The sequence below is a fragment of the Physcomitrium patens genome, chromosome 6, assembly GCF_059467195.1.
Source record: "Physcomitrium patens ecotype Gransden chromosome 6, ASM5946719v1, whole genome shotgun sequence".
Classification (NCBI taxonomy): Eukaryota; Viridiplantae; Streptophyta; class Bryopsida; order Funariales; family Funariaceae; genus Physcomitrium; species Physcomitrium patens.
The window spans coordinates 19,938,042-20,010,130 of NC_143415.1; the positions used below are offsets into that span (position 1 = coordinate 19,938,042).

General features: G+C 32.7%; 3 protein-coding genes, 1 long non-coding RNA gene and 3 other non-coding genes across 7 annotated transcripts; 2 read left to right on the forward strand and 5 right to left on the reverse strand.

Annotated features, from left to right (window-relative positions):
- The first annotated feature begins 17,189 nt into the window (after nucleotides 1-17,189).
- LOC112283562 (histone H2B.11) lies at nucleotides 17,190-18,132 on the forward strand. Its single transcript, XM_024522402.3, has 2 exons — nucleotides 17,190-17,487; nucleotides 17,637-18,132. The coding sequence occupies exons 1-2, from the start codon at nucleotides 17,311-17,313 to the stop codon at nucleotides 17,868-17,870; spliced, it is 411 nt and encodes a 136-aa protein (XP_024378170.1). The 5' UTR covers nucleotides 17,190-17,310; the 3' UTR covers nucleotides 17,871-18,132.
- A 4,389-nt stretch (nucleotides 18,133-22,521) lies between these two features.
- TRNAE-CUC (transfer RNA glutamic acid (anticodon CUC)) lies at nucleotides 22,522-22,594 on the reverse strand. Its single transcript has one exon. It is a non-coding gene; the product is annotated as a tRNA-Glu (tRNA).
- Nucleotides 22,595-27,628: 5,034 nt separating this feature from the next.
- On the reverse strand, nucleotides 27,629-29,975 carry LOC149989197 (uncharacterized). The gene is made up of 3 exons (XR_016503478.1): nucleotides 29,667-29,975; nucleotides 28,785-29,498; nucleotides 27,629-28,371 (listed from the first exon to the last, which is right to left on the reverse strand). It is a non-coding gene; the product is annotated as an uncharacterized LOC149989197 (long non-coding RNA).
- On the reverse strand, nucleotides 29,235-29,307 carry TRNAE-CUC (transfer RNA glutamic acid (anticodon CUC)). Its single transcript has one exon. It is a non-coding gene; the product is annotated as a tRNA-Glu (tRNA).
- Nucleotides 29,976-30,028: 53 nt separating the features above from the next.
- On the reverse strand, nucleotides 30,029-30,608 carry LOC149989199 (histone H4). The gene has a single exon (XM_090251524.1). The coding sequence runs from the start codon at nucleotides 30,394-30,396 to the stop codon at nucleotides 30,085-30,087; it is 312 nt and encodes a 103-aa protein (XP_090107650.1). The 5' UTR covers nucleotides 30,397-30,608; the 3' UTR covers nucleotides 30,029-30,084.
- A 32,863-nt stretch (nucleotides 30,609-63,471) lies between these two features.
- Nucleotides 63,472-64,416, forward strand: LOC149989200 (histone H2B.11-like). The gene is made up of 2 exons (XM_090251525.1): nucleotides 63,472-63,769; nucleotides 63,920-64,416. Exons 1-2 carry the CDS (start codon nucleotides 63,593-63,595, stop codon nucleotides 64,151-64,153), a joined length of 411 nt encoding a protein of 136 aa, XP_090107651.1. The 5' UTR covers nucleotides 63,472-63,592; the 3' UTR covers nucleotides 64,154-64,416.
- Nucleotides 64,417-68,815: 4,399 nt separating this feature from the next.
- On the reverse strand, nucleotides 68,816-68,888 carry TRNAE-CUC (transfer RNA glutamic acid (anticodon CUC)). The gene has a single exon. It is a non-coding gene; the product is annotated as a tRNA-Glu (tRNA).
- Nucleotides 68,889-72,089: the final 3,201 nt, after the last annotated feature.

The following is a 72,089-nucleotide window of genomic DNA, read 5'->3' on the forward strand; positions in this document are numbered from 1 at the left end:
AGTGGTTTCCTGGGCTTTGATCTTAATCACTATATATCTCAATTCATGATAGCATGCATTGCTAATAATGGTAGAATTGAAGACATTTGGTTGAGATGGTTGTCAATAACTTTAAAAGATACAGCTTTTGAATGGTATAATTGGCAACCAGTGGATAGATTTTCCAATTGGGAGGCCTTGAGGAATGCCTTCCTAACCCATTTTAAACCAATTGGATTTGAAGTTCGGCTTCGAGAAAGTTTTATGAATAACAAGATGTTTGTGGGGGAATCAGTAGAGTCCTATTTTGGCTGGGTCATGGATACACTTCGTAAATGGTCAAATAATCAAATACCAGAGGTGTTTATGTTGTCGATAATAATCAATGGTATGCATCTACCAGGAATTAAAAATGTTTGTAAAGAGGCTCAACTAGCTATGGTAGAGGCATCATTAGTATGAGCAAAGGTGTGGGAAGAATGTCATTATGACCAATTGTTAACAGTGGAGGCCACGATGATTCCAAGTTCAGGAAGCCAACAAATACAACCAGGAAATGTGTCGATGGATAATTATACACAAATGGCTGACTCCAACATGAAGAATGTTATGTTGCAAAAATCAATTAATGCTACACCACTCAAAGCAATAGCGCCAATTACAATGACACCTTTTTTTACATTGTCAACCTATCAACAATCGGAATTATTCACAAATACGACTGTGAAAGATCCAAATGAAGCCTTGTTATTAAATCTAACTAAAAAGATGGAAGAATTGGCCGTGAATTTGGCTAAAGATAAAGAAAAACGACATAAGCCTTCTAATACGAGACGTAATGTATGGTGTAATAATTGTAAGGGACAAGGTCATTTTGATACGGAATATCCATCACCCTCACATATGATGGTTTAATGTACATTTTGTGGAGGAAAGCACCATACCCAAAAGCTGTTGGCATTTACAAAGGTAACAACGTTCAATAACCAAACGATAATATAGCCCACTCAATGGAATGTTAATCAAGTACAAACTAGAGATATGGATGGTTGGAATAGTAATCGCCAAAATCGACCTAATTGTGGCTTTGAGAATTTTTAAAATACTAATTACAATCCACTTTATGGAACAAATATGTAGAATGATGGAAATAATCAAGGAGATAATTTCCAAACTATACCAAGTTAGCAGTCCAATTCTCGACCAGTAGCAACTAGTTAGCCATGATCATTTACTTGTAGCTACGGAATCGGCCTAGTAGATATATTCGAATAGAGACTCCAAGTGTACTTGACGATATGGGTCGAAAACCACTACGTTGTTATAAGTACCGACAAATTGGTCATTATGCCAGTGAATGTCCTAATCCAAGGTTTATAGACAAATATGCTCTAGTACATGGAAATTGCAATCAATCGAGTCATTTTTATTATCAATGCAATGTTCCATTTAATCCTAATAAACATGATTAGAAGATACAATCGACTGTATAAATTATAGAGGAAAAAAATAACGAGACATAGCAATCACTAGTTCATCGGTAGAAGTAGTCCAAATTGTCCTTACAAGAAGTCAACAAAGGAGAAAGGACCAATTCAACATTTGAATGATCACGAAGCGAAGGACCAATTGGACCCAATTACGAGGGCCATCAATCAGGGTCTTGATATAGGCCTTTTACTCAATATAAGACCTAAATTGATTGTACATCCTAATGAGGTACTGATAATGGAGGCTTTGGTTCCGTTTCAAGCTATTCCATTCTCTACACAGTTTTGGAAAACATCCTTTCCGTTAAAAGATCCTCTCAGAGGCATGAAATCCAAGGAACTAATATCAGCCCAATTGGAAGAACAATCTTATCCATTGAAAGAACCAATTTTATAGGCTCGGTCAAATTTAGTTCCAGTAGCTTTATCAATTTTTAATATAAAGAAAATAAATTTACTTGTGTCGGTGTCTAGGATTGAGAAGAAGAAATGGACATTGGCAATTACCACTAATACAGAACTACATGATATTCTAAAAGATTTGGATATCATACAACTCACGATCTGTGTGAAGTAACTATTGGTGGTAGCACTTGAGTGCCGAACTATCTTGAATTCCTCATTAATTCATCGCAGATCTCGAAATAAAGAAATCCGAGAGGTAAATTTGAATCTTGATCCAGGTGCACCAACGATTGATGTCTCAATTGATGGAGTATTACTATCGGGAGTGCAAGTAGACGGAGGATCTAGTGTAAATCTTATGAATGCCGCTACAATAGAGGAGTTGGATTTGGATCACTTATTGCCTACTACAGTGGTTTTGAGAATGGCTGACTCTAGTCGAGTTAAACCTATGGATATTTTACAAAGTATTGATATGAAAATTATAGGGATTACCTACAAAATTGATTATATTATTTTTTGATTGCAAAGCTCTATATTGTCATACCCAATTTTATTGGGGTGACCGTGGTTGTATCAAGCTAAAGCTAGAAATGATTGAAGCCATGGTACATTGTGACAATTGAGAAAGGTAATGATAAAATTGTGCTTCAAATGTACCATGTCCAATATCATGGAGAAATTCAATTGGCCAGTTCAAAATTCACATCGGATTGTAAAGATGAGTCTATAGAAGAAGAAATTGGTGCACCTAACCCAATTTATCTTGTCTGAGTAAGTTATCAAGCACACTAGAATGAAATACTAGTGCGGGAGCAGGGAGAGTCTTAGTTCCTCGGATGTTATTGACGATTTTGATCATATGGTTGCATATTAGATGAATAGACAAGATGTTAATCGCGTTAGTGCTATGGAGCTGGAATTAGAAAATTCTAATTTGTCGGATTTTATGAAAGATTCTAGAATTGAGCAGAATATTATTTCAAAGACTCCCGAAATTCCACAAAGTCAACCAATTAATTTAGGTACATGGGAGGCTCCCCAAATCATTTAGATTTATGACGGTATAAAAGACAAGGACAAAGAAATTTAGGTGGATTACTTCTTAATGCATAAAACTACTTTCGTATAGTCGTATGTAGGTTTGAAAGGAAATCCAGCTGAAGTTTGTGAGCATCGAATTATATTGGAGGAGAAACGCTACACCAATACGCCAAAGACAACATCGACTTAATCCAAAATACTCACTTATAATAAAAGTAGAATTGGATAAACTCTTAGAGGTTGGATTTATCTATCCAATTCCATTTAGTGAATGGATTTCACCAATTGTTATGGTACCGAAAAAAAATAGAAAAATTCGTATTTTTCAAGATTTTTGTAAATTAAATGCGGCTACCAAGAAGGATTATTTTCCTTTATCATTCATGGATAGTATATTGGATGTTGTCGCTGGACATGAATATAATTTATTTCTTGATGGATTCTCTGATTATAATCAAGTTAAAATTATAAAAGAAGACCAGTTAAAAACTACTTTTACTATGGATTAGGGGACCTTTGCCTATAAGGTTGTGTCATTTGGGCTTTGTAATGCACCAGCTACATTTCAAAGAGTAATGATGCAAGCATTTCAAGATTATCTACAAATTTCAATGGAAATATTTCTAGATGATTTTTGTACATTTAGTATGAAAGCGAGGCATTTAGAATGTCTCGGTCAATGTTTGAATCAATGTACCAAAAATAGAATTTCTTTAAATTTAAAAAAATACCAATTTGGTGTGCCTTCTAGTAAACTGTAGGGTTATATAGTTTCAATGGCAGGCATTGCTACAGATTTGAATAAAATAAAGATTATAGTAGAATTAAAGCAACCAGACACTGTTACGGATGTTCGAACATTTTTTGACCATGTCAGTTATTATTGGCGATTTATCTATCTACTCGTAGTTATATGCCTTTTTTTGATAAATCTCTTGAAGAAACTATCAACCAATGGCATCAATCCATTTTGGACAAAAGAATATACAATTGCATTCGAAACATTGAAATAGAAATTGGTTTTAGCACCAATATTGGTGGCACCTTGTTGAATAAAACCATTCCAAGTTTATGTGGATGCATCTAATGTCGCGATTGATTCTGTGTTAAGCCAAAAAGTTGATCAAGGTTTTGATCACCCTATTTATTATGCAAGTCATCGATTGATAGCATGGCGAAAGAAATTATACAACAACCAAAGAGAAGCATTGAAGATGATTTATTTTGTACAAAAGCTTTGACATTATCTTCTTGGTTATAAATTTGTTTTCCATGTCGACCATGATGCTTTAAAATATATGATTAATAAGCCTCAATTGAGTGGTCATATTACACGATAGGTTTTATTCTTGCGAGGAATTTGACTTTATTATTCGAGATAAGACTAAGAAAATCGCATTCCAATGCGGACCATTTATCTCGGTTGTCCAATATATTGGATAATAAACCTATTAACAATGCACTATCAATGCGGGCTGTTTGTGATAGATATAATTATTCGGAGTATAGTGAAATAATTCAATCTTAACTTTTCAAACCTTTCCACTCAATTTCAATGAAAAGCTTAAACGACGCCTAATATTAAAATGTGCACCTTATATGATGATTGATAAAGCTTTATATAAATGAGGTAAGGATGGAGTTTTATGATGCTATATTTATCGGTGAAGATTGTACTATATTGGAAGGTTTCAGCTTGGATAGTTGTGGTGGATATTTTGCGAGGGACGACGGCTCGAAAAGCTTTATAGACTAGTTATTGGAAGTCAATAATGTTTGCGGATATGATTCATGTTAGAGAACGGGTCAACCTCTTTGGAACTTTAGCAATGCCATTGTTACCAATTTTGGCTCAAGCGCCTTTTGAAAAATGGGGAATTGATTTTGTGGGACCAATTGTCTTAGCCTCGAGAAATAGACAAAAACAATATATACTACCTGTTTGTATCATTCTAGAGCCAATGGACAAACGGAAAAGACTAATAGAATTTTATGTAAAATCTTAACAAAAATAATTTCATGAATGAGAACGGCTTGGGACACTAAGTTGTTCCCAGCTTTATGGGCATACCATACTGTGTATAAAGTTACTACCAATGCTACTCCTTTTCAATTGATTTATGCCCAAAAAGCAATATTATCTATTGAATTAGAAGTCCAAAGTTTACGAATTGCTATAGATAATAGTTTGAAAGATCATGATTCATTACGACACCGTTTAGAAGAATTGAAAAAATTGGATGAAATTAGAGCCAATGTATTAATGATCATGGAAACCATACAAAAATGAAAGAAAACTTATTATGATAGTAAGCTTAGACCAAAGGCTTTTATGTCAAATGATTTGATACTTCTTTATGATAGTCAATTTAAATATTTTTCAAAAAAATTTTAAGTTCGATGGCATGAGCCATATCAAGTTATTGACGGACTTTCAAATGATTCAATACAATTGGAAGATTTTATGAATACTAAATTTACGACACGGATCAATGGCGGTCGAACTTAAACTTTCTTATCATAAATCCGAGACGAGTTTTTGTTACAAAGGAGGAGTCGATCCAAGTGATAAGACCAAAGTAAGAAGTAAGACGGAACTCTTGATAAGCATCGTGTTTGTTTTTGGAGTTAAGGAGAAGATGGCGAACATAGTGTCTCGAAAGCGAGGATGGAGACCGATTGAAAGGAATGGCAAGAGCGGTGCGGTAGAGGTTGCGATAATATAGACAAATCTAGTCGAATTAATAAAAGAGGCCAATAATTTGGTGCGACCAATACGTCCATTTCAATGACAATACCTTGGCGATACTTTTGAAACCGATAAAAGAATGGCGAGAAGATGTTGGAAGAGAGCGACAACCAAATTGACCATCTGGAGTCTTGGAGTACGGGAATTGAGTTTGTTGAATGAAGATCGATGGCGCATTTGGATGGTTAACCATTGAACACCGAGGCGAGCGATAAAGATGTAGTAAAGGAGAAGGTCACCAATTCAAAGTATAATAAGCCAATGCCATTGACTCAAGAAGCAAACATTGCTACATCTTGATAAGTTGAGGCTAAATAATGTTTGCAAGGGTCTTTGCTGATAACGAGTGGAGCTATGTAAAATAGGTAAATAAATTTTGTAATAATTTACTGGTTGATTATTGACAACCTTGAGAATTATACTTATGGTTAGGCAGTTTAGTTGGTAACAGTAGGTTGTTAGTGGAACAAATGGTTAAGAATTCAAAGGGTCATAACCTTTGGAATCTATTGGCCGATGGTCCAATTTTTCATAGAATAAAGAGGTTGAGAAAAGAGAAATCAGAGCGAGACTGTGATAGTCGTAAGCCGGGACAAGCTTGGTGCTACTTCTTTGTTATCTTTGCTTTTATTATTTGCTTATGAAGAATTGTGATTGAAAGAAGTATTGTTGAAACTATGATTAGATTATTGTGGAATATGACTTTGGACTGACCGATTTGGAGAAAATTTGTGACCTTGAGAATTGAGATTATCGAATTGTATTGTGTTATGTAAAGATATTGAATTCTATGTGATGAATTGAGAAAATGAATAAAATAAATAAGCTGAAGATCAGTAATTGAATATATATAAATGACAAAGAGAGTAAGTGGGAGATGAACTGATAAGAATATGGAAATATTGTTGAATTGATAGTCATAGAATGGATTATGTGTTGAATTAAGACGGAAGTAGTAAGCCTTGGTATTTTGTAGTTTGATAATTGATTTTAGATAGCCCGAGTATAATTAATTGTGACACTAATAGACCCAATTCATATAACCAGTCTTTCCTTGTGTTTTATTCCACCTCTATTAGTTCAATTGCTTTGATATATTGAAGCTTGAACACAACGAGAACATCAAGAAGGTAGTTAGGACTTATAACTTCTTTTTATGTGGAACATCTAGCCTTGCAATATTCTTTGTGCTTCTATACTAACTTTGCCAAATTTCTTTAAACTTTGATCTTTATTCCTTTGTACTTTCTTATATACAAAGCTAAGTTCTTCCAAGCTTCTTTATCCATCTTTTATGTTTCTTTTGGTACCTCCTCCGTATTACCTATATATGTTATAATGGTTAAGATTAAATATGAAGATATGGCAACTAAGATACCTTCAGCTAGTCCATTAGTTTATAATTTATTTTTATAAGATATAATGATAAAAAATTATGATATTCTATTATTTTATATATTATTTCTATCACAAATAATTTTAGAATATATATAAGTAACTAAAATTAATCACATATGAGTGTAAAATTTACTTGTCAACTCAAATTACAAGATGGTTTTAATTAAGAGTTGCTTGTAGTTAGTAGTATGAAGTAAAAAAAGTAAATAGTTAGAATAAAAGAAGAATAAAGACAAAATAATTTAAATAAATGAAATTAAGGAGTTATACAATTCAAAACTTGATCCAACATGTTCATTGAGTTTTATTCAATAAATATAAAAATATAAAAATAATATATATATTAACAAGTAAATAAATGAAAAGTTAAGTAAAAATATTTTACCTCAAGGATAACTTGCTTATAGATCAAAGGTTCGAACCTCACTAAGGCTCACATCTAGTATATAAAGATATCTTAGAGAGGCTACGAGGCCTTGGTCTTATCCTCCCAAGTACCTTCAAGGTGCTACAACCTATATAGGACTTATATCCCTCTTTTCTTACAAGGACTATCTTGGCTATTGATCCTTCTATTTTCTACAAATAGATCCAATATTTTTATAACTTTGACTTCTCTATGGTATTTTAAAATATCCAATTAGCCTAAGAACCTTTTGTGGCCTTCAAATCTTGTTCTATTTCTCCATAATGGCTTCTAAAGTAATAAAACTTATTTTTATCAAAGTCTTATAAATTGCTCTAAAAAATCTAAATAAATTCTAAAAATTCTTATAATGATTTTACAATGCTAATATCAGTTTAAAGCTATAATTTCCTATCTTGATGATTTTTTATAATAATAAAATAAATTTAAATCCACTTTAAAATCCTACTTTTTATATAAATAATTAAAAAAAATACAAGGTTCATTCTCATACTTCTTCTAGCTACTAACTAACATTTATAGTTTTTTATAAATAATCTATGTAAAAAAAAGCCATTATAAATATTTATCTTAATAAATAACTCTTAATACTCAATAATAAGTAAAAAATACTAAATCAACTTAGATAATTGCCTCTAAGACTTATTAAGATTTCATTTCTACAATTAATAATCTAATTTTTTGTTTGTCTAAAGATTTTTATACTATTCACCATATATTGTGATTTTAAGCATTCTAAATATATATTTTTGTGCTAAAATAATTAGTGAGTTGATTTAGTATTTTATATTACATCATAGCATGTGAATTTGTTTAATATTAAAAAATAAAAAATAAGAAGAATTCTTAAAATCATATTTTTTACTTTTAAAACTTCTAAGTATATGTTATAGGTTTAAAAATTAATACGGAATTTATTTTAAATTATAAATAAAATTTTCAAATTATTTATAAGTATTTTTTATTAAATTAGATATTATTATTATAGAAATATATTTATTATAATTATTGGTTAAACTGCATTAGTAGACCTTAATATTATTACAATTGAATGGCAACATCAACATCTTTTCAACACATACCTTTGAAAATAGATGATATGCAAATTGATGCAGTATATTTTGAAACTCTATTGAATGTAAAAAGATTTATCATTGTTAAAAAGGATTATATTTATATTGTGGAAAATCAAAGAATACTATTCAATATTGACCAAAAAAACAATGTATTTATAAAATAAGAAGTATGATTGTCAAAGAAGCTAATATGTTGGAAAACAAATTTGTCTGGCTATAATAGAAACCATGTAATTGAAACCTTACGCAATACCTAATGAAGGTTCTATTCTCTCCTCAAAATCCTCTCTTTCTTTTATAATAGATATTAGTTTAGAACATAAACATCACAAAGCCTTTGCCTTAGTAGATTCAAGAGTCTTAATTTGTTTTTTAGATGAAAAGTTTGTTAAAAGATATAATATACTGTTAGTAAAGAAAATAAAACTTGTTCATGTAGAAGTTATAGATGATCTTCCATTGTCCTTTAAAGACATTATTCATAAAATATTTCTTTTAGAAATAGTAATTAATGGTCATATTAGCTTTATAATATTTAATATTATTAGATTACCTTTTAATCTAGTCATTTTAAATTTATTATAGATAAAAAATACAATCTTTAAATAGACTTGATTTTTTATAGACTTAACTCTTTTAAAAGTATAATTAAAGATGTAATTAATTAAATAAAAAGTCATGAGTTTAATACAACCAAACCTATATTTATAAGTGCAAGAATATTTTTGTATGCTACAAAAGAAGGATCACCTTGTATTACTTATGCCACATCTATTTTTAATAGTGAAAAGACTTTAAATGGTATTTTAAGTCAAAATTAAGATTTTGAAGATGTATTTGAGAAGAAAAATATGAATACTCTTTTGAAACATTGTTCCTATGATTGCTCAAATGATCTTTAAGAAAGAACTCAATTGCCATTTAGTGTAATCTATAGTTTATCAAAAAATGATTTGGCTGAATTTAAAGAATATATTAAAGAGAATCTTGCCAAAAAATTTATACACCATTCAAAATCTTGAGTATTAATTCTAATTTTATTTGTGTAAAATAAAATGGATCATTGTAGATATGTGTTGATTATGAAAGATTTAACAAGACCACCATCAAGAATAGGTACTTCTTTCTTTTGATATTTGAACTTCTTGATTAGTTAAATCAAGCTAAGATTTATATAAAAAAGGATCTACAAAGGGCATACAATTTGATTTGTATCAAAGAACAAGATGAATAGAAGACTATGTTTTGAATCAGGTACAAATATTTTATATATATTGTCACACCTTTTGGACTTTTAAATGGAGTAACAACTATCTACATCTAATGAATGATGTTTTTTGAGAGTTTTTGGATAATTATTTTATTTGATATCTAAACAACATCTTAAACTATTTTAAAAACATAGAAGAATATGAATTTTATATTTGTCATGTATTACAAAAATCAAGAGGAAGGGGACTGTATACTAAGATAGAAAAGTATATATTTTACACTATTCAAGTGAACTTCATAGAATACAAAATTTGAAATGATGGACTTATGATGGATCCTAAAAATATTCAAACTATTAAAAATTGAAAGATCTTAAATAGTTTAAGAGTGTTAGGGACATAATCCTTAGAACTTTCTAGATACAAGTTTCTAGAACCTTCTAGAGACCAGTTTCTAGAACCTTCTAGAAGCAAGTCTCTAGACGATTCTACAAGCTTCTTAATTGATAGAAGATGTTAGGGACATAGTCCTTAGAACCTTCTAGAGATAAGTTTTTAGAACCTTCTAGAGATAAGTTTTTAGAACCTTCTAGAAACAAGTCTCTAGAACCTTCTAGAAGCTTCCTAGTTGGTAGAAGTTGCTTGAGAAGCTTCTTAATTAGGAGTATATATTGGAATCGAGGCGGAAGAGTTCTTCAGTCTCGATAACACATTTCTTGGAGTTCTAGCTCACCTCTCTAGTGTTGTTCTTATATTCATCTGATTAATCTACTTCTTGCCAGTTCTTGTTGAACTTCTTGTTAGATCTCGAATCTGTATTTCTTTGTTCGTGACAATTTATCAAGACTTCACTCACCTCAGATATCAGAGTTAGTTTCTTCGTCGTTATAATACAGATTATCCCTCTACTTGGAAGTTTACTAGCATTTTAGAGGTTGCAGATTACCCTCTTCTAAAGTGATACTTCTTTTGTTACAATATTGGAGTCTTATTCTTCTTGAAGAGAGTGGATTATCCCTTTTCTTAAAGCTCTTAAGGCATTTTAGAGGTTGCGGAGTACCTTCCTCTAAACCAATATTGTCTTCTTGTACAGTCATTTCTGTCCTTCTTTTAGAATGGCCAAAGGCCAAGCTATTAGCCAAGCTGTAAAGTGCGATAATTACCTATTCCAACGCCGCCAAGACCAACGTTCAAGACAACATACGATTCACCATGCTCCAACTATATCGGCAAGCAACATGAATACACATTCAGAGGTAGGAGACATGTAAAATGATGCGGTATGTGTCAAATCCCTTAACCTAGAATAAAAAAAGCGGCGTATAGAAGAAGATCTATGCTTGTATTGCGATGAAGAAGGCCACAAAGTTGGAAACTATCCCAAGAAGAAAAATCGACATATTATCAAGATTAGGGGCATGTTTGTTCAGGAAAATAAAGATGCCCAGCCATAATAAGAATCGTGCAGCTGGACAGTGAAATATCGCAACCACAACCAGGTTCTTTTCTTTTCGCTTAACCTATCTTTTGCTTTTCAATCCCTTTGCTTATTGGCCCTCAGAAACTGAGAACCTTAGCATTATTAGATTCAAGAGCATCTGCTTATTTCTTAGACGAAGAATTTGTAAAGTGTCATAAGATCCTTTTAGTACAAAAATCCAAACCTGTTCATGTTGAGGTCATAGATGGGCGACTTTTATTGTCTGGTAGTGTCACCCATGAATCAAAACCTATAGAAGTGATGTTTAAGGGCCATAGTAGTCATATTATTTTTAATATTATTAGAATCCTATCAAATCCTATTATTCTTGATCTTTCATGGTTGAAAAAGCATAACTCATCCATAAATTGGAGGTTGCTAAAGATGACCTTTCCCACAAAACCACCCAAGAGCAAGCCTAGTAGAAAACCCCGAATAGAAAAATCCTTATTCATTGGAATAAGAGCGTTTATAAGATCGTTAAAGAAAGGCACATCGTTGGTCATTTATGCGGCTCCAACTACTGAGGAGGAGATCTCGATAAGAAGTATATCGAGCGATATAAGGATTTTAAAGACGTGTTTGAAAAGAAGAATGCCGACATGCTCTTTGGAACACCGACCATATGATTGCGCCATAGACTTGCGAAGGAGCGCAACCGCCTTTTGGTTCAATCTACAATTTATCGCGAGACGGAGTTGGCAAAGTTGTGGAAAGTACATCGGCGAGAATCTAGCCAAGAATTTCATCCGTCATTCAAAATCGTCACTTGGAGCACCCATCTTATTTGTGAAGAAAAAGATGGCTCGTTGTGGATGTACGTGGACTATCGAGGCCTCAATGAGGTTATAAAGAAGAATCATTATCCGTTACCTTTGATTTTTGGTCTCTTAGAACAACTTGGACGTGCAAGGATCTTTACAAAAATTGATCTAAGGGAGCTTAATACCTCGTACAAATCAAGGAAGGAGATGAGTCGAAGACGGCATTCCATCTGAGTATGGCTATTTTGAGTATAATATCATGCCCTTTGGTGTTACCAATGCTCCGTGATCATTCAACATATGATGAATGACATTTTCCAAGAACACCTTGACGATTTTATTGTCATCTATTTGGATGATATTTTGATATTCTCCAAAAAGCGAGGAAGAGCGTAGAAGCGCGTTCGTTTGGTCTTGAAGAAACTATGCAGTGAGGACTATATGCCAAGCTGGAGAAGTATTTATTTCACCAAATAGAGATGGAGTTTCTGGGGTTCGTTGTGACTATGGAAGGCTTGAAGATGGACCCCAAGGAGGTGGAAGCAATCATGTCACGAGAGGTTTGAAGACATTTACTGAGACGTATAATTCTTTCTTGGTTTTGCCAACTTCTATCGGATCTTCATCAAAATTATTCTCAAGTTCTTTGCTCCTCTCACTTAGTTAACATGCAAAGATAAGCTGGAATGAGGACCTCTAACGGAGAAGGCGTTTCAAGACCTGAAGATCGCATTTACTACGGCTCCAATCTTGATATATCTTGACTTTACAAAGGCTTTTTATTTAGAAACGATGCTTCGGATTTTGCTTTGGGAGCTGTACTTTCATAAATGGGAGAAGACAAGAAGCTCCATCCGGTTGCATTCTATTCTCGAAAGTTCTTTGTTGTTGAAATCAATTATAAGATCCGTGATAAGGAACTTCTTGCTTTATAGTGGATTCTTTCCAAGAATGGCATCGCTTTCTTAAAGGAGCTGCCCGGTGACCATATCACAAATCACAAGAATTTGGAGTATTTCATGTCGGCTTAAGTTCTAAATCGACGTCAAGCTTGGTGGAGTATGTTGCTATCTAGGTTCGATTTTGTTATCACTTATCGACTTGGAAAGCAACAAGGACTATCTGATGCCTTATCAAAGAGATCGTATCTTGTACCAAAGACTGGAGAAGCAGCGTTTGATCAACAATATACGACATTGTTGAATCTAGAAGCAATTTCAACTTTGCGCTACTATTGTGCCAATTGATGTTGACTTCCTAAATCAGGTACGTACCGTGACCATTGAAGATTCAGTAGCTATTGATATTAAGCAGCGTGCCAATGACGACAAGTTCAAGGTGGAGGGAGATCTTTTATACTTTGAGGAGCAGTTATATATCCCGAAAGGACCAAATGACTCAAGTTCTTCAATCTCGCCACGATTTTCCAACTGCGGGACATTTTGGATTCAACAAGACCTTGGAGCTTATTTCTCGAGATTTTTGGTGGCCCCAAATGTGGAAGGATGTGAAAGATTTTGTCGTCTCCTTCGACATCTATTGAATCCAAGAATCCTAGACATCGCCCTTATAAAGCTCTTAGAACCATTGTCAATTCCATGTCGACCATGGTCTTGATTTCCATGGACTTCATCGCGGGCACTGCCATCATCGAAGCTCATTTGACAACATCTTTGTCGTGGTAGATCGGCTTACTAAGATGGCGCACTCTGTCCCTTGTAAGAAGACATCGTCCAGTGAAGTCACAGCAAGGCTCTTTCTTGATAATGTATATCAATATCATGGACTACCAGATGATATCATATCAGATCGAGGAACATAGTTTGTATCAAAGTTTTGGAGATCTCTCTTTGAGATACTGAAGGTGGATATCAAGCTTTCTTCGGCTTTTCATCCTCAAACTGATGGCCAAACAAAATGGATGAACTAAGTCTTAGAACATTATTTACGATGTAGCATCAACTATCGTGAGATGATTGGACCATATATACATTGTTAGGCGAGTTTGTATATAACAATATCCTCCATGCATCACTCAATACACACCATTCTTTTCCAACTATGGATATCATCCAGAAGCTTGATTTATTGTATCCGTCAACAAATAATAATCCAACGGTGAAGGATTTGCAAAACAACTATCGAGCTTCAAAATACGTTGAAGCTTGATTACAATCCACTCAAGAATCCTCTGAGGCGTTTGCAGATAGATTTCGGAACTAAGCACCTACTTTCAAAATTGGAGATAAAGCATGGCTTCTTCGATAGAATATCAAGACCAAGTGACCATGTGATAAGTTGGACTATCGAAGATTGGGACCATTTATCATCCAGAAGCAAATCAATCCAGTGGCGTACCGTCTAGAATTACTGGCTTCTATGAAGGTACATCCAGTCTTTCATGTTTCTCTGTTGGAGCCTTTTCGAGAGTTGTCTTTTCCTAGAAGAATGCATATGCGCCACCTAGTATTGAGATCGAGAACCACGAGGAATACGAGGTTGAAAAGGTCTTTAGATTCATGGCGAAGGTGGGGCAAGTTGGAGTATCTTGTTCATTGGTGTGGCTACGACATTAATGAGCAAACGTGGAAGCCAGTTGAAAATCTCGCCAATTCACTGCAAAAGGTACAATAGTTTCATCAACAACATCCTCATAAATCTAAGCCGGTTTGACGATAGCTTCCTTCTAAAGCTTGCTCACCCAATAATATAAGAAAGGGAGAGAGTACCACCAAAATTCGTACTTGATGTAGTTATTTTCTCTAAGATAAAGTAGAATTTTTTCAGTAGTCATAATTTGGTCTTTTGATATGGATAACCAAGAGATAGATATTATGTCAGTCAGATTATATCAACCGACTAGCTTACGGCAACCCGAGATGAAGAACCGCCTACACCACGACGACGATGGAGGATACCGAGTAACGGATCACTAGTGATTGTATTTGAGTCCGAGCCTACTTACGATGGTCAGCCAGAAGGCGTGTTTGCAGGACAATTTCACAATGAGGACACAGAAGTTCATGCTTGGTCGAAGTTGAAGGAGTGGGCCGCTACTGGTTGGCTTTAAGGGCCGATGAACCACTTGCCTCGTGAACAATAGTAAGAGTTCATAGCAGACATTATGCGACAGATCTTCATTTTCTTGCATTGGTACTGATTAACAACAATATTGCTTCTCAGAGACCTCGAAGCTAAAAGAGGGTGTGATGTTAGGGACATAATCCTTAGAACCTTCTAGAGACAAGTTTCTAGAACCTTTTAGAAGCAAGTCTCTAGAACCTTCTAGAAGCTTCTTAGTTGATAGAAGATATTAGGGACATAGTCTTTAGAACCTTCTAGAGATAAGTTTCTAGAACCTTCTAGAAGCAAGTCTCTGGAACCTTCTAGAAGCTTCCTAGTTGGTAGAAGTTACTTCAGAAGCTTCTTAAATAGGAGTATATATTGGAATCAAGGCTGAAGAGTTCTTCAGTCTCGACAACACATTTCTTGGAGCTCTAGCTCACATCTTTGGTGTTGTTCTTGTATTCATCTGATTAATCTAGTTCTTGCCGAGTTCTTCTTAAACTTCTTGTTAGATCTCGAGTCTGTATTTCTGTGTCCGTGACAAAGAATTGTTTAATATTTTTTTTAGGATTTGCCAACTACTATTACATCTTTATCAAAGACTTTGCTTCAATTGTAGTTCCACTTACATGTTTGACTTATAAATTCAAATTTTAATAGAATAAAAAAACAAAAGTAGTTTTTAAAGTTTTAAAGATAGCTTTTATTTTTATACCAATCTTATATTATGTTGAATTTTTAAGCAAATTTTTATAGAAATAGACTTTGATTTAGATATTGTATTATCAAAAATAGAAACAAATGATAAACTTCATCTAATAGCTTTTTATTCCATTTTTTTTTAATAGCTAAGATCAACTATAAGATCTACAAAATAAAAATTCTTGCAATCATGGATTTATTTCAAGAATGGTGTATTATTTAGAAGACACTTTTAATCCAATCATTACATATAAAGATCATAAGAATCTTGAATATTTCATGTCAGCACATATTTTGAATCATTGGCAAGTTCGTTTGAAGTATGTCCTTGTTAAGATTCAAATTTAAGATCACTTATTGACCAAAAAAAATAATAATGTTTGACAAATGCATTCGTTAGGCAATCTTATCTTACACTAAAGGAAGGATATGTTGCTTTTGATCAATAATAGATAATTCTCTTGAAGATAGAACATTTTTTTTTAAGCAATAATATCAAAACTAATTATTGATTCAACTTTCATTAAATAAATTCAATCAAGTATATCTTTTAATATTTTTTTTATGATATTAAAGAATATCCTTTAAATTATGAAAATATAATTTTTCTAATATTAACAACTATATTTGTAGATATACATAACTTTTGAATCGATACAAACATCAAAAGCGATTTATTCTTACGTTATATAAATAGAAAAATATTAATTTATATGCATTAGAAAAAAATTGTGTTCTTGTGTCGTAATGTTTTTGAATTTTATTTGAAGAAAAGTTTCCAAATGCTTCACTAATACAAAATGATTCTACCATTTACTACAGATTATAACAGATGATGATATCTTAAATCTAAATACTATTCATTAACCTTGGATATTGAGATTGTAAATAATATATATTTAATTTTTATATAAATTTTTTTTACTTATTCAATTTCATTTGTTAAATATAATATTCTTCATATTGACATTTTTTATTTGTAATGCAAAAAAGAGTCCTTCTCAAAAAATACTTTACTATACATATAATAATTTTTGGATAGTGTTTTTGTGATTATTTATTATTTTATTATTTATTATAATTATGGTTTTTTTTCTCACAAATTAATGCTTGGGTGATAATTACAAGCAAATCATGCCAAAACCCCGTCTTAAAAGAACACCAACTCTTGGTAAGTTCGACCACAACCCTTCTGTGTGAAGGCAATCCCCGTTTTCCCGCCATATCTAATTTTATTGAGGAATTTGGAGGAAAACCGAAATTGGCAGGCTGGACATTCAAACGGCGAATCCGATGCAAATCAAAGGCTCACCGTCTCCATTCTTGCCGCCCAAACCACCCACACCCATTGGCTCTCCCGTAAACTCGCACTATATAGCCTAAAAGACTCTCTCCGCTGTGAGATCTGGTTGACGCAGTGTCCGTCAAGTTCATTCAGTTGGCGTGTTTGTCTCATTGCTTGTGGTCCATCGGCTGGCATCATCTTTGCTGCTCTCTGTTTGTGTATCGGTTCGTAGAGATGGCCCCGAAGGCAGGAGAAGAGCAGAAGGCTACCAAGTCCAAGGCTGAGAAGAAGCCCGTGGTGAAGAAGGCGGAGAAGAAGATCAAGGCCGACACCAAGGGCGATTCGAAGAAGAAGAAGTCGAAGAAGAACGTGGAGACGTACAAGATCTACATATACAAGGTGTTGAAGCAGGTATGGAGACTGCTCGTCCGGCTTCTCTTGGGTCGTGGGTGTGCGTGGTTACTTAAAATGTATGTTTGTTGAGAATTTTTGCGATGAGTTCAACGAGTGTCTCGTTTTTGTGGGTGCTGAGTGGCGTGTTACGGTTGTCTTGTCGACAGGTTCATCCTGACACTGGTATTTCATCGAAGGCTATGGGTATTATGAACTCGTTCATTAACGATATTTTCGAGAAGCTGGCGCAAGAGGCGGCCCGACTGTCTCGGTATAACAAGAAGCCGACGATCACTTCTCGCGAGATTCAGACTGCAGTTCGTCTGATTCTCCCAGGAGAGTTGGCTAAGCACGCAGTCTCAGAAGGCACAAAGGCCGTGACGAAGTTCACCAGCGCCTAGAGACGATTTTGACTTAGATACTAAATTGGTGTTTATGAACACCATTAACTGGGATGAAATCGACGCTCCTTCACCCCTAGGGCGTAGCAATTGTTTTTGTTGTGGAGGAGGCTGTAGTCTTGCGTGTTTACTTCTGTCAATGTATGCTGTTGACTGTTTCTAGGGGCCCAGGCTGAAGTCTGTCTCACTGCTGTGTCAAAGAAGGCACGCCGTAAGGAATTCACTGTCTGTGAACGATGAGAAACAGGCATGTTTGATCGATTACTATTCTGCATGAATGTGGCGAATGTGCATACAATTTCCTGTGGTCATTACCCCAACTGTCTGTACAGACAATATTCTAACTGCAGAAAATGCATCTTATATATCGCTCATTACCACCTGTAAGATTATAAATTTTCCACAAAAGGGACAATGTCACAGTGTCCACATCTGTACAGTGAAATATTCAGTCTCGCACTTTTACTAATAAACTGATTAAACCCTCCATGTAACCAATTACTTATATTCGCCCCATTTCGGAAATGTTTTCAATTATTCCCTTCATTTTACACAATTAATCACAAAATGTAGCAAACAATTACTTGATTATTCATTACAATACCGAACAGCAAATTATATATATGTAGCAGCTGTCAAATAAATGTTCTCATACGACGGGAAAATGGATGCTGTTCTAATAAGGTAATGTACCAATACATCCTCTACCTTCCGCTTCATTGTACATTTTCTAGGTTTTTCCAACGCCAACAAACTTACAGTAGGTCCGGCAGTTAGTATGTAGGATATAAGATGAGAATAAAGGAGAATATGTCACAACTATCGAAAAATTAGGTTTCAATTGGTTAGAAATTTCCGGATATTATACGCGTCTACCAAGATTTCGATCAGTAAAATAAGTATTAATACTGAATACGAAGTGGATTTTTTTATGCTTAGTCTTACTTAAAAATCAACTCTATCTAAGATATTCTCCATATCCAAGTGCAATCTAAATATACATGATGATTCTACTTCTTAGTATATAGACAACTCACATTCCATTATCAAAAAAATTATACAGAACATTATTTAGTGGGCCATAATGTGATACATTTGGTACCAAAAATATAAACATGACTTAGAAAAAAGACAATTCTATCTTAGGATAGTATTTTATGAAGTTTGATAAATATTATTCCAAGTCAAAATAAGAACTTGGATAAAATTCCAAAAAGTCAATCACTGCCAATTACTTAAGTGCCACAAAACAATAAAATCTAAATTCGTATACATATGATCTTAATCAAAAATTTATTGCATGGAACAATCTCCACCTAAATAAAAACCTCTCATATACCTTGATTTCTTACTCAAAGATCTTGCCAACCAAATGCAAACCATCCAAACACTTATCATCCCTTCAATATTAAACCACAAAGAACTCAATAAAATCAGCTATCTTCAACAAAACTCATTGCAATCCTAGAACCCCTTCTTGACACAACCAAGAGTAGTATAATACTACCTTCAATATCAATTCCTTGCTTCTCTATTATTGTTTGAAGATAGTATCATGAACATTAAGAAGCAACTTACATAAGCAATGAAAGAAGATATTCTTGTACAAATCATGTACAAAATTGAGCCATCAGATGATCACTACTTAACACAAAATGGATAATTGAATCCAATCCATATTAGTATAAATTACATACCTTTAGATGCACGTGGATTCAAACTTTTTATTGACAAGAAAAGAGCCGAACAAACATTGTTGTGTGATACCACAACTATATAGTAAAACAAAAAAAAAAAAAATTATATTATAGAAGAGCTTAAATAAAAATACTTTGGCAAATTCTTTTAGAAATATAAATAATAGACAAGAAAGTAGTAAAAACTAATAAATATTAATATTGCCATTTTGAAGAGACTTTTATTTATTTTGTAATGACATAAATGAGTTGAATCAAAATAAATGAGATAAATAATTAATATAGTTATTTTGAAAAGAAAAATTAAAAATAGGATTAGTAAAAAAATCACCTCAAAATATGAAGAATTGATATCTACAAAAGATTGGTTGTAAAATAAGATCAAAATTAGACCCCGAGGTACAAAATCACATACCTACAACCACTTTGAGGTTCTTTGATTGATTTAAGAATCAAATTTGAGAGAAAAATTATAAAAGAATTTTTTAAAGTTTATTTCATGTGATTTGAAAATATATTGAATTTTGAAGGTTTTTAAAGTTAGAGATGTATTCAATGGACTTGGATTTTGAAAAATAAAAAGAAATTTATAAATTTAAAGATTTTGTAAATATCATAATATATTTATAGATATAATTTTATTATTATATAATTATATTTATCTTAAATATATTTTTAAAAAATTATATTAATTGAATACTTAGATTTATGATTATGAGAGTTTTTATAGATTGTGGTCTTGGATGGTTGAAATTTAGAGTTAGTGAGGATTTTGCAATCTTCTAACACCTGCCAATTTGATTGAAGCACAAATTGACGAGAACAATTATGACATAAATCTACGGACTAGCTAATTTTTAAGTAATTCGATAGTTCACTAAGAAATACGCATTGTTGGAAGATCAACATTTAAGTTGGAAGAGGGTTGCCAACATCTAAGAGGCTTTGGAAGCTTTTCTTTCAATTTGTTAGTTTTATTGATTATTATTTATTGAGATTTTAAAAAAACTTTAGAAGTTGTTAAGATTTATGTAGGATTTTCTTTGAGATATTTAAAATTAATGAGTTAATTAGAATTTTATTAGAATTTGATTAAAATTTAATTAAGATTTGGTCTATGGTATGGTTAAGATTTCATTAAAGTTTGGTCTAGAATTTGTTTAAGATTTGATTAGAATTTAATTAATATTTGATTAGGATTTTATTAGGATTTGTTTACAATTTTTAGAATTTTATTAGGATTTGATTAGGGCTACATTAAGATTTGATTATGATTAATATAGAATTTCTATTTTTATATTTCTTTAAGATTCTTTATTACTTCTTTTAAAATTACTATTTTTAAAATTTTAAAAGGTTATTTTGTATTTTTAGGATTTTTATTATTTTTCTTTAAAATTAATTTATGAATTTTTTATGTTTCTTTTATAATTTCTTTTAGATTGATTAAAGTTTAATCAGAATTATTAAAGATTACTTAGAATTTAATTAAGATTCTATTAGACTTAGTAAGATCTTGTTGTTGCATTTTCTATTTACCTTCCATAGCTAGGAGTCTAGTGCATACTCAAGGAAGAATTCATGTTATACAATAGTGTTGCCACATACATTATACTAGCATGATCCCTAGGAAACCTGAGAAACCTAGTTATCCCCCGGTTTTAGAACCTCCTTGCATAGAATCCAAAAACCCAAATACAACCGGCTTCTTCGAACCTAGGTCTTAGAATTCCTAAGAATTTTACAGTTATATTTTGCATGCCACCGTGGAACAACTCACTCAATAATAATAAATAAATAAAAATTACCAATTTATATACAAGCCGGTTTGGCACCCCTCAGTTCATTGTGAGATGGTTTGCTGCAAACAATTCCCGTATTTTCTCGCACCATAGTAACTGGTTTTGATATGATTGGTCGTTCCATTTCATCACAAGTCCTGTATGGATTCAGCGTTGTTACACCCTCAATAGATCTACAGTTCTTGCTGTAAGTTTAATTGCTTACATTTTTTGAGATTACTACGAAGTTGCAATGAAGCGTGCATAAAACCGTTGCATCATATGAACCTGCAGACCCCACGTTGACGATGAAAGGGAGAAATAGAGTACCAGTGGCTTCATCGCCGTCAGGCGACAGTGGCATATGGGGATCGAGGATACTGCTATGCAGCACCAACGTCTCGCTTCTCACTTTGTTGACATCAATCAGTTCCAATGGAAAGTTCATAACTGTTCGCTAGCTTCAGCGCCGAGAGAATGATCTCCATGTAGTTTGTTGGCTTTAGCGTGTCGAATAGAATATCATTGTCCCTTGCTGTCTCCCTTCCGGTACCCTTGCCCAATAGATGTCCTATTATACTAGAAAATATTTTCAAATTCTCCATGGAAACTGACGTGTTTATGGTCTCGTGAGAACTCCTTCCATATTCAACTCCCTACTCATCTAAATGGTTTTTTCTGCCGTGTCGAATTATGGATTTGACTTGAGGTTTCATAATTGTGATGGAGGAATAGGGTAGAGTATATCTCGAGTCCGAGCCAGTTTTGATTATGTAATTCTGTCGACCTGTTCCTGCATTCATTCTAATACCTCGCAGGAACGAAACCATCAGTGTGAGTCAGAACCAACATGGATACAATTTGGTTTGGAGACATACTCGGACTATGTGTGGGCTCGAATTTTGACTACCCTTGGTAATAGAGGTTCTCAATATAACTGTTTCTACCACTGATTAATCAGTACATTTCCTTCTCTACTAGCTTTACTTGCTGCCGACCAATTAAAGGGCAGGCTTAGCTAGAACTAAAAGATATTTCAGTAGTCAAAAAACAAAATTCGGTTTTGAGAAAAGAAGAGGATCAATTCTCTCCGGGGAGGACTGCGACGACGTCAAAGTGCTGACCTGAAAAAGAGGAAAAAACCATGTGTAGTCCATTTTATCACTCGGGAGCTTCCGTTGCCGGGACTCGAACCCGGGTCGCTCGGGTGAGAGCCGAGTATCCTAACCATCTAGACTACAACGGATGCGGACGACTTCCCAATCCGCCGCCGCCGATACACATCTAAGCCGCGTCACGGTACTACTCCCGTCTACCGACCCTACCCTCCGAATGTGTTACCACGCCCTGCCAAGTTTCTCTTCGCATGATATCACATGCCGGATCACAGTTATCGCACGCTCTCGTCTCGCACCAATTTCGGACGCTGCCCTGCAGCTGCAAACTCCCATTCCGTTCCATCGCTATCATCTTTCTCTTATCAAGTTACCAATTGCATGCAATTTACCCCCTATCCTCTACTCTCTACTTTTGAAGCATGTAAGAAAGCTCTTGCACCTACAAACGTAGGTTCAATTGTACTAGACTTATGATTTTCTACTTAATTAACTACATTCTTAATTATACTTTTAAAAAAATTGAGAATACAAGAAATCCAATCAACTTGAGGGTTATATTTTTCTAACCACCTTTGTAAACTTAAAATGATTGGATTCGAGGGGGATCTAATGATATTAAATACAACAAAGCTATTATGACCATTAGTTATTACTTGTATAGAAAGAGTTTTGTGACAAACATCTTCAGAAGACAACGAGCGGCCAACTGTGACTTCTACGTGAACAGGTTTAGTTTTCCTTATTAAAGATATGTTGAGTCTTTTAACAAATTCTTCATCTAAAAACACGGTGAGGCTCACTGAATCTAACAAGGCAGAGGCTTTGTAATGTTTAGATCCTTAAATAATATTTAATGTAAAACATAGAGAGGATTCTAAAGAGTGAATAGGACCTTCATTAGATATTGTCTGAGGTTCGACCACACGATTCCTATTGTAGCTAGACAAACTCGTTTTCTAATATATTATCTTCTTTGATATTCATACTCCTCATTTTATAATTACGTCACTTCTTTGGATAATATTGAGGAGTATGCTTAGGTTTTCACAATATAAACACAATCCTTAGCGATGGCAATAAGGCGTTTTTGTTCAGTAAAAGGTTTGAAACGTATTGCATCAATTTGTATATCCTCTACTTCTGAATGTATGTATTGAAGAGGCATTGGTGTTGCCATTGAATTATAGTAATATTAAAGCCCACTTATCCTACTCTCAAATTGAAATTTGAAAAGTCGATTGTCGCATTTTATAGCAAAACCAATTGCTTAGACTCAATGTTTGAGGATCATGTAAGTTGAGCATCAACTTCTTTACCTCATATTGTAATCCATAGAGAAATTGGCTAATAAGTGCAACATCATCCCACTTGATATCAGTTGCAAGTTGTCAAAATTAAAAAACATATAATATTATAGATTAATTATTTTATCATAAAATATGGATCTTGTTAGTTGCAATACAAGTTGCATCATGTTCTCCATACATAGAACGAAATTCTACTAAAAAAGCCTTCAAATTATTCAATATTAGATCTCGTTGTTCTAAAAAAGATAAAAACCATGATAATGTTAAATCTGAAAGAAATATATCAATTAATCTAACTTATGATCCTATTGTTAGATAGCTTTAGGATTGAAGTTCAATCTCAAATTATACTTGATTGATAAATCCTTGAAACTTAGATCTAGTGCCATCAAACTTCTCAAGCAAGGCAATTGTTGATTTTCTAGTACCAAAAGGATGTTCCACCATAGGAGAAGGAACATGATTGGGTGCAGATGTTGGAGTAGCTCCAATCATATCTATATCATCACTTCTTGCCATTCTTGTTGCTCTTTGTGGAAGTAAACTGAGTTGATGCATCGCAAGCATTAACTCCCTCAATTCTTCTTGCATTTGTGCCATTGCACTCTTTATTATAACAAGCTCTGCCATGATAATACTTAAAAAATAAATATCTAATGTTGCTCAAGACAAGCAAAAGAGGGAACTTGAGAAAAAAGAAGATACTAAGAATAATATTAGTTTAGAATAAGATAATATACTTCTAATATATCCATAACTTCTAATATACTTATGTCTTATAAAAAAAAAAAAAAGTAATCCACTCTTAATCAAGAAAAGACAAAGTTCTAATATTGTAAGTGTACTCTTGTCAATTTGTCAAGGACACGAATTGGAAGAAGATGCATAAACACTGTATTAAAAGAAAAGTGAAAAAATAGCAATAAAGTAGTATTTATATTAAAAAAAAATTAGAATGACTATTGCCAAAAGACAAGAAAACTAGAGATTCTTAAATCTACACTAAAAGCAAAAAAAGAGTTGACAAAAGTGAAGAGGGCTTCACTCTTGCCTCTATATATACTATCTAATTAGGAGCTACATGGCAATGTTCTATAGGACCTCTAATATATGTTGACTTTGCAGGACACATGCCTTAGCTTACAAGGCAAGTTTTCTACGTGTGAGCCACATAGTTAGCTTGTTCTTTAAGCTACCAACATGTGTGGCATATGGCCAACTTATTGACCACGTTTCTAATCTAAAAATTCAATTAAAGATACTTATAAAGTCAAAGCAATATCTACCAAGCTTCTAGAAAGCTTTTATAGAAGATATTCTAGAATTAACCTACTTTTATTTATTTTTATCTAAACCATATAGGTAATTATTAGTTTACATGTATATGTCCATGATACCATTATAAGAAACAATTTTAATTCCACTTTGTCATAATATCAAGAATAGTCACCCTTTTGAAGAAATTAATCCAATTGCTTAATAATTATATCTATCAAAGTCTCTAAGGATCCAAATCATATTCTATATGTCTCTTTTTGAGCTATATAGGATAGTGAATATATCAAAAAAAAGATAAATTCCACGACCTCCTACAGAAGTAGATAATCATCAAGAGTTTGAGATGAAAGACATCCTAGACTCAAGGTAGCATCAAAATAGGTTAAAATATCTTATTCATTAGTACAAATATGATATTAATAAATGCATAGGAAAATCCGCCAAGAATCTTGTAATTACAATAAAGAAGATTGATGCTTTTTATTAATAATATCCATCAAAACTAAAATAAAAAATAAAAAATCTTTATCATCAAAGAAATATAATTTAGAGAAGATTGCACTCTACTTTCTATCCTTGCTTATAATTTTTTTGTATTTTTTTACTAAAAAAATAAAGAAGTAAAAATCAATAGATTTAATTCAAAAACTATTATTTACAAACTTATTAGATGAGACATTGCAATTGTTACAACCTTCAAGACAACATAATAGAGATGAAGATTCTTAACAACAACATATTCTTTCTTGAATAAATGGCAAGATACAACACATTTGATATCATAACCTTGAAAGAAACGTCCAATGTTTGGTGATTTTATTAGAAGTAGAAATGACTCTTGATGGTGTTACAAATGTTTTGTTAGAAAGAAGTTATAAAGGCTTCAATAACAATCAAATACCAAATAAGTCTTTTTGCTCTAGAATGAGACATTATTGATGGCTAAGAAGCCTTATGAACTACCTTCAAAAGAATAAAGATCAAAGTATGTGGAATATATAATTCATTACATCTTAGACTTCATTAATATATGATCATTGCTCTTAGTGGAACTCATCTCTAGAAAAAAGAGTAATGTCCCAAACATATATATATTTATTCAAATAATTATTTAAATAATATTAATAATTATAAATAAGTAAAAATAAATCAATTTGATAATATTTTTTAGAAAAGCTTCTTAAAAGCTTCATAGATGGAGCTTTGACTTTATACATGTTTGTAGTTGATTGGTAGGTTAAAAATTTGGCCAACAAGTTAGCAATGTATTGCATGTGTTGATAGCTTGTGGTACAAGCTTACTATATAGTACACATATAGAAAAATTACTTGCAAATTAAGACATATGTCTTGCAAGTTTTATACATATTGAAAGTCCTATACAAAATTACCACATACCTCCTTATTAAATAGTATATGTAGAGGCAAGAGTGAAGAATTTTTCTCTCTTATTAATACCTTTCTAGTCTTTAGTCTTATTTTGAGATTTTTAATTATTTTTATTTTGCAATAGCTACTTTAATTTCAATATTATATTAGTTTTGAGTGAATATCTATTTTTCCAAGTGATATAAGAGTATATGGAGGTTTTCTTTTCTTTGAGATTCATGTCTTTGACATTGTAAAAGAAAAAACTCTTTTCATATGTAATGATCAATTTTAATCTAAGATGTATTAAAATAGACTCGTTGTGTAGACTAGCTCTTATAAGTTCATTTGCTATGTCATTTGGTGTGATTGATGGATCTATTGTATGTGATGAAGGCAAATTTTGGAGAGATGGAAAGTTCTTCTGTAGCCCATATTATTGCAAGTGGATAGGACTTTGGTCTGAGCCTATGGTCCTCTATATTTGCTGGTGGGATTGGGTCTTTATTTTGTTTAGGTGGTCATTGACTTTGATAGGTACAAAGGATCATAAATTTTGTTCACTATATGCAAAGTCTACCCACACCCTTAGGTTTAGTTTGTTGTGGTGGCATGGCTTTCATTCGGTTTAGGAATGTACAAATGCTCTGCACCTGAGGCACTGATTCGGATGTTTCAAAACTATTACTATGTGGATAAGGAATAGTAGTTTGGTGACGGTCTTAGGAGGCTGATTTTAGCCGGTATTCTCGATACATCATTGTCTTTGCGTTTGACAGTTAATCCTGCGGTTTTACTAATGTAAGGTGATGTTTTTTCAATAAATGGAACTTCTCCCAAGTTGGAGGCTATTATCCAAAGATAGTTCTTGTGATGGAGATGTTGAATCACTCTTGTGCAGTGGACCTAGACTTGGTAGGAGAATCTGTACTAGTCTATGTTTTCATCAGTGAAAAAAGATGTCCATGGAGTAATAAAAATCTCCTTGTGTATCTTGAGGTTGAGTTATAGGTGTGCTGGAAGCTGTCTAGTAATGAGAAGCTGACATTGAAGTAGCCATTGTCCAATAGAGATCATGTCTCCATTGGTAGATGAAGAGAGGTGGTTCTTTCAGGGCGGGTTCTTCAGGACTTCTACTTTCGACATGACCAAAAATAGTCTACTGCATTGCTTTGTTACGGATAATCTCAATGATTTGGAGTTGTTCGGTAGAGAAGATTGCACTTTGACTGTACTGCATTGTCCTTTGCCGGAAGGCTTCAGGTTTTCAAGTGCACAAGTATCTGACCAATGGTGCTACCTTTGGAGCCATATTGGATAAAGGGGCTCTTATCTGTTTTAGATCACTAAGTGTATGAGGTGTAGATTGGTTGTTCGAGCACTACTCCCATACTGGAGAGCAGTGCCCTACTCTGGTGCAATTTGGGATACCAAATCTCAAGTTCGGGGAGTGAATTGGCCATGTTTCTACTTGGTGTGTAACCTACAGTGTTGGCTGACTAATAGTCCTAAGAACTATGAATCTGAAACCGACTGCAGAAAACTGATATGAAGGGAGTTTGGTGTTATGAATCGCAACACAATGTGGCGAGACCTAGTCGAGAACTTATCGCCGTCATTTCGGAATTGCTCTGCCGCGATCTCGCTCTTCGCTTTGCTCTGCCAACTCGCTCTGCAATCTCAGAATGAGCTACAAAAGGAATCAATGAAGAAAAATTTGGACTTCACAACAATTGAACTCACCAATGGCAGCAGCGTCCGCAGCACGGCTACTCAGATCCAATGTTTAAATTGCACAGGCTGGTTCTGTGAGGGCAAGCCATTAAGCTCTCCCAACAATAATATGAGACTGATATGTTTGAAGGTCCAAGAGCTGGCAATAAGCTAACGTCTTTGATGTCATCTGTAGCCAGGTCCAGAGTCCCTCAACATGGCGAGTGGCCGGAAATAACCTATGTTATGTAGGTCATTCCAAAGCCTAATTAGGCCAAATCATTGCATTCTACACTAATTAGGCCAAGTCAATGCATTCTAGTAACTTAGAAAATCTAACAAACCAAAACGGACAAACCAATTTACTGTGCATCCCATATTTATAAAGGGCAATGTGTCCATCAAACACATAAAAGAGGTAAGTAAGCCATACGATAGCAAACTATCTCGCATGGTTAGGTGGGCACTTTGAAATGTCAAACAAGTAATCAACAACCAAGTTGTCGGGACTGTATGCAGATCACTTTGATTAAAGTTTAAGTATGATCCCCAATTCTCACTATCATTGAACTGCAATCCTACCAAGCAGCTATATTCCATTCAAACAGTCGTAAGAGTCGTAAAGTCGATGCAAAGAGCCAATAGGACTTACCAGCAGAAAATCACCAGTATCGTAACATCACCGTATTACATTGTGTTTGAACTTGCTCTGTTTGAAATACTCCTGCACTCGAACACTCTTATCGCACTAGTGTCATGGTCTACCTGTATGGCAAATTTGCACTTGGTTGAATGCACGACCATACAGTGTCCACCAGAAATATTGTTCAAAATATCCAACAACTGTACCACGTGTTACCACTAGTTAATATCCAAATGATACTAGAGAAAATCTAATTTCGCATGTACATCAACAATTACAACTTAAATTAAATCACTAGATTAAATAAACTCTCCATCTGCGAGTGAATTGGACTTGTTTTATCCATCATAGGGGACACTCCTGGCTTCGATTCTCGGCAGGGACGACTGCGACGACGTCAAAGTGCTGACCTGAAAAAGAGGAAAAAACCATGTGTAGTCCATTTTATCACTCGGGAGCTTCCGTTGCCGGGACTCGAACCCGGGTCGCTCGGGTGAGAGCCGAATATCCCAACCATCTAGACTACAACGGATGCGGACGACTTCCCAATCCGCCGCCGCCGATGCACATCTAAGCCGCGTCACGGTACTACTCCCGTCTACCGACCCTACCCTCCGAATGTGTTACCACGCCCTGCCAAGTTTCTCTTCGCATGATATCACATGCCGGATCACAGTTATCGCACGCTCTCGTCTCGCACCAATTTCGGACGCTGCCCTGCAGCTGCGAACTCCCATTCCGTTCCATCGCTATCATCTTTCTCTTATCAAGTTACCAATTGCATGCAGTTTATCCCCTATCCTCTACTCTCTACCTGTCATCCATTGCTGCGGGGAAAACAACGTACGATATTTACTCCATCACAAACATGTCACACAAACTATCACTCACCATGCCTCCACATCTTCCCACACAACACGCCTAAACACGCAACACGCTCTCGCTCCAAACTCCTGCCGAACGCATCCACGCCTTCACCATCACATCGCTACAACCCTACACCTCGAAGCTTCAGATCTTGCCATTCAGCATAGCTTTCGCCTCAAATGGTACGGACAATATGTCTCATCACTGCCACGAGGTGCCCCCTACACTACCACCCTCTCTCACACATTGCAAAAACACAACATCAAAACGGACAACGCACCATGCACACCACGCTCCCATACCCACTGTTCATCCCAAAAACAACCACGCAACACCCCCACACACACACACACCAGAACCCAACCGGAGATCCTCATTCCACAAAGAGGTGGTGTTCAAGAACACCGTCGATTTTGAGCCACCCCCGGCCCGCCCTTCCGCTCTACCCTCCGAACCCGTAAAGCGTCCGCCCCTGCCTCTTCAACGCATACACCACATCCATCGCCGTCACCGTCTTCCGCCGAGCGTGCTCCGTGTACGTCACCGCGTCCCTGATCACATTCTCCAAAAATATCTTCAGCACGCCGCGAGTCTCCTCGTAAATCAGCCCACTGATACGCTTCACTCCTCCACGACGAGCCAGACGCCGGATCGCAGGCTTCGTGATACCCTGGATGTTATCACGCAACACTTTCCGATGACGCTTCGCGCCACCCTTCCCAAGCCCCTTCCCTCCTTTGCCACGCCCAGACATCGTCGAACTCCCTTTACCACGGTCACTCTAAACTCAAACCCCTCCTTACAGCGACCGACACACACCCGCGCTCCACACTCAGATAGGGTTTCCGACACACAGCACAGCAAGCACCACAATATCACACAGTGACAGACCCAAGCCTGGAAGGACTCTATATGCCTCAAACCGATGGAGAGGGACTTCCATCCCAAGTCCCCCTCCCCTTTGCATCCAAGCGCCGGGTCTTCAGAACCGGATCCGACGCTCAGCCTGACTTCTCACTCTATTTCCCGCATTTTCCAAGTCTTCCATTCCGTTCCAAAGCCCGTTGAGAAGACCCGTCTCGTCCGCACTTCGCTGCATTGGCGGGAAGATTGGGCGGGGTTAGGAGGTTGAAGTGGGCAAGAGCGAACGGGTCTTCCACGCAGAACGGTTGTCAACCAGAAGATCTTCATACCCGGAGCTATGCGGCGGTTCTCAGGAGGTCAGGGTGACGGGATGGAAACACCGCCCCCACCATGTGACAAATAACAAGTCAATGCTGCTTTCGTGTCCGAATTCGCTGTAAATTCATGCTTCACTACAATTTAAGTCTCAGGTTGCAGATCTCAATCTTATCATGTAGAATTAAAAGAAACTTAATAATGATTGTATATATTGTTTAAACAACAAAAATCTCTATCCAAAGTTTTTGTTGATGCCATCTATGCAAATGGATATCAAATAATCAAAAGAAACAATGACTTGAAAAAGATAAATTGGGAATTGATTAAGTATTCAAAAAGGTTAAAGACTCAATTTTATCTTGAAAACAGTAAGGGTTATTTATTATATTATGCTTTTGTTAGATATAAAATCACAAATTAATTGACTTATTTTAAGAATAATTATTATAAATTTTTCATTTTAACACAACTATCTAGTGAAAGGGTGGATAGAGGCTGAATATTTAAAAGAAATTTAATTCAGAAGTTATTATGTATTTTTTTGTAATAATAAAAGAGTGACTTCTAACAAAAGGTTTTGATCTTTTTGTAGATATTTAAGATATGTTTAGATTAGATTTAAAATGACTTTGTGAAAAAGAAAAAGAATAATTAATATTTTGATTTTTAAATAAATTTTTGAATGATAATATTTGATTTTACTTTTTAAACTATTTTTTTGATTTTTTTTATAGCCAAATCGATTTTTGTAAATCAATAGATGGATATAAATTAAATATGTGCATTAAAGTTTAATTTAGTTATTATGTTTGATTATTAGTTATTGAAATGTTAGTGGAATATGATATATATAATTAGTAGGTTGAAGGTCATCCTTCTCTTGTTGTCCCTACACTTCTCTATATGCTCCACCAAGTTCTTCCAAGCATATTTGCTTGTCACTTGCATTCCTTCTAGTGCTCCTCTATATATCATATATATATATATATATATATATATATATCTTGGCTTGGATTTATTGATTCAGCATGTCTTAATAATGTATGCAAAAAGTCAACAAATATAAAATTTATATTAGATCACTTAGAAAAAAAAATCACATTCGATTATTTAAAAAAATTAATCTATAAATGTTGTTGTAGAATTAAGACCAAATTATCCTTATTATCTTTTTTCCAAAGTTTTTGCCTTAGATTGCTCTATAGCTTTCCATTAGAATGTAATGAGTTTCATATGAATTTGCATCATTGTTAATTTTTTAATACATGAATTATAAAGTAATAATTATTTATTTTTGGATCTTTTTGTTTTGATCCATAAGTACAAACTTACAACAAAACAATGGTAGAAAAGATGGAAGTACATTTCTTTATTTTCTTTAAGATCAATTTACAATTAGGAAGAAAAATCTAAAAGAGTAGTAAATTCACCAAAAATGCACAATGATTGAAGTGACTAACATGAATGCAAAAATGTGGATTTGATTAAACAACCACCTTTAATATAAGAGGTCTAGTAGATAAAGACAAGTAATAAAGAAAATGTTACAAAAAAAATAGAAGTAATAAAATTATTTGAGTGTTAAAGTTTAATATTGGAAATTAATCATTAGTATCAAAGGAAGTGTAGAATAGGTAAATAAATTTTGTGGTAAGTTACTAGTTGGTTATTGCCAACCTTGAGAATTATACTTATGGTTATGCAGTTTAGTTGGTAACAGTAGGTTGTTAGTGGAACAAATGGTTAAGAATTCAAAGGGTCATAACCTTTGGAATCTATTGGCCGATGGTCCAATTTTTTCATAGGATAAAGAGATTGAAAAAAGGGAAATCAGAGCGAGACTGTGATAGTCGTAAGCCGGGGCAAGCTTGGTGCTACCTCTTTGTTATCTTTGCTTTTATTATTTGCTTATGAAGAATTGTGATTGAAAGAAGTATTGTTGAAACTATGATTAGATTATTGTGGAATATGACTTTGGACTGACCGATTTGGAGAAAATTTGTGACCTTGAGAATTGAGATTATCGAATTGTATTGTGTTATGTAAAGATATTGAATTCTATGTGATGAATTGAGAAAATGAATAAAATAAATAAGCTGAAGATCAGTAATTGAATATATATAAATGACAAAGAGAGTAAGTGGGAGATGAACTGATAAGAATATGGAAATATTGTTGAATTGATAGTCATAGAATGGATTATGTGTTGAATTAAGACGGAAGTAGTAAGCCTTGGTGTTTTGTAGTTTGATAATTGATTTTAGATAGCCCGAGTATAATTAATTGTGACACTAACAGACCCAATTCATATAACCAGTCTTTCCTTGTGTTTTATTCCACCTCTATTAGTTCAATTTCTTTGGTATATTGAAGCTTGAACACAACGAGAACATCAAGAAGGTAGTTAGGACTTATAACTTCTTTTTATGTGGAACATCTAGCCTTGCAATATTCTTTGTGCTTCTATACTAACTTTGCCAAATTTCTTTAAACTTTGATCTTTATTCCTTTGTACTTTCTTATATACAAAGCTAAGTTCTTCCAAGCTTCTTTATCCATCTTTTATGTTTCTTTTGGTACCTCCTCCGTATTACCTATATATATTATAATGGTTAAGATTAAATATGAAGATATGGCAAGTAAGATACCTTCAGCTAGTCTATTAGTTTATAATTTATTTTTATAAGATATAATGATAAAAAATTATGATATTCTATTATTTTATATATTATTTCTATCACAAATAATTTTAGAATATATATAAGTAACTAAAATTAATCACATATGAGTGTAAAATTTACTTGTCAACTCAAATTACAAGATGGCTTTAATTAAGAGTTGCTTGTAATTAGTAGTATGAAGTGGAAAAAGTAAATAGTTAGAATAAAAGAAGAACAAAGACAAAATAATTTAAATAAATGAAATTAAGGAGTTATACAATTCAAAACTTGATCCAACATGTTCATTGAGTTTTTATTCAATAAATATAAAAATATAAAAATAATATATATATTAACAAGTAAATAAATAAAAAGTTAAGTGAAAATATTTTACCTCAAGGATAACTTGCTTATAGATCAAAGGTTCGAACCTCACTAAGGCTCACATCTAGTATATAAAGATATCTTAGAGAGGCTACGAGGCCTTGGTCTTATCCTCCCAAGTACCTTCAAGGTGCTACAACCTATATAGGACTTATATCCCTCTTTTCTTATAAGGACTATACTAGCTGTTGATCCTTCTATTTTCTACAAATAGATCCAATATTTTTATAACTTTGACTTCTCTATGGTATTTTAAAATATCCAATTAGCCTAAGAACCTTTTGTGGCCTTCAAATCTTGTTCTATTTCTCCATAATGGCTTCTAAAGTAATAAAACTTATTTTTATCAAAGTCTTATAAATTGCTCTAAAAAATCTAAATAAATTCTAAAAATTCTTATAATGATTTTACAATGCTAATATCAGTTTAAAGCTATAATTTCCTATCTTGATGATTTTTTATAATAATAAAATAAATTTAAATCCACTTTAAAATCCTACTTTTTATATAAATAATTAAAAAAAATACAAGGTTCATTCTCATACTTCTTCTAGCTACTAACTAACATTTATAGTTTTTTATAAATAATCTATGTAAAAAAAAGCCATTATAAATATTTATCTTAATAAATAACTCTTAATACTCAATAATAAGTAAAAAATACTAAATCAACTTAGATAATTGCCTCTAAGACTTATTAAGATTTCATTTCTACAATTAATAATCTAATTTTTTGTTTGTCTAAAGATTTTTATACTATTCACCATATATTGTGATTTTAAGCATTCTAAATACATATTTTTGTGCTAAAATAATTAGTGAGTTGATTTAGTGTTTTATATTACATCATAGCATGTGAATTTGTTTAGTATTAAAAAATCATAAATAAGAAGAATTCTTAAAATCATATTTTTACTTTTAAAACTTCTAAGTATATGTTATAGGTTTAAAAATTAATACGGAATTTATTTTAAATTATAAATAAAATTTTCAAATTATTTATAAGTATTTTTATTAAATTAGATATTATTATTATAGAAATATATTTATTATAATTATTACTTAAATAATATGAATAGATAGAAATAAAAAGAATTAGATCAATTTCATAATATCTTTTAGGCAAGCTTTCTAGAAGCTTCATAGACTCTATTTTGACTTTACATGTATTTGTAGTTGATGGATAGGTGAAAAACTTGATTAATAAATTAACTACATGCTACAAATATTGGTAGCTTGTAAAACAAGCTAACTATGTGGCATCCATATAAGAAACTTGCCTTATAAGTTAAGATACGTATTGTGCAAAGTTAAGAAATTTTGGAAGTCCTATAAAACATTGCCACATAGCTCTTAGGTAGATAATATTTATAGAGGTAAGAATAAAGCCTTCTTCACTCTTATCAATTCTTTTCTTGCTTCTTGTTTAGTTTCAAGAATCTCTAGTTTTATTGTCTTTTGGCAATAGCCATTCCAATTTTTTTTTTTAATACATATATATATATTTTTTTATTTTTCATGCTTCTTTAATAAAATTCTACTTATTTATTTACTTTCATCAAGTTTTTGTCCTTGACATATTGAAAAGAGTACACTTATAATATTAAAGCTTTGTCTTTTTATTTTATTTTTATTAAAAATAGATTATTCTTTTTTTTAATAAAATATAAGCATATTAAAAATTATACATTAAATTTTTTAAACTAATATTATTTTTAATATTATTTTTATTTTCAAATTCTTCTTTTGCTTTGTCTTATGTGTTATTAGATATTTCTTTTCTTCTATATTTTAATATGATAGAACTTGTCAAAATAAAAAAATAAAAAGCAATGGCACAAATGCAAGAACAATTGAGAAAATTAATACTTAAGATGCATAAACTCAATTTACCACTACAAAGACGAATAAGAATGATAGAAAGTGGAAATATAGAGATGATTGGAGCTGCTTGAACATCTGCATCAAATCATGTCCTTTTTCTTATAGTAGAATATTATTCTTTGAAAACCAAGAATTGTCTTACTTGAGAAGTTTGATGGTACAAGATCAAAATTTTGAGGATTTATCAATCAAGTATAACTAACAATTGGACTTCAACCTTGAAGCTATTCAACTCCAAGATCACAAGTCAAGTTTATTGGAATATTATTTTTTGATTTTATATTATCATAGTTTTTATCTTTTCTTGAATAATGTGATTTAATATTAAATAATTTGAAAGTTTTTTTTCTAGAGTTTTAATTTATGTATAGAAAATATGATATAATTTGTATTGCAATAAAAAAGATTTTTATTTTGTGACAAAAAAATAATACTATAATATTGTTTGTTTCATAATTTTGACAACTTACAATTGATATTAAGTAGAATGGTGCCGTATTCATTAGCTAATTTTTTTATAGATCACAATAAAAAATAAAGAAATTAATACTCAATTTATTTGATCCTCAAATATTAAATCAAATAATTGATTTTGTTGTAAAATAAGATAATTAAATTTTTGAATTTTGATATAAAAATTGCATTAGTAGACCTTAATATTATTACAATTCAATGGCATTCAACATCTTTTCAACACATACCTTTGAAAATAGATGATATGCAAATTGATGCAGTATATTTTAAATCTCTATTGAATTCAAAAAGATTCATCATTGTTAAGAAGGATTATATTTATATTGTGGAAAATCAAAGAATACTATTCAATATTGACCAAAAAAGCAATGCAATTATAAAATAAGAAGTATGATTGTCAAAGAAGCTAATATGTTGGAAAACAAATTTGTCTGGCTATAATAGAAACCATGTAATTGAAACCTTACGCAATACCTAATGAAGGTTCTATTCTCTCCTCAAAATCCTCTCTTTCTTTTAGAATAGATATTAGTTTAGAACATAAACATCACAAAGCCTTTGCCTTAGTAGATTCAAGAGTCTTAATTTGTTTTTTAGATGAAAAGTTTGTTAAAAGATATAATATACTGTTAGTAAAGAAAATAAAACTTGTTCATGTAGAAGTTATAGATGATCTTCCATTGTCCTTTAAAGACATTATTCATAAAATATTTCTTTTAGAAATAGTAATTAATGGTCATATTAGCTTTATAATATTTAATATTATTAGATTACCTTTTAATCTAGTCATTTTAAATTTATTATAGATAAAAAATACAATCTTTAAATAGACTTGATTTTTTATAGACTTAACTCTTTTAAAAGTATAATTAAAGATGTAATTAATTAAATAAAAAGTCATGAGTTTAATACAACCAAACCTATATTTATAAGTGCAAGAATATTTTTGCATGCTACAAAAGAAGGATCACCTTGTATTACTTATGCCACATCTATTTTTAATAGTGAAAAGACTTTAAATGGTATTTCTAGTCAAAATTAAGATTTTGAAGATGTATTTGAGAAGGAAAATATGAATACTCTTTTGAAACATTGTTCCTATGATTGCTCAAATGACCTTTAAGAAAGAACTCAATTGCCATTTAGTGTAATCTATAGTTTATCAAAAAATGATTTGGCTGAATTTAAAGAATATATTAAAGAGAATCTTGCCAAAAAAATTATACACCATTCAAAATCTTGAGTAGAAACTCCAATTTTATTTGTGTAAAAAAAAATGGATCATTGTAGGTATATGTTGATTATGAAAGATTTAATAAGACCACCATCAAGAATAGGTACTTCTTTCTTTTGATATTTGAACTTCTTGATTAGTTAAATCAAGCTAAGATTTATACAAAAATGGATCTACAAAGGGCATACAATTTGATATGTATTAAAGAACAAGATGAATGGAAGACTATGTTTTGAATCAAGTACAAATATTTTATATATATTGTCACACCTTTTGGACTTATAAATACACTAACAGCTTTCAACATCTAATGAATAATGTTTTTTTGAGAGTTTTTGGATAATTTTTTTGTTTGATATCTAAAAAAAATCTTAAAATATTTTAAAAACATAGAAGAATATGAATTTTATATTTGTCATGTATTGCAAAAATCAAGAGATAGAGAATTCTATACTAAGATAGAAAAGTGTATATTTTATACTATTCAAGTGATTTTCTTAGAATACAACATTTGAAATGATGGACTTATGATGGATCTTAAAATAATTTAAACTATTATAAATTGAAAGATTCTAAAAAAGTGTAAAAGATGTCTAATATTGTTTTTAAGATTTGTCAGCTACTATTACATCTTTATCAAAGACTTTGCTTCAATTATAATTCCACTTATATGTTTGACTTATAAAGTCAAATTTTAATAGAATAAAAAACAAAAGCAATATTTGAAGCTTTAAAGATAGATTTTATTTTTATACCAATCTTATATTGTGTTGAATTTTTTAAGCAAATTTTTATAGAAAAAGACTTTGATTTAGATGTTGTATTATCAAAAATAGAAACAAATGATAAACTTCATCTAATAGCTTTTTATTCCATTTTTTTTTTAATAGCTAAGATCAACTATAAGATCTACAAAAAAAAAATTCTTGCAATCATGGATTTATTTCAAGAATGGTGTATTATTTAGAAGACACTTTTAATCCAATCATTACATATAAAGATCATAAGAATCTTGAATATTTCATGTCAGCACATATTTTGAATCATTGTCTAGCTCGTTGAAGTATGTCCTTATTAAGATTCAAATTTAAGATTACTTATTGACCAAAAAACAATAATGTTTAACAAATGCATTCTTTAGACAATCTTATCTTACACTAAAAGAAGGATATGTTGCTTTTGATCAATAATAGATAATTCTCTTGAAGATAGAACATTTTTTTCTTTGAGCAATAAAATCAAAACTAATTATTGACTCAACTTTCATTAAATAAATTCAATCAAGTATATCTTTTAATCTTTTTATTTATAATATTTAAGAATATCCTTCAAAATCTCATTATACTTTCAAGTTTGAATTCAAGAATAATCCATTATATTTCAAAAGATGCCTATATGTTCTAGAAGATGAAGTTCAATTACGTGTTCTTCAAGATAATCACAACTTTCAAATAACATGATATTTTAGGTACAAGAAGACTTTAAAACTAGTATCTTCGGACTTTTGGTGGCCTCAAATTTAAAAGACAATCAAAGATTTTGTACAATTTTATGATGTTTGTTCAAGTTAAAAACTCTTCATCTTGAATCTTATAGACTTCTTCAGCTATTATCTATTTTAGAACAATCATGGTCTTTTATTTCTATAGATTTTATCACAAATCTTCAAATCTTAGATTTTTATGACTCTATATTTGTCATAGTAGATTTTTTAATTAAGACGGCACATTTAATATTATATACAAAATCTACCACAAGTGAAGAAATAACTAAGCTTTTTTTTGACAACATCTTTTGCTATCATGGATTATATAAAGATATTATATTAGATAAGGAAATTGAGTTTGTATGAAGATTTTGGAAAATTCTTTTCAAGATTTTAAAGGTGGACATAAAACTATTTAAGGCTTTTCATCCTCAAGCGATTGACAAACAAAATAGGTAAATGAAATTTTGGAGTAGTATTTGAGTTGTATCATCAACTACCAATAAGATAATTGGATTTTTTTTTTATTGGCAAAGTTTTCTTATAATAACCTAATTTTTTTTTATGCATCATATATTTTTATTTGCTAATTATGCTTATTATCTATAATTTGATGCTTTTATTTTTCAAAAGTTGATAATTATGTGGCAAAATATTTAACAAATCATTTATTTGAGCTACATACAATAATGAAGGCACAACTAAAAGAAGCTTGAAAATAATAAAAGAACAATGTGGATGCCCATCACAAGAAACAACCTCATTTCCATATTAATAATAATATATGGTTATTTTATTAAAATATTAAAACTATTTGTCTTTGTGATAAGTTGAATTACCATAGACTTGAACTATTTTTTATTTGTAATTAAGTCAATTCAATTGCTTATGAAAATAGAGTCTATGAAAATCTATCTTATATTTTATGTATCTCTTTTAGAGCCATATAAAATAGATAATATTTCAAGAAGAAGATAAATACCACTACTTTTTATAGAAGTGGATAATATTGAAGAATTTAAGGTGGAAGAAATCTTAGACTTAAGGTGATGCCAACTTAGGTTGGAATATCTTATTCATTGGTACAGATATGATATTAACATATCCATATGAAAATCAACAAAAAATCTTACAAATACAGCAAAGAAGATCAAAGCTTTTCAATGCATGTATGGAGAACATGATGCAATTCGTGTTGCAACCAATAATTTCCATATTTTATGACAAGATAATCGATCAGTAACGTTGTACGCTTCAGAATTTGACACGTTGCAACTGACATTAAGTGGGATGAAGCTGCACTTATTAGCAAATTTCTCTATGGATTATAATATGAGGTAAAAAAATTAATGTTGAACTTAGCTGATCCTCAAACATTGAATCAAGCAATTAACTTTGCTATAAAGTGTGACAATCACCTTTTTGAATTCCGATCTAAGAACCAACCTCAACGTTATTATAATTCAATGGCAACACGAAGCGCTCTTCAATACATACATTCGGAAGTAGAGGATATGCATATTGATGGAGTAAGTTTCAAACCTCTTACTGAGGAAGAAAAGACTCGTCGTCGTCAAGAAGGATTATGTTTATATTGTGGAGAACCAAAGCACACTGTTCAACACTGTCCAAAGAAATGACATAATCACAAAATGAGGAGTGTGGCTGTGAAAGAAGACAATATGTCAGAAAACGAGTTTGTCCAGCCACAATAGGGATGGTGTGGCTGGAACCTTGCACAACATCTAGTAAAGGTCCTATTCTCTCCTCAGAGCCCTCTCCTTATTTTACATTAAATGTTATTTTAGGACCTAAACATTACAAAGTCTCTGCCTTGTTAGATTCAGGAGCCTTAGCGTGTTTTTTAGATGAAGAATTTACTAAAAGACATAGCATATCTTTAGTAAAGAAAACTAAACTTGTTCATGTAGAAGTCATAGATGGTCGTCTATTATTTTCTGGAGATATTACTCACAAAATTCTTCCTATAGAAGTAATTATCAATGGCCATAATAGTTTTGTAGTATTTAATATCATTAGATCTCCCTCTAGTCCAGTCATTTTAGGTTTATCATGGTTAGAAAAATACAACCCTCAAATAAATTAGATTTTTCAAACTCTTACTTTCTCTAAAAGTTTAACTACTAGTGTAATTAATCAAGTAGAGAGTCATAAGTCCAGTTCAATTAAACTTGTATTTATAGGTGCAAAAGCCTTTTTGCATGCTGCTATGAAAAAATCACCATATATTATTTATGCCACATCTGTTTCTACTGGTGAAAAGACTTCAAGTGGCATTCCAAGCCAATATCAAGAATTTCAAGATGTATTCAAAAAAAAGAATGCAGATACACTCCCGAAACATCGTCACTATGATTGCTCAATTGACCTTCAAGAAGGAATACAACCACCATTCAGACCAATCTACAGTTTATCACAAAATGAGTTGACTGATTTCAAGGAGTATATTGAAGAAAATCTAGCCAAGAATTTCATACGCCATTCAAAATCTCCGACAGGAGCTCCAATTCTATTTGTGAAGAAAAAAGATGGATTATTGCAGATGTGTGTTGATTATCGAGGACTCAACAAGATTACCATCAAGAATAGGTATCCACTACCTTTAATATCTAGACTTCTTAATCAACTGAATCAAGCTAAGATCTATACAAAAATAGATCTTCGAGGAGTATACAATCTAGTATGTATCAAAGAAGGAGATGAATGGAAGACTATGTTTCGAACTAGGTATGGATATTTTGAATACAACGGCATGCCTTTTGGACTTACAAATGCACCGACAGCTTTTCAACATCTAATGAATGATGTTTTTCGAGAGTTTTTGGATGATTTTGTGGTTTGTTATCTAGACGACATCTTGATCTATTCTAAGAATCCAGAAGAACATGAACTTCATATTTGTCATGTGTTACAAAAATTAAGAGATATTAGACTCTATGCCTAGATAGAAAAGTGTATATTCCACACTACTCAAGTCGATTTCTTAGATTACATCATTTCAAATGATGGACTTGTGATGGATCCTAAGAAAGTTCAAACTATTATAGATTGGAAGATCCCAAAAATGGTAAGATATGTCCAATATTTTTTAAGATTTGCCAACTACTATCCGATCTTCATCAATGACTTCTCTCGAATTGCAGCTCTACTTACACGTTTGACTTGTAAAGACAAACTCCAATGGAATCAAGAACCGGAAATTGCTTTTGAATCTTTGAAGACAGCATTTGTTTCTGCACCAATCTTGTATCATGTTGATTTTTCCAAAGCATTCTTTATGGAAACAAATGCATCAGACTTTACTCTGGGTACGGTTTTGTCACAAATGGGAACAGAGGACAAACTTCATCTAGTAGCCTTTCATTCAAAAAATTCTCAGCAGTAGAAATCAATTATGAGATCTATGACAAAGAACTTCTTGCAATTGTGGATTCTTTTTAAGAATGGCATCATTATCTAGAAGGCACTTCTAGTTCAGTCAACATATATAAGGATCACAAGAACCTCGAATATTTTATGTCAGCATGCGTATTAAATCGTCCTCAAGCTCGTTGGAGCATATCTTTATCAAGATTCGAGTTCATCATTACTTATCGGCCAAGAAAACAACAAGGTTTGTCAGATGCCTTGTCTAGATGTTCTTATCTTGTACCAAAAGAAGGAGATGCAGCTTTTGAGCAACAAAGAACAGTTCTCTTGAAGCCGGAGCAATTTCATCTTCGAGCAATAAAATTAACATTGACTATTGATTTAACTTTTCTCAAGCAAGTCCAATTAAGTATGTCTTCAAATCCTCTTGTTCATGATATCAGGAATAATTCTTTTACATCTCATAATCCCTCTAAATTTGAATTCAAGAATAATCTACTCTATTTCGAAGAATACCTATATGTTCTAGAAGAAGAAGCACATTTTCATATTCTTTAAGCTCGTCACGACTTCCCAGCAACATGACATTTTGGATATAATAAGACTTTGGAGCTGATATATATGGATTTTTGGTGGCCTCAAATGTGGAAGGCAGTCAAAGATTTTGTACAATCATGTGATGTTTGCTCAAAATCAAAAACTCCTCGTCATCGACCTTTAGGACTTCTTCAGCCATTACCCATTCTAGAACAACCATGGTCTTCTATTTCTATTGACTTCATCACGGATCTTCTAATCTCAGGTTCTTATGATTCTATATTCGTGATAGTAGATCGTTTTACCAAGATGGCACATTTTGTACCATATACAAAATCTATCACAGGTGAAGAAACAACTAAGCTATTTTTTGACAATATCTATCGCTATCATGGATTATCCAAGGATATTATATCAGATATGGAAACTCAATTTGTATCAAGATTTTGGCACAGTCTTTTCAAGATTCTAAAAATGGATATAAAACTATCTTTGGTATTCCATCCTCAAACTGATGGAAAAACAGAGCGTGTTAATCAAGTTTTGGAGTAATATTTAAGATGTACCATTAACTACCAACAAGATGATTAGACAACTCTTTTGCCATTGGCAGAGTTTGCTTACAATAATACGGTACATTTCTCTACAAAACAAACACCTTTCTTTGTTAATTATGGTTATGATCCATCACTTGATACTTTTGACTTTTCAAAAGTTGATAATCTTGTTGTGAAAGATTTGGCGATTTATTTGTCAGAGCTACATGCAATGATGAAGGCGCAGTTAAAAGAAGCTCAAGAATAACAAAAGGTCAATACGAATGTCTATCGAAAGGAACAACCACCATTTCACTTGAGTGATAAGATATGACTACTTTGTCGCAATATCAAGACCACTCGTCCTTGTGACAAGTTGGACTATCGAAGGCTTGGACTATTTTCTATTTCTGTACAAATCAATCCAATTACATATCGTTTACATCTATCAGAGTCAATAAAAATCCATCCAGTATTCCACGTGTCTCATTTTGAACCATACAAGATAGTGGACATACGAAGAAGACAACAAGCTCCACCTTCTTCTATAGAAGTGAATAATAATGAAGAGTTTGAAATAGAAGAAGTGTTAGATTCAAGGCGACGGTGAAATAAATTGGAATATCTTGTCCATTGGCACGGATATGATATTAGTGAATGCACATGGGAGCCAATAAAGAATCTTGTAAATGCAACAAAGGCGGTGGAGGCTTTTCATCGACGACATCCATCAAAATCAAGGTGAAAACCTTCTTTATAAAAGAAACAACATCTAGGCAAGATAAAATTTTACTTTCAATCCTTGTTTGTAGCTTCTTTGTGGTTGTGACGCTCAAGAGATAGAAAACCAACAACTAACGGATTCGACTCAAGAGCCTTCATTTGCTAACCTATCAGACAAGACATTACAATTGTCACAACCTTCAAGGCGACGCAATCGAGATGAAAAACCTTTAAGAATGACATATTCTTCCTCGAATAGATGGCGAGATACAACGCGTTTGGTATCACGATTTGGGAAGGAACTCCCGATATCCGGTGATTTTGCTAGAGGTAGGAACAACTATTGATGGTGTTCCAAATGTTCTATTCGAAGGAAGTTATGAAGGCCTCAACAATGATCAAATAACTGGGTGGTCTTCCCGCCCTCGTATGGGACACTACTAATGGTTGAGAAGCCCTATCAATCATCTTCGAAGAGAACAAAGATCAGAGTATGTAGCGAATACAATTCGTCGCATCATAGATTTTCTCAACATATGATGATCGCTCCTCGTGCAACTCGTTCCTAGAAGGGGGGGGGATAATATCACGGACATACTTATATAAGCTAATAATTACATATACAAGTAAGTAAAAATAAGTTAATTCTATAATATTTAATATGGAAGCTTCCTAGAAGCTTCATAGGTACTGCTTTGACTTCATAAGTGTCTTTAATTGACTTTTTGGATTAGAAACATAATCAACAAGTTGGCCATGTACCACACATGTTGTTAGCTTGAAGATCAAGCTAACTATGTGGCCCACACGTAAAAAAACTTACCTTGTAAGTCAAGGCATGTGTCCTACAAAGTCAACTCATATTGGAGGTCCTATAGAATGTCGCCATGTAGCCCCTAGTTAGATAGTATTTATAGAGACAAGAGTAAAGCCTTCTTCACTATTGTGTCAACTCCTTTCTTTCTTCAGTCTAGTTTCAAGGGTCTCTAGTTTTCTTGTCTTTTGGCAATAGCCATTCTAGTTTCTCTTTCAATATACATACTTATTTATATATATTTTGTTACCTTTCTTTGAGTGAAGACTCACTTGTTTGAATTGATTTTTCATCGAGTTCTTGTCCTTAACAGTTAAGAATTCAAAGGGTCATAACCTTTGGAATCTACAAGCCGACGGTCCATCTTTTTGGTAGGATAAAGAGGTTGAGAAAAGAGAGATCGGGGCGAGACTGTGACAGTCGTAAGCTAGGACAAGCTTGATGCTACTTCTTTGCTTTTACTATTTTCTTATGAAGAATTGTGATTGAGAGATGTATTATTGAAACTGTGATTAGAATATTATGGAATATGACTTTGGACTGACCAATTTGGAAAAAATTTGTGACCTTGAGAATTGAGATTATCAAATTGTTTTGTATTAAGTGAAGATATTGAATTTTGTATAATGAATTGAGAAATTGAATATAATAAGTAAGTTGGAGATCAATAATTGAATATATATAAACCACAAAGAAAGTAAGTGGGTGATGAACTGATAAGAATATGGAAGTATTGTTGATTTGATTGTCATAGAATGGATTATGTGTTGACTTAAGATGAAAGTAGTAAGCCTTGGTGTTTTGTATTTTGATAATTGATTTTAGATAGCTCAAGTACAATCAATTGTGACATTAATAGACCTTATTCATATAACCAATCTTTTCCCATCTTCAAACCCATTCCTATTAGTTCAATTGCTTTGGTATATTGAAGCTTGAACATAATGAAAATAACATTTTGGCACCGTTGCCGTGGAAACGATAACAATATGAAATGTTAGAAATTGATTGTATGGGAAGAATGAAAGATTATGAGTGATAATCATGAAGGGAAGGATTATGAAAGAATTAATCGACAAACAAAAGAAAGACAAGAGCGTCTACGCATAAGAAATCTCCTACAGGAACGATAAAAAGCATTTATAGGTCTAAGTAAAATCAAAGGAAGAAAAATTCAAATTCAAATAGCAAGGAGACTAGTGATAATACCAATGGCCGCGAGAGTGCTAGAAGTACCAATTACAGTACAAATAAGAGCAGTAGGAGATCGAACTACAAGTGTGGCACGATTACCTACTTTTAGTGGTTTCCTGGGCTTTGATCTTAATCACTATATATCTCAATTCATGATAGCATGCATTGCTAATAATGGTAGAATTGAAGACATTTGGTTGAGATGGTTGTCAATAACTTTAAAAGATACAGCTTTTGAATGGTATAATTGGCAACCAGTGGATAGATTTTCCAATTGGGAGGCCTTGAGGAATGCCTTCCTAACCCATTTTAAACCAATTGGATTTGAAGTTCGGCTTCGAGAAAGTTTTATGAATAACAAGATGTTTGTGGGGGAATCAGTAGAGTCCTATTTTGGCTGGGTCATGGATACACTTCGTAAATGGTCAAATAATCAAATACCAGAGGTGTTTATGTTGTCGATAATAATCAATGGTATGCATCTACCAGAATTAAAAATGTTTGTAAAAGAGGCTCAACTAGCTATGGTAGAGGCATCATTAGTATGAGCAAAGGTGTGGGAAGAATGTCATTATGACCAATTGTTAACAGTGGAGGCCACGATGATTCCAAGTTCAGGAAGCCAACAAATACAACCAGGAAATGTGTCGATGGATAATTATACACAAATGGCTGACTCCAACATGAAGAATGTTATGTTGCAAAAATCAATTAATGCTACACCACTCAAAGCAATAGCGCCAATTACAATGACACCTTTTTTTACATTGTCAACCTATCAACAATCGGAATTATTCACAAATACGACTGTGAAAGATCCAAATGAAGCCTTGTTATTAAATCTAACTAAAAAGATGGAAGAATTGGCCGTGAATTTGGCTAAAGATAAAGAAAAACGACATAAGCCTTCTAATACGAGACGTAATGTATGGTGTAATAATTGTAAGGGACAAGGTCATTTTGATACGGAATATCCATCACCCTCACATATGATGGTTTAATGTACATTTTGTGGAGGAAAGCACCATACCCAAAACTGTTGGCATTTACAAAGGTAACAACAGTTCAATAACCAAACGATAATATAGCCCACTCAATGGAATGTTAATCAAGTACAAACTAGAGATATGGATGGTTGGAATAGTAATCGCCAAAATCGACCTAATTGTGGCTTTGAGAATTTTTAAAATACTAATTACAATCCACTTTATGGAACAAATATGTAGAATGATGGAAATAATCAAGGAGATAATTTCCAAACTATACCAAGTTAGCAGTCCAATTCTCGACCAGTAGCAACTAGTTAGCCATGATCATTTACTATGGCTACCTGGAATCGGCCTAGTAGATATATTCGAATAGAGACTCCAAGTGTACTTGACGATATGGGTCGAAAACCACTACGTTGTTATAAGTACCGACAAATTGGTCATTATGCCAGTGAATGTCCTAATCCAAGGTTTATAGACAAATATGCTCTAGTACATGGAAATTGCAATCAATCGAGTCATTTTTATTATCAATGCAATGTTCCATTTAATCCTAATAAACATGATTAGAAGATACAATCGACTGTATAAATTATAGAGGAAAAAAATAACGAGACATAGCAATCACTAGTTCATCGAGTAGAAGTAGTCCAAGCTGTCCTTACAAGAAGTCAACAAAAGGAGAAAGGACCAATTCAACATTTGAATGATCCTGAAGCGAAGGACCAATTGGACCCAATTACAGGGCCATCCAATCCAGGTCTTGATATAGGCCTTTTACTCAATATAAGACCTAAATTGATTGTACATCCTAATGAGGTACTGATAATGGAGGCTTTGGTTCCGTTTCAAGCTATTCCATTCTCTACACAGTTTTGGAAAACATCCTTTCCGTTAAAAGATCCTCTCAGAGGCATGAAATCCAAGGAACTAATATCAGCCCAATTGGAAGAACAATCTTATCCATTGAAAGAACCAATTTTATAGGCTCGGTCAAATTTAGTTCCAGTAGCTTTATCAATTTTTAATATAAAGAAAATAAATTTACTTGTGTCGGTGTCTAGGATTGAGAAGAAGAAATGGACATTGGCAATTACCACTAATACAGAACTACATGATATTCTAAAAGATTTGGATATCATACAACTCACGATCTGTGTGAAGTAACTATTGGTGGTAGCACTTGAGTGCCGAACTATCTTGAATTCCTCATTAATTCATCGCAGATCTCGAAATAAAGAAATCCGAGAGGTAAATTTGAATCTTGATCCAGGTGCACCAACGATTGATGTCTCAATTGATGGAGTATTACTATCGGGAGTGCAAGTAGACGGAGGATCTAGTGTAAATCTTATGAATGCCGCTACAATAGAGGAGTTGGATTTGGATCACTTATTGCCTACTACAGTGGTTTTGAGAATGGCTGACTCTAGTCGAGTTAAACCTATGGATATTTTACAAAGTATTGATATGAAAATTATAGGGATTACCTACAAAATTGATTATATTATTTTTTGATTGCAAAGCTCTATATTGTCATACCCAATTTTATTGGGGTGACCGTGGTTGTATCAAGCTAAAGCTAGAAATGATTGAAGCCATGGTACATTGACAATTGAGAAAGGTAATGATAAAATTGTGCTTCAAATGTACCATGTCCAATATCATGGAGAAATTCAATTGGCCAGTTCAAAATTCACATCGGATTGTAAAGATGAGTCTATAGAAGAAGAAATTGGTGCACCTAACCCAATTTATGCTGATACAAGGTAAGTTATCAAGCACACTAGAATGAAATACTAGTGCAGGGAACCGGGAGAGTACTTAGTTCCTCCAGATGTTATTGACGATTTTGATCATATGGTTGCATATTAGATGAATAGACAAGATGTTAATCACGTTAGTGCTATGGAACTGGAATTAGAAAATTCTAATTTGTCGGATTTTATGAAAGATTCTAGAATTGAGCAGAATATTATTTCAAAGACTCCCGAAATTCCACAAAGTCAACCAATTAATTTAGGTACATGGGAGGCTCCCCAAATCATTTAGATTTATGACGGTATAAAAGACAAGGACAAAGAAATTTAGGTGGATTACTTCTTAATGCATAAAACTACTTTCGTATAGTCGTATGTAGGTTTGAAAGGAAATCCAGCTGAAGTTTGTGAGCATCGAATTATATTGGAGGAGAACGCTACACCAATACGCCAAAGACAACATCGACTTAATCCAAAATACTCACTTATAATAAAAGTAGAATTGGATAAACTCTTAGAGGTTGGATTTATCTATCCAATTCCATTTAGTGAATGGATTTCACCAATTGTTATGGTACCGAAAAAAAATAGAAAAATTCGTATTTTTCAAGATTTTTGTAAATTAAATGCGGCTACCAAGAAGGATTATTTTCCTTTATCATTCATGGATAGTATATTGGATGTTGTCGCTGGACATGAATATAATTTATTTCTTGATGGATTCTCTGATTATAATCAAGTTAAAATTATAAAAGAAGACCAGTTAAAAACTACTTTTACTATGGATTAGGGGACCTTTGCCTATAAGGTTGTGTCATTTGGGCTTTGTAATGCACCAGCTACATTTCAAAGAGTAATGATGCAAGCATTTCAAGATTATCTACAAATTTCAATGGAAATATTTCTAGATGATTTTTGTACATTTAGTATGAAAGCGAGGCATTTAGAATGTCTCGGTCAATGTTTGAATCAATGTACCAAAAATAGAATTTCTTTAAATTTAAAAAAATACCAATTTGGTGCCTTCTAGTAAATCTGTAGGGTTATATAGTTTCAATGGCGTGCATTGCTACTGCATTTGAATAAAATAAAGATTATAGTAGAATTAAAGCAACCAGACACTGTTACGGATGTTCGAACATTTTTTGACCATGTCAGTTATTATTGGCGATTTATCTATCTACTCGTAGTTATATGCCTTTTTTTGATAAATCTCTTGAAGAAACTATCAACCAATGGCATCAATCCATTTTGGACAAAAGAATATACAATTGCATTCGAAACATTGAAATAGAAATTGGTTTTAGCACCAATATTGGTGGCACCTTGTTGAATAAAACCATTCCAAGTTTATGTGGATGCATCTAATGTCGCGATTGATTCTGTGTTAAGCCAAAAAGTTGATCAAGGTTTTGATCACCCTATTTATTATGCAAGTCATCAATTGATAGCAACTGAAAGAAATTATACAACAACCAAAAGAGAAGCATTGAAGATGATTTATTTTGTACAAAAGCTTTGACATTATCTTCTTGGTTATAAATTTGTTTTCCATGTCGACCATGATGCTTTAAAATATATGATTAATAAGCCTCAATTGAGTGGTCATATTACACGATAGGTTTTATTCTTGCAGGAATTTGACTTTATTATTCAGATAAGACTAAGAAAATCACATTCCAATGCGGACCATTTATCTCAGTTGTCCAATATATTGGATAATAAACCTATTAACAATGCACTATCCAATGCGGAACTGTTTGTGATAGATATAATTATTCCGGAGTATAGTGAAATAATTCAATACTTAACTTTTCAAACCTTTCCACTCAATTTCAATGAAAAGCTTAAACGACGCCTAATATTAAAATGTGCACCTTATATGATGATTGATAAAGCTTTATATAAATGAGGTAAGGATGGAGTTTTATGATGCTATATTTATCAGACTGAAGATTGTACTATATTGGAAGGTTTCCACTTGGATAGTTGTGGTGGATATTTTGCGAGGGACAGCACGGCTCGAAAAGCTTTATAGACTAGTTATTGGAAGTCAATAATGTTTGCAGATATGATTCATGTTAGAGAACGGGTCAACCTACTGGAACTTTAGCAATGCCATTGTTACCAATTTTGGCTCAAGCGCCTTTTGAAAAATGGGGAATTGATTTTGTGGGACCAATTGTACTAGCCTCGAGAAATAGACAAAAACAATATATACTACACTGTATCATTCTAGAGCCAATGGACAAACGGAAAAGACTAATAGAATTTTATGTAAAATCTTAACAAAAATAATTTCATGAATGAGAACGGCTTGGGACACTAAGTTGTTCCCAGCTTTATGGGCATACCATACTGTGTATAAAGTTACTACCAATGCTACTCCTTTTCAATTGATTTATGCCCAAAAAGCAATATTATCTATTGAATTAGAAGTCCAAAGTTTACGAATTGCTATAGATAATAGTTTGAAAGATCATGATTCATTACGACACCGTTTAGAAGAATTGAAAAAATTGGATGAAATTAGAGCCAATGTATTAATGATCATGGAAACCATACAAAAATGAAAGAAAACTTATTATGATAGTAAGCTTAGACCAAAGGCTTTTATGTCAAATGATTTGATACTTCTTTATGATAGTCAATTTAAATATTTTTCAAAAAAATTTTAAGTTCGATGGCATGAGCCATATCAAGTTATTGACGGACTTTCAAATGATTCAATACAATTGGAAGATTTTATGAATACTAAATTTACGACACGGATCAATGGCAGTCAGCTTAAACTTTACTATACATAAATCCGAGACGAGTTTTTTGTTACAAAAGGAGGAGTCGATCCAAGTGATAAGACCAAAGTAAGAAGTAAGACGGAACTCTTGATAAGCATCGTGTTTGTTTTTGGAGTTAAGGAGAAGATGGCGAACATAGTGTCTCAGAAAGCAAGGATGGAGACCGATTGAAAGGAATGGCAAGAGCGGCTGCAGCTAGAGGTTGCGATAATATAGACAAATCTAGTCGAATTAATAAAAGAGGCCAATAATTTGGTGCAGACCAATACGTCCATTTCAGCGACAATACCTTCGGCGATACTTTTGAAACCGATAAAAGAATGGCAGAAGATGTTGGAAGAGAGCGACAACCAAATTGACCATCTGGAGTCTTAGGTACGGGAATTGAGTTTGTTGAATGAAGATCTGATGACGCATTTGGATGGTTAACCATTGAACACCGAGGCAGACGATAAAGATGTAGTAAAGGAGAAGGTCACCAATTCAAAGTATAATAAGCCAATGCCATTGACTCAAGAAGCAAACATTGCTACATCTTGATAAGTTGAGGCTAAATAATGTTTGCAAGGGTGCTGCACAATAACGAGTGGAGCTATGTAAAATAGGTAAATAAATTTTGTAATAATTTACTGGTTGATTATTGACAACCTTGAGAATTATACTTATGGTTAGGCAGTTTAGTTGGTAACAGTAGGTTGTTAGTGGAACAAATGGTTAAGAATTCAAAGGGTCATAACCTTTGGAATCTATTGGCCGATGGTCCAATTTTTTCATAGAATAAAGAGGTTGAGAAAAGAGAAATCAGAGCGAGACTGTGATAGTCGTAAGCCGGGACAAGCTTGGTGCTACTTCTTTGTTATCTTTGCTTTTATTATTTGCTTATGAAGAATTGTGATTGAAAGAAGTATTGTTGAAACTATGATTAGATTATTGTGGAATATGACTTTGGACTGGCCGATTTGGAGAAAATTTGTGACCTTGAGAATTGAGATTATCGAATTGTATTGTGTTATGTAAAGATATTGAATTCTATGTGATGAATTGAGAAAATGAATAAAATAAATAAGCTGAAGATCAGTAATTGAATATATATAAATGACAAAGAGAGTAAGTGAGAGATGAACTGATAAGAATATGGAAATATTGTTGAATTGATAGTCATAGAATGGATTATGTGTTGAATTAAGACGGAAGTAGTAAGCCTTGGTATTTTGTAGTTTGATAATTGATTTTAGATAGCCCGAGTATAATTAATTGTGACACTAACAGACCCAATTCATATAACCAGTCTTTCCTTGTGTTTTATTCCACCTCTATTAGTTCAATTGCTTTGGTATATTGAAGCTTGAACACAACGAGAACATCAAGAAGGTAGTTAGGACTTATAACTTCTTTTTATGTGGAACATCTAGCCTTGCAATATTCTTTGTGCTTCTATACTAACTTTGCCAAATTTCTTTAAACTTTGATCTTTATTCCTTTGTACTTTCTTATATACAAAGCTAAGTTCTTCCAAGCTTCTTTATCCATCTTTTATGTTTCTTTTGGTACCTCCTCCGTATTACCTATATATGTTATAATGGTTAAGATTAAATATGAAGATATGGCAACTAAGATACCTTCAGCTAGTCCATTAGTTTATAATTTATTTTTATAAGATATAATGATAAAAAATTATGATATTCTATTATTTTATATATTATTTCTATCACAAATAATTTTAGAATATATATAAGTAACTAAAATTAATCACATATGAGTGTAAAATTTACTTGTCAACTCAAATTACAAGATGGTTTTAATTAAGAGTTGCTTGTAGTTAGTAGTATGAAGTAAAAAAAGTAAATAGTTAGAATAAAAGAAGAATAAAGACAAAATAATTTAAATAAATGAAATTAAGGAGTTATACAATTCAAAACTTGATCCAACATGTTCATTGAGTTTTTATTCAATAAATATAAAAATATAAAAATAATATATATATTAACAAGTAAATAAATGAAAAGTTAAGTAAAAATATTTTACCTCAAGGATAACTTGCTTATAGATCAAAGGTTCGAACCTCACTAAGGCTCACATCTAGTATATAAAGATATCTTAGAGAGGCTACGAGGCCTTGGTCTTATCCTCCCAAGTACCTTCAAGGTGCTACAACCTATATAGGACTTATATCCCACTTTTCTTACAAGGACTATACTAGCTGTTGATCCTTCTATTTTCTACAAATAGATCCAATATTTTTATAACTTTGACTTCTCTATGGTATTTTAAAATATCCAATTAGCCTAAGAACCTTTTGTGGCCTTCAAATCTTGTTCTATTTCTCCATAATGGCTTCTAAAGTAATAAAACTTATTTTTATCAAAGTCTTATAAATTGCTCTAAAAAATCTAAATAAATTCTAAAAATTCTTATAATGATTTTACAATGCTAATATCAGTTTAAAGCTATAATTTCCTATCTTGATGATTTTTTATAATAATAAAATAAATTTAAATCCACTTTAAAATCCTACTTTTTATATAAATAATTAAAAAAAATACAAGGTTCATTCTCATACTTCTTCTAGCTACTAACTAACATTTATAGTTTTTTATAAATAATCTATGTAAAAAAAAGCCATTATAAATATTTATCTTAATAAATAACTCTTAATACTCAATAATAAGTAAAAAATACTAAATCAACTTAGATAATTGCCTCTAAGACTTATTAAGATTTCATTTCTACAATTAATAATCTAATTTTTTGTTTGTCTAAAGATTTTTATACTATTCACCATATATTGTGATTTTAAGCATTCTAAATATATATTTTTGTGCTAAAATAATTAGTGAGTTGATTTAGTGTTTTATATTACATCATAGCATGTGAATTTGTTTAGTATTAAAAAATCATAAATAAAAAGAATTCTTAAAATCATATTTTTTACTTTTAAAACTTCTAAGTATATGTTATAGGTTTAAAAATTAATACGGAATTTATTTTAAATTATAAATAAAATTTTCAAATTATTTATAAGTATTTTTTATTAAATAAGATATTATTATTATAGAAATATATTTATTATAATTATTGATTAAACTGCATTAGTAGACCTTTATATTATTACAATTGAATGGCAACATCAACATCTTTTCAACACATACCTTTGAAAATAGATGATATGCAAATTGATGCAGTATATTTTGAAACTCTATTGAATGTAAAAAGATTTATCATTGTTAAAAAGGATTATATTTATATTGTGGAAAATCAAAGAATACTATTCAATATTGACCAAAAAAATAAAGTATTTATAAAATAAGAAGTATGATTGTCAAAGAAGCTAATATGTTGGAAAACAAATTTGTCTGGCTATAATAGAAACCATGTAATTGAAACCTTACGCAATACCTAATGAAGGTTCTATTCTCTCCTCAAAATCCTCTCTTTCTTTTATAATAGATATTAGTTTAGAACATAAACATCACAAAGCCTTTGCTTTAGTAGATTCAAGAGTCTTAATTTGTTTTTTAGATGAAAAGTTTGTTAAAAGATATAATATACTGTTAGTAAAGAAAATAAAACTTGTTCATGTAGAAGTTATAGATGATCTTCCATTGTCCTTTAAAGACATTATTCATAAAATATTTCTTTTAGAAATAGTAATTAATGGTCATATTAGCTTTATAATATTTAATATTATTAGATTACCTTTTAATCTAGTCATTTTAAATTTATTATAGATAAAAAATACAATCTTTAAATAGACTTGATTTTTTATAGACTTAACTCTTTTAAAAGTATAATTAAAGATGTAATTAATTAAATAAAAAGTCATGAGTTTAATACAACCAAACCTATATTTATAAGTGCAAGAATATTTTTGTATGCTACAAAAGAAGGATCACCTTGTATTACTTATGCCACATCTATTTTTAATAGTGAAAAGACTTTAAATGGTATTTTTAGTCAAAATTAAGATTTTGAAGATGTATTTGAGAAGAAAAATATGAATACTCTTTTGAAACATTGTTCCTATGATTGCTCAAATGATCTTTAAGAAAGAACTCAATTGCCATTTAGTGTAATCTATAGTTTATCAAAAAATGATTTGGCTGAATTTAAAGAATATATTAAAGAGAATCTTGCCAAAAAATTTATACACCATTCAAAATCTTGAGTATTAATTCTAATTTTATTTGTGTAAAATAAAATGGATCATTGTAGATATGTGTTGATTATGAAAGATTTAACAAGACCACCATCAAGAATAGGTACTTCTTTCTTTTGATATTTAAACTTCTTGATTAGTTAAATCAAGCTAAGATTTATATAAAAAAGGATCTACAAAGGGCATACAATTTGATTTGTATCAAAGAACAAGATGAATAGAAGACTATATTTTGAATCAGGTACAAATATTTTATATATATTGTCACACCTTTTGGACTTTTAAATGGAGTAACAACTATCTACATCTAATGAATGATGTTTTTTGAGAGTTTTTGGATAATTATTTTATTTGATATCTAAACAACATCTTAAACTATTTTAAAAACATAGAAGAATATGAATTTTATATTTGTCATGTATTACAAAAATCAAGAGGAAGGGGACTGTATACTAAGATAGAAAAGTATATATTTTACACTATTCAAGTGAACTTCATAGAATACAAAATTTGAAATGATGGACTTATGATGGATCCTAAAAATATTCAAACTATTAAAAATTGAAAGATCTTAAATAGTTTAAGAGTGTTAGGGACATAATCCTTAGAACTTTCTAGATACAAGTTTCTAGAACCTTCTAGAGACAAGTTTCTAGAACCTTCTAGAAGCAAGTCTCTAGACGCTTCTACAAGCTTCTTAATTGATAGAAGATGTTAGGGACATAGTCTTTAGAACCTTCTAGAGATAAGTTTCTAGAACCTTCTAGAAACAAGTCTCTAGAACCTTCTAGAAACAAGTCTCTAGAACCTTCTAGAAGCTTCCTAGTTGGTAGAAGTTGCTTGAGAAGCTTCTTAATTAGGAGTATATATTGGAATCGAGGCGGAAGAGTTCTTCAGTCTCGATAACACATTTCTTGGAGTTCTAGCTCACCTCTCTAGTGTTGTTCTTATATTCATCTGATTAATCTACTTCTTGCCAGTTCTTGTTGAACTTCTTGTTAGATCTCGAATCTGTATTTCTTTGTTCGTGACAATTTATCAAGACTTCACTCACCTCAGATATCAGAGTTAGTTTCTTCGTCGTTATAATACAGATTATCCCTCTACTTGGAAGTTTACTAGCATTTTAGAGGTTGCAGATTACCCTCTTCTAAAGTGATACTTCTTTTGTTACAATATTGGAGTCTTATTCTTCTTGAAGAGAGTGGATTATCCCTTTTCTTAAAGCTCTTAAGGCATTTTAGAGGTTGCGGAGTACCTTCCTCTAAACCAATATTGTCTTCTTGTACAGTCATTTCTGTCCTTCTTTTAGAATGGCCAAAGGCCAAGCTATTAGCCAAGCTGTAAAGTGCGATAATTACCTATTCCAACGCCGCCAAGACCAACGTTCAAGACAACATACGATTCACCATGCTCCAACTATATCGGCAAGCAACATGAATACACATTCAGAGGTAGGAGACATGTAAAATGATGCGGTATGTGTCAAATCCCTTAACCTAGAATAAAAAAAGCGGCGTATAGAAGAAGATCTATGCTTGTATTGCGATGAAGAAGGCCACAAAGTTGGAAACTATCCCAAGAAGAAAAATCGACATATTATCAAGATTAGGGGCATGTTTGTTCAGGAAAATAAAGATGCCCAGCCATAATAAGAATCGCAATTTGACAAAGGAAATATCGCAACCACAACCAGGTTCTTTTCTTTTCGCTTAACCTATCTTTTGCTTTTCAATCCCTTTGCTTATTGGCCCTCAGAAACTGAGAACCTTAGCATTATTAGATTCAAGAGCATCTGCTTATTTCTTAGACGAAGAATTTGTAAAGTGTCATAAGATCCTTTTAGTACAAAAATCCAAACCTGTTCATGTTGAGGTCATAGATGGGCGACTTTTATTGTCTGGTAGTGTCACCCATGAATCAAAACCTATAGAAGTGATGTTTAAGGGCCATAGTAGTCATATTATTTTTAATATTATTAGAATCCTATCAAATCCTATTATTCTTGATCTTTCATGGTTGAAAAAGCATAACTCATCCATAAATTGGAGGTTGCTAAAGATGACCTTTCCCACAAAACCACCCAAGAGCAAGCCTAGTAGAAAACCCCGAATAGAAAAATCCTTATTCATTGGAATAAGAGCGTTTATAAGATCGTTAAAGAAAGGCACATTGTTTGTCATTTATGCGGCTCCAACTACTGAGGAGGAGATCTCGATAAGAAGTATATCTGAGCAATATAAGGATTTTAAAGACGTGTTTCAAAAGAAGAATGCCGACATGCTACTGGAACACCGACCATATGATTGCGCCATAGACTTGCAAGAAGGAGCACAACCGCCTTTTGGTTCAATCTACAATTTATCGCAGACGGAGTTGGCAAAGTTGTGGAAGTACATCGACGAGAATCTAGCCAAGAATTTCATCCGTCATTCAAAATCGTCACTTGGAGCACCCATCTTATTTGTGAAGAAAAAAGATGGCTCGTTGTGGATGTACGTGGACTATCGAGGCCTCAACAAGGTTATAAAGAAGAATCATTATCCGTTACCTTTGATTTTTGGTCTCTTAGAACAACTTGGACGTGCAAGGATCTTTACAAAAATTGATCTAAGGGGAGCTTAATACCTCGTACAAATCAAGGAAGGAGATGAGTCGAAGACAGCATTCCATACAAGGTATGGCTATTTTGAGTATAATATCATGCCCTTTGGTGTTACCAATGCTCCAGCGATCATTCAACATATGATGAATGACATTTTCCAAGAACACCTTGACGATTTTATTGTCATCTATTTGGATGATATTTTGATATTCTCCAAAAACGAGGAAGAGCATGAGAAGCACGTTCGTTTGGTCTTGAAGAAACTATGCGAGTGAGGACTATATGCCAAGCTGGAGAAGTATTTATTTCACCAAATAGAGATGGAGTTTCTGGGGTTCGTTGTGACTATGGAAGGCTTGAAGATGGACCCCAAGGAGGTGGAAGCAATCATGTCCTGAGAGGTTTCGAAGACATTTACAGACGTATAATTCTTTCTTGGTTTTGCCAACTTCTATCGGATCTTCATCAAGAATTATTCTCAAGTTGCTGCTCCTCTCACTTAGTTAACATGCAAAGATAAGCTGGAATGAGGACCTCTAACGGAGAAGGCGTTTCAAGACCTGAAGATCGCATTTACTACGGCTCCAATCTTGATATATCTTGACTTTACAAAGGCTTTTTATTTAGAAACTGATGCTTCGGATTTTGCTTTGGGAGCTGTACTTTCATAAATGGGAGAAGACAAGAAGCTCCATCCGGTTGCATTCTATTCTCGAAAGTTCTTTGTTGTTGAAATCAATTATAAGATCCATGATAAGGAACTTCTTGCTATAGTGGATTCTTTCCAAGAATGGCATCACTTTCTTAAAGGAGCTGCACACCCAGTGACCATATACACAAATCACAAGAATTTGGAGTATTTCATGTCGGCTTAAGTTCTAAATCGACGTCAAGCTTGGTGGAGTATGTTGCTATCTAGGTTCGATTTTGTTATCACTTATCGACTTGGAAAGCAACAAGGACTATCTGATGCCTTATCAAAGAGATCGTATCTTGTACCAAAGACTGGAGAAGCAGCGTTTGATCAACAATGTACGACATTGTTGAATCTAGAGCAATTTCAACTTTGCGCTACTATTGTGCCAATTGATGTTGACTTCCTAAATCAGGTACGTACCGTGACCATTGAAGATTCAGTAGCTATTGATATTAAGCAGCGTGCCAATGACGACAAGTTCAAGGTGGAGGGAGATCTTTTATACTTTGAGGAGCAGTTATATATCCCGAAAGGACCAGCACAACTCCAAGTTCTTCAATCTCGCCACGATTTTCCAACTGCGGGACATTTTGGATTCAACAAGACCTTGGAGCTTATTTCTCGAGATTTTTGGTGGCCCCAAATGTGGAAGGATGTGAAAGATTTTGTCGTCTCCTTCGACATCTATTCAAGATCCAAGAATCCTAGACATCGCCCTTATAAACTCTTAGAACCATTGTCAATTCCATGTCGACCATGGTCTTCAATTTCCATGGACTTCATCACAGACCTGCCATCATCGAACTCATTTGACAACATCTTTGTCGTGGTAGATCGGCTTACTAAGATGGCGCACTCTGTCCCTTGTAAGAAGACATCGTCCAGTGAAGTCACAGCAAGGCTCTTTCTTGATAATGTATATCAATATCATGGACTACCAGATGATATCATATCAGATCGAGGAACATAGTTTGTATCAAAGTTTTGGAGATCTCTCTTTGAGATACTGAAGGTGGATATCAAGCTTTCTTCGGCTTTTCATCCTCAAACTGATGGCCAAACAAAATGGATGAACTAAGTCTTAGAACATTATTTACGATGTAGCATCAACTATCAGCAAGATGATTGGACCATATATCTGTTGTTAGCTGAGTTTGTATATAACAATATCCTCCATGCATCGACTCAATACACACCATTCTTTTCCAACTATGGATATCATCCGAAGCTTGATTTATTGTATCCGTCAACAAATAATAATCCAACAGCTGAAGGATTTGCAAAACAACTATCAGAGCTTTAAAATACGTTGAAGCTTCAATTACAATCCACTCAAGAATCCTACAAGGCGTTTGTAGATAGATTTCGGAACTAAGCACCTACTTTCAAAATTGGAGATAAAGCATGGCTTCTTCGATAGAATATCAAGACCAAGTGACCATGTGATAAGTTGGACTATCGAAGATTGGGACCATTTATCATCCAGAAGCAAATCAATCCAGTGGCGTACCGTCTAGAATTACTGGCTTCTATGAAGGTACATCCAGTCTTTCATGTTTCTCTGTTGGAGCCTTTTCGAGAGTTGTCTTTTCCTAGAAGAATGCAATGTCTGCCACCTAGTATTGAGATCGAGAACCACGAGGAATACGAGGTTGAAAAGGTGCTAGATTCATGGCGAAGGTGGGGCAAGTTGGAGTATCTTGTTCATTGGTGTGGCTACGACATTAATGAGCAAACGTGGAAGCCAGTTGAAAATCTCGCCAATTCACTGCAAAAGGTACAATAGTTTCATCAACAACATCCTCATAAATCTAAGCCGGTTTGACGATAGCTTCCTTCTAAAGCTTGCTCACCCAATAATATAAGAAAGGGAGAGAGTACCACCAAAATTCGTACTTGATGTAGTTATTTTCTCTAAGATAAAGTAGAATTTTTTCAGTAGTCATAATTTGGTCTTTTGATATGGATAACCAAGAGATAGATATTATGTCAGTCAGATTATATCAACCGACTAGCTTACGAAGGCGACCCCGAGATGAAGAACCGCCTACACCACGACGACGATGGAGGATACCGAGTAACGGATCACTAGTGATTGTATTTGAGTCCGAGCCTACTTACGATGGTCAGCCAGAAGGCGTGTTTGCAGGACAATTTCACAATGAGGACACAGAAGTTCATGCTTGGTCAGAAGTTGAAGGAGTGGGCCACTACCGTTGGCTTTAAGGGCCGATGAACCACTTGCCTCGTGAACAATAGTAAGAGTTCATAGCAGACATTATGCGACAGATCTTCATTTTCTTGCATTGGTACTGATTAACAACAATATTGCTTCTCAGAGACCTCGAAGCTAAAAGAGGGTGTGATGTTAGGGACATAATCCTTAGAACCTTCTAGAGACAAGTTTCTAGAACCTTTTAGAAGCAAGTCTCTAGAACCTTCTAGAAGCTTCTTAGTTGATAGAAGATATTAGGGACATAGTCTTTAGAACCTTCTAGAGATAAGTTTCTAGAACCTTCTAGAAGCAAGTCTCTGGAACCTTCTAGAAGCTTCCTAGTTGGTAGAAGTTACTTCAGAAGCTTCTTAAATAGGAGTATATATTGGAATCAAGGCTGAAGAGTTCTTCAGTCTCGACAACACATTTCTTGGAGCTCTAGCTCACATCTTTGGTGTTGTTCTTGTATTCATCTGATTAATCTAGTTCTTGCCAGTTCTTCTTAAACTTCTTGTTAGATCTCGAGTCTGTATTTCTGTGTCCGTGACAAAGAATTGTTTAATATTTTTTTTAGGATTTGCCAACTACTATTACATCTTTATCAAAGACTTTGCTTCAATTGTAGTTCCACTTACATGTTTGACTTATAAATTCAAATTTTAATAGAATAAAAAAACAAAAGTAGTTTTTAAAGTTTTAAAGATAGCTTTTATTTTTATACCAATCTTATATTATGTTGAATTTTTTAAGCAAATTTTTATAGAAATAGACTTTGATTTAGATATTGTATTATCAAAAATAGAAACAAATGATAAACTTCATCTAATAGCTTTTTATTCCATTTTTTTTTAATAGCTAAGATCAACTATAAGATCTACAAAATAAAAATTCTTGCAATCATGGATTTATTTCAAGAATGGTGTATTATTTAGAAGACACTTTTAATCCAATCATTACATATAAAGATCATAAGAATCTTGAATATTTCATGTCAGCACATATTTTGAATCATTGGCAAGTTCGTTGAAGTATGTCCTTGTTAAGATTCAAATTTAAGATCACTTATTGACCAAAAAAAATAATAATGTTTGACAAATGCATTCGTTAGGCAATCTTATCTTACACTAAAGGAAGGATATGTTGCTTTTGATCAATAATAGATAATTCTCTTGAAGATAGAACATTTTTTTTTTTAAGCAATAATATCAAAACTAATTATTGATTCAACTTTCATTAAATAAATTCAATCAAGTATATCTTTTAATATTTTTTTTATGATATTAAAGAATATCCTTTAAATTATGAAAATATAATTTTTCTAATATTAACAACTATATTTGTAGATATACATAACTTTTGAATCGATACAAACATCAAAACTGATTTATTCTTACATTATATAAATAGAAAAATATTAATTTATATGCATTAGAAAAAAATTGTGTTCTTGTGTCGTAATGTTTTTGAATTTTATTTGAAGAAAAGTTTCCAAATGCTTCACTAATACAAAATGATTCTACCATTTACTACAGATTATAACAGATGATGATATCTTAAATCTAAATACTATTCATTAACCTTGGATATTGAGATTGTAAATAATATATATTTAATTTTTATATAAATTTTTTTTACTTATTCAATTTCATTTTTTAAATATAATATTCTTCATATTGACATTTTTTATTTGTAATGCAAAAAAGAGTCCTTCTCAAAAAATACTTTACTATACATATAATAATTTTTGGATAGTGTTTTTGTGATTATTTATTATTTTATTATTTATTATAATTATGGTTTTTTTTCTCACAAATTAATGCTTGGGTGATAATTACAAGCAAATCATGCCAAAACCCCGTCTTAAAAGAACACCAACTCTTGGTAAGTTCGACCACAACCCTTCTGTGTGAAGGCAATCCCCGTTTTCCCGCCATATCTAATTTTATTGAGGAATTTGGAGGGAAAACCGAAATTTGGCGGGCTGGACATTCAAACGGCGAATCCGATGCAAATCCAAAGGCTCACCGTCTCCATTCTTGCCGCCCAAACCACCCACACCCATTGGCTCTCCCGTAAACTCGCACTATATAGCCTAAAAGACTCTCTCCGCTGTGAGATCTGGTTGACGCAGTGTCCGTCAAGTTCATTCAGTTGGCGTGTTTGTCTCATTGCTTGTGGTCCATCGGCTGGCATCATCTTTGCTGCTCTCTGTTTGTGTATCGGTTCGTAGAGATGGCCCCGAAGGCAGGAGAAGAGCAGAAGGCTACCAAGTCCAAGGCTGAGAAGAAGCCCGTGGTGAAGAAGGCGGAGAAGAAGATCAAGGCCGACACCAAGGGCGATTCGAAGAAGAAGAAGTCGAAGAAGAACGTGGAGACGTACAAGATCTACATATACAAGGTGTTGAAGCAGGTATGGAGACTGCTCGTCCGGCTTCTCTTGGGTCGTGGGTGTGCGTGGTTACTTAAAATGTATGTTTGTTGAGAATTTTTGCGATGAGTTCAACGAGTGTCTCGTTTTTTGTGGGTGCTGAGTGGCGTGTTACGGTTGTCTTGTCGACAGGTTCATCCTGACACTGGTATTTCATCGAAGGCTATGGGTATTATGAACTCGTTCATTAACGATATTTTCGAGAAGCTGGCGCAAGAGGCGGCCCGACTGTCTCGGTATAACAAGAAGCCGACGATCACTTCTCGCGAGATTCAGACTGCAGTTCGTCTGATTCTCCCAGGAGAGTTGGCTAAGCACGCAGTCTCAGAAGGCACAAAGGCCGTGACGAAGTTCACCAGCGCCTAGAGACGATTTTGACTTAGATACTAAATTGGTGTTTATGAACACCATTAACTGGGATGAAATCGACGCTCCTTCACCCCTAGGGCGTAGCAATTGTTTTTGTTGTGGAGGGAGGCTGTAGTCTTGCGTGTTTACTTCTGTCAATGTATGCTGTTGACTGTTTCTAGGGGCCCAGGCTGAAGTCTGTCTCACTGCTGTGTCAAAGAAGGCACGCCGTAAGGAATTCACTGTCTGTGAACGATGAGAAACAGGCATGTTTGATCGATTACTATTCTGCATGAATGTGGCGAATGTGCATACAATTTCCTGTGGTCATTACCCCAACTGTCTGTACAGACAATATTCTAACTGCAGAAAATGCATCTTATATATCGCTCATTACCACCTGTAAGATTATAAATTTTCCACAAAAGGGACAATGTCACAGTGTCCACATCTGTACAGTGAAATATTCAGTCTCGCACTTTTACTAATAAACTGATTAAACCCTCCATGTAACCAATTACTTATATTCGCCCCATTTCGGAAATGTTTTTCAATTATTCCCTTCATTTTACACAATTAATCACAAAATGTAGCAAACAATTACTTGATTATTCATTACAATACCGAACAGCAAATTATATATATGTAGCAGCTGTCAAATAAATGTTCTCATACGACGGGAAAATGGATGCTGTTCTAATAAGGTAATGTACCAATACATCCTCTACCTTCCGCTTCATTGTACATTTTCTAGGTTTTTCCAACGCCAACAAACTTACAGTAGGTCCGGCAGTTAGTATGTAGGATATAAGATGAGAATAAAGGAGAATATGTCACAACTATCGAAAAATTAGGTTTCAATTGGTTAGAAATTTCCGGATATTATACGCGTCTACCAAGATTTCGATCAGTAAAATAAGTATTAATACTGAATACGAAGTGGATTTTTTTATGCTTAGTCTTACTTAAAAATCAACTCTATCTAAGATATTCTCCATATCCAAGTGCAATCTAAATATACATGATGATTCTACTTCTTAGTATATAGACAACTCACATTCCATTATCAAAAAAATTATACAGAACATTATTTAGTGGGCCATAATGTGATACATTTGGTACCAAAAATATAAACATGACTTAGAAAAAAGACAATTCTATCTTAGGATAGTATTTTATGAAGTTTGATAAATATTATTCCAAGTCAAAATAAGAACTTGGATAAAATTCCAAAAAGTCAATCACTGCCAATTACTTAAGTGCCACAAAACAATAAAATCTAAATTCGTATACATATGATCTTAATCAAAAATTTATTGCATGGAACAATCTCCACCTAAATAAAAACCTCTCATATACCTTGATTTCTTACTCAAAGATCTTGCCAACCAAATGCAAACCATCCAAACACTTATCATCCCTTCAATATTAAACCACAAAGAACTCAATAAAATCAGCTATCTTCAACAAAACTCATTGCAATCCTAGAACCCCTTCTTGACACAACCAAGAGTAGTATAATACTACCTTCAATATCAATTCCTTGCTTCTCTATTATTGTTTGAAGATAGTATCATGAACATTAAGAAGCAACTTACATAAGCAATGAAAGAAGATATTCTTGTACAAATCATGTACAAAATTGAGCCATCAGATGATCACTACTTAACACAAAATGGATAATTGAATCCAATCCATATTAGTATAAATTACATACCTTTAGATGCACGTGGATTCAAACTTTTTATTGACAAGAAAAGAGCCGAACAAACATTGTTGTGTGATACCACAACTATATAGTAAAACAAAAAAAAAAAAAAAAAAATTATATTATAGAAGAGCTTAAATAAAAATACTTTGGCAAATTCTTTTAGAAATATAAATAATAGACAAGAAAGTAGTAAAAACTAATAAATATTAATATTGCCATTTTGAAGAGACTTTTATTTATTTTGTAATGACATAAATGAGTTGAATCAAAATAAATGAGATAAATAATTAATATAGTTATTTTGAAAAGAAAAATTAAAAATAGGATTAGTAAAAAAATCACCTCAAAATATGAAGAATTGATATCTACAAAAGATTGGTTGTAAAATAAGATCAAAATTAGACCCCGAGGTACAAAATCACATACCTACAACCACTTTGAGGTTCTTTGATTGATTTAAGAATCAAATTTGAGAGAAAAATTATAAAAGAATTTTTTAAAGTTTATTTCATGTGATTTGAAAATATATTGAATTTTGAAGGTTTTTTAAAGTTAGAGATGTATTCAATGGACTTGGATTTTGAAAAATAAAAAGAAATTTATAAATTTAAAGATTTTGTAAATATCATAATATATTTATAGATATAATTTTATTATTATATAATTATATTTATCTTAAATATATTTTTAAAAAATTATATTAATTGAATACTTAGATTTATGATTATGAGAGTTTTTATAGATTGTGGTCTTGGATGGTTGAAATTTAGAGTTAGTGAGGGATTTTGCAATCTTCTAACACCTGCCAATTTGATTGAAGCACAAATTGACGAGAACAATTATGACATAAATCTACAGACTAGCTAATTTTTTAAGTAATTCGATAGTTCACTAAGAAATACACATTGTTGGAAGATCAACATTTAAGTTGGAAGAGGGTTGCCAACATCTAAGAGGCTTTGGAAGCTTTTCTTTCAATTTGTTAGTTTTATTGATTATTATTTATTGAGATTTTAAAAAAACTTTAGAAGTTGTTAAGATTTATGTAGGATTTTCTTTGAGATATTTAAAATTAATGAGTTAATTAGAATTTTATTAGAATTTGATTAAAATTTAATTAAGATTTGGTCTATGGTATGGTTAAGATTTCATTAAAGTTTGGTCTAGAATTTGTTTAAGATTTGATTAGAATTTAATTAATATTTGATTAGGATTTTATTAGGATTTGTTTACAATTTTTAGAATTTTATTAGGATTTGATTAGGGCTACATTAAGATTTGATTATGATTAATATAGAATTTCTATTTTTATATTTCTTTAAGATTCTTTATTACTTCTTTTAAAATTACTATTTTTAAAATTTTAAAAGGTTATTTTGTATTTTTTAGGATTTTTTATTATTTTTCTTTAAAATTAATTTATGAATTTTTTATGTTTCTTTTATAATTTCTTTTAGATTGATTAAAGTTTAATCAGAATTATTAAAGATTACTTAGAATTTAATTAAGATTCTATTAGACTTAGTAAGATCTTGTTGTTGCATTTTCTATTTACCTTCCATAGCTAGGAGTCTAGTGCATACTCAAGGAAGAATTCATGTTATACAATAGTGTTGCCACATACATTATACTAGCATGATCCCTAGGAAACCTGAGAAACCTAGTTATCCCCCGGTTTTAGAACCTCCTTGCATAGAATCCAAAAACCCAAATACAACCGGCTTCTTCGAACCTAGGTCTTAGAATTCCTAAGAATTTTACAGTTATATTTTGCATGCCACCGTGGAACAACTCACTCAATAATAATAAATAAATAAAAATTACCAATTTATATACAAGCCGGTTTGGCACCCCTCAGTTCATTGTGAGATGGTTTGCTGCAAACAATTCCCGTATTTTCTCGCACCATAGTAACTGGTTTTGATATGATTGGTCGTTCCATTTCATCACAAGTCCTGTATGGATTCAGCGTTGTTACACCCTCAATAGATCTACAGTTCTTGCTGTAAGTTTAATTGCTTACATTTTTTGAGATTACTACGAAGTTGCAATGAAGCGTGCATAAAACCGTTGCATCATATGAACCTGCAGACCCCACGTTGACGATGAAAGGGAGAAATAGAGTACCAGTGGCTTCATCGCCGTCAGGCGACAGTGGCATATGGGGATCGAGGATACTGCTATGCAGCACCAACGTCTCGCTTCTCACTTTGTTGACATCAATCAGTTCCAATGGAAAGTTCATAACTGTTCGCTAGCTTCAGCGCCGAGAGAATGATCTCCATGTAGTTTGTTGGCTTTAGCGTGTCGAATAGAATATCATTGTCCCTTGCTGTCTCCCTTCCGGTACCCTTGCCCAATAGATGTCCTATTATACTAGAAAATATTTTCAAATTCTCCATGGAAACTGACGTGTTTATGGTCTCGTGAGAACTCCTTCCATATTCAACTCCCTACTCATCTAAATGGTTTTTTCTGCCGTGTCGAATTATGGATTTGACTTGAGGTTTCATAATTGTGATGGAGGAATAGGGTAGAGTATATCTCGAGTCCGAGCCAGTTTTGATTATGTAATTCTGTCGACCTGTTCCTGCATTCATTCTAATACCTCGCAGGAACGAAACCATCAGTGTGAGTCAGAACCAACATGGATACAATTTGGTTTGGAGACATACTCGGACTATGTGTGGGCTCGAATTTTGACTACCCTTGGTAATAGAGGTTCTCAATATAACTGTTTCTACCACTGATTAATCAGTACATTTCCTTCTCTACTAGCTTTACTTGCTGCCGACCAATTAAAGGGCAGGCTTAGCTAGAACTAAAAGATATTTCAGTAGTCAAAAACAAAATTCGGTTTTTGAGAAAAGAAGAGGATCAATTCTCTCCGGGGAGGACTGCGACGACGTCAAAGTGCTGACCTGAAAAAGAGGAAAAACCATGTGTAGTCCATTTTATCACTCGGGAGCTTCCGTTGCCGGGACTCGAACCCGGGTCGCTCGGGTGAGAGCCGAGTATCCTAACCATCTAGACTACAACGGATGCGGACGACTTCCCAATCCGCCGCCGCCGATACACATCTAAGCCGCGTCACGGTACTACTCCCGTCTACCGACCCTACCCTCCGAATGTGTTACCACGCCCTGCCAAGTTTCTCTTCGCATGATATCACATGCCGGATCACAGTTATCGCACGCTCTCGTCTCGCACCAATTTCGGACGCTGCCCTGCAGCTGCAAACTCCCATTCCGTTCCATCGCTATCATCTTTCTCTTATCAAGTTACCAATTGCATGCAATTTACCCCTATCCTCTACTCTCTACTTTTGAAGCATGTAAGAAAGCTCTTGCACCTACAAACGTAGGTTCAATTGTACTAGACTTATGATTTTCTACTTAATTAACTACATTCTTAATTATACTTTTAAAAAAATTGAGAATACAAGAAATCCAATCAACTTGAGGGTTATATTTTTCTAACCACGTAAACTTAAAATGATTGGATTCGAGGGGATCTAATGATATTAAATACAACAAAGCTATTATGACCATTAGTTATTACTTGTATAGAAAGAGTTTTGTGACAAACATCTTCGAAGACAACGAGCGGCCAGCGTGACTTCTACGTGAGCAGGTTTAGTTTTCCTTATTAAAGATATGTTGAGTCTTTTAACAAATTCTTCATCTAAAAACACGGTGAGGCTCCCGAATCTAACAAGGCAGAGGCTTTGTAATGTTTAGATCCTTAAATAATATTTAATGTAAAACATAGAGAGGATTCTAAAGAGTGAATAGGACCTTCATTAGATATTGTCTGAGGTTCCAAACCACACGATTCCTATTGTAGCTAGACAAACTCGTTTTCTAATATATTATCTTCTTTGATATTCATACTCCTCATTTTATAATTACGTCACTTCTTTGGATAATATTGAGGAGTATGCTTAGGTTTTTGACAATATAAACACAATCCTTCTTGATGGCAATAAGACGTTTTTGTTCAAGAAAAGGTTTGAAACGTATTGCATCAATTTGTATATCCTCTACTTCTGAATGTATGTATTGAAGAGGCATTGGTGTTGCCATTGAATTATAGTAATATTAAAGCCCACTTATCCTACTCTCAAATTGAAATTTGAAAAGTCGATTGTCACATTTTATAGCAAAACCAATTGCTAGACTCAATGTTTGAGGATCATGTAAGTTGAGCATCAACTTCTTTACCTCATATTGTAATCCATAGAGAAATTGGCTAATAAGTGCAACATCATCCCACTTGATATCGATTGCAAGTTGTCAAAATTAAAAACATATAATATTATAGATTAATTATTTTATCATAAAATATGGATCTTGTTAGTTGCAATACAAGTTGCATCATGTTCTCCATACATAGAACGAAATTCTACTAAAAAAGCCTTCAAATTATTCAATATTAGATCTCGTTGTTCTAAAAAAGATAAAAACCATGATAATGTTAAATCTGAAAGAAATATATCAATTAATCTAACTTATGATCCTATTGTTAGATAGCTTTAGGATTGAAGTTCAATCTCAAATTATACTTGATTGATAAATCCTTGAAACTTAGATCTAGTGCCATCAAACTTCTCAAGCAAGGCAATTGTTGATTTTCTAGTACCAAAAGGATGTTCCACCATAGGAGAAGGAACATGATTGGGTGCAGATGTTGGAGTAGCTCCAATCATATCTATATCATCACTTCTTGCCATTCTTGTTGCTCTTTGTGGAAGTAAACTGAGTTGATGCATCGCAAGCATTAACTCCCTCAATTCTTCTTGCATTTGTGCCATTGCACTCTTTATTATAACAAGCTCTGCCATGATAATACTTAAAAAATAAATATCTAATGTTGCTCAAGACAAGCAAAAGAGGGAACTTGAGAAAAAAGAAGATACTAAGAATAATATTAGTTTAGAATAAGATAATATACTTCTAATATATCCATAACTTCTAATATACTTATGTCTTATAAAAAAAAAAAAGTAATCCACTCTTAATCAAGAAAAGACAAAGTTCTAATATTGTAAGTGTACTCTTGTCAATTTGTCAAGGACACGAATTGGAAGAAGATGCATAAACCTGTATTAAAAGAAAAGTGAAAAAATAGCAATAAAGTAGTATTTATATTAAAAAAAAATTAGAATGACTATTGCCAAAAGACAAGAAAACTAGAGATTCTTAAATCTACACTAAAAGCAAAAAAAGAGTTGACAAAAGTGAAGAGGGCTTCACTCTTGCCTCTATATATACTATCTAATTAGGAGCTACATGGCAATGTTCTATAGGACCTCTAATATATGTTGACTTTGCAGGACACATGCCTTAGCTTACAAGGCAAGTTTTCTACGTGTGAGCCACATAGTTAGCTTGTTCTTTAAGCTACCAACATGTGTGGCATATGGCCAACTTATTGACCACGTTTCTAATCTAAAAATTCAATTAAAGATACTTATAAAGTCAAAGCAATATCTACCAAGCTTCTAGAAAGCTTTTATAGAAGATATTCTAGAATTAACCTACTTTTATTTATTTTTATCTAAACCATATAGGTAATTATTAGTTTACATGTATATGTCCATGATACCATTATAAGAAACAATTTTAATTCCACTTTGTCATAATATCAAGAATAGTCACCCTTTTGAAGAAATTAATCCAATTGCTTAATAATTATATCTATCAAAGTCTCTAAGGATCCAAATCATATTCTATATGTCTCTTTTTGAGCTATATAGGATAGTGAATATATCAAAAAAAAGATAAATTCCACGACCTCCTACAGAAGTAGATAATCATCAAGAGTTTGAGATGAAAGACATCCTAGACTCAAGGTAGCATCAAAATAGGTTAAAATATCTTATTCATTAGTACAAATATGATATTAATAAATGCATAGGAAAATCCGCCAAGAATCTTGTAATTACAATAAAGAAGATTGATGCTTTTTATTAATAATATCCATCAAAACTAAAATAAAAAATAAAAAATCTTTATCATCAAAGAAATATAATTTAGAGAAGATTGCACTCTACTTTCTATCCTTGCTTATAATTTTTTTGTATTTTTTTTACTAAAAAAATAAAGAAGTAAAAATCAATAGATTTAATTCAAAAACTATTATTTACAAACTTATTAGATGAGACATTGCAATTGTTACAACCTTCAAGACAACATAATAGAGATGAAGATTCTTAACAACAACATATTCTTTCTTGAATAA

Coding starts and splice junctions, on each gene's coding strand:
- LOC112283562 (XM_024522402.3), top strand. CDS start 17,311: ATGGCCCCGAAGGCAGGAGAAGAGCAGAAGGCTACCAAGTCCAAGGCT. Junction 17,488..17,636: donor TATACAAGGTGTTGAAGCAG/GTATGGAGACTG, acceptor TCTTGTCGACAG/GTTCATCCTGACACTGGTAT.
- LOC149989199 (XM_090251524.1), bottom strand. CDS start 30,396: ATGTCTGGGCGTGGCAAAGGAGGGAAGGGGCTTGGGAAGGGTGGCGCG.
- LOC149989200 (XM_090251525.1), top strand. CDS start 63,593: ATGGCCCCGAAGGCAGGAGAAGAGCAGAAGGCTACCAAGTCCAAGGCT. Junction 63,770..63,919: donor TATACAAGGTGTTGAAGCAG/GTATGGAGACTG, acceptor TCTTGTCGACAG/GTTCATCCTGACACTGGTAT.